This window comes from Acanthopagrus latus, chromosome 19, assembly GCF_904848185.1.
Source record: "Acanthopagrus latus isolate v.2019 chromosome 19, fAcaLat1.1, whole genome shotgun sequence".
Lineage (NCBI taxonomy): Eukaryota > Metazoa > Chordata > Actinopteri > Spariformes > Sparidae > Acanthopagrus > Acanthopagrus latus.
Genome location: NC_051057.1, coordinates 14908000 through 14960191, shown reverse-complemented (window position 1 = coordinate 14960191; position 52192 = coordinate 14908000). Strand labels below are relative to the sequence as shown.

Here is a 52192-nt window from a genome sequence, read left to right as displayed (position 1 = left end):
ATGTCAATGGGTCGGGTTTTTCTTGCAGTTGGTCTGTGAAACATGTAGACAGTGACAAAGCTGATGTAGCATGTTGAGAGCTGTAGTTCCCCCAGTAAACACACCAAACGCGCTGGCTGTCAGAGCTGCCGTGTCTCAGGGGATAAGAAGACCCGGCACTCCGGCTGTGTAGAGTGGATCTGGAGGATAAGTGAGCCTGAGAGGAGCAGCAGCGGGGAAACTACAGCTCCTAAACTGCCATATCGGAACTGCCAGAAAAACAGACATTACCAATGAGCAGAAGTAACCAATCAGAAGCTTGCAAGAAAAGCAGTGGGATAAAACATGAGAGTGGTATCAATCGTCCTGTCTAACATTCCACTAGAGAGTGATTTCACAAAATGTAATACAATTCCCTTTGTCACCAACAAAACATTCTGAATGATTTACTGCTGATCATTTCCAAATTCAACATAAGCATGTGTTCTTTCATTCCACATGTTGCTCTACTGTGCTCTGACCCCTGAGATCAGCAGAGGGTTGAGATTATGTTTTGTTTTGTTTTTTCTGGGGTAAAGCTGGACCTTCCGGATGTTCCCGTTTGCATGAACACACAGGCGACTTTCAGCCTGACCATGTAAGATGAAAAGAACAACGATGGCATCGTTGTGACAGGGCCAGTCATCCTTGTCACCTTGCTTTGCTTTACATACTGGGTCCAACCATCTCCGCTGACCTGTCAGGTTCAAACTCCTCCAGTGGAGAAGTTTAAACCTGACACGTCGATGGAGAATTCAGGAAATGTTTTTTGCAAAACGGATGGATTTGTGGGATGGTGGGGTTCAAGCACCAGTTATTCTACCAAGGCGTCACAGAGAAAAGCTTCTTTGTACATGTCTGAACTGTTTAAAGTCAAGTCTCTTTTATTCAGCTGTTATGCTTAACACTGAGCCACAGACAGCCACATAAACAAGCTTGTGCAGGAGAACTTTATGTTCTGGTGAGGCTTTAAATCTCACATGTTGCAAAAAAACATGAACAAACAACTATTAGAATGATACATCACTGACATTGCAGCTGCGATATGATCAGTATGGCACAACAATCCAGCAATTCATTTTCTTTACACTGTATACTTGTCTGTACAATGTTTAATGACCCATTCTGAGTAAATGTAAACATCCATGGACTGAACTGCTTGAAGGCATTTCCTCTCCAGCGCTGCTGTGCAAGGCTGACAGTCAGCGGAGATTTGATTCAAAGTGTCACTTGAAAATACTGAAACCAGGCACTCGTCAGTGATTGAAGCAAAACTGCTAGAGTGCCTTCAAAAAAAAAAAAAAAAAAAGATATCAAACCTATCAGTGACTCCGAATGACAAAAAGGGGAGAGTGAAGGCTGTGCCGTTAACAGGGAAGGCAAAGGGCGATCAGTCTCTCATGAGGGTGATAGTGCAGAGAAGGGCATTTGTATACGCCTAACCCATCGTAGTGAATCAGCGTCACACTGGTCACTCGGTCCAAATCGGTTTGGCATTCATGGAAATAATGTTCTTCTTTTTCCTGTCTGCCCACACAGGGAGGCAAACAAAACGCTTGCACGCTGTTTTGTTCCTTTACATTCTTTACCGTTGCCTAAAATATCACCATTCGACATTCAGCACTCACACACACTTTCCATATTGCATTTCTGTTTTTTTTAAAAAATTTTTTTACACGCTGTAACAACATAACTAATGGGATTTAAAAGCAGCTCCCTTTCTTCTGCTGGCTGTGTCTTTGCACCAGCCTTTTTAATTTAGAGACACAGGAATCTACTAAGTGATTTTTAATCAGCACGTAATTACATCAGGTGGGACAGTTCACAATTGGATCCCATCACCCAACCCCATTAATGGGTGACATTTTTTTTCGCGCTGCCCGGTGTCTGAGCGCACAGGGAAGTGAATAACGATCGACCACATGTGACTCATGAAACACAAAACGCTGATGGTTCTCATTCAGACGTACAAAGCTGTGCCTGTGATGCAATGTGTCTCAGCCACTCGATCCTGCTATGTTTAAAGAAAGCGTGGAGATTAAAAAGCAGCTGATTACAGTCACACTTATGTTCCCTCACCACCTACCTCTGTCCATGTCACACTCGAGCAACACATCCCCAAAGAGTGCACATGCTAATGAAGGAGTGTGTGTTCTCTCATTCAAGAGCTTACATACGCTGTGTCTCTTCTGTTCGGCATGAGAGTGTTTAGCATGTCGGCATCACAGTTTTGTCCCGAGTCATATGCAGGACAGGTCGTCGTGACAGGCGGACGAACCCCGGCGTGTTTTCGGGCTGCATCGCGTCAACATGGTGATCTGGGTGCTGAAGTTGTTACTGCTGCCGATAGACGGGTGTTGGTATTTGGTGTCCGAGCCCATGTATCTCTGCAGGTGCCACCTCCGCCACTTCCTCTTGATCTCTGCTTGGACCTACAGGGGATTAGAACCAACAATGAATTTGCAATATCCCATGTATATTCATTTTTTGCTGTATTATGTGTTTTGGGGCTTTTCAGTTGAGTTATTATCTGTTTTATTTTGTAGGTTTCATCCTCGTGTGTCGTGTTCTGTTTCATACTTCCTGTCTTTGTCAGTTTCCTGCCTGTTTTACTGCCTTTATATGTTTCACCTGTCCCTCATTAACATGTAATTCTATGTTTACCGTCACTCTTTGTCAGTTCCTTTATTTTAGTTGCTTGTGTCTTATTTGCATTTGCTTCCTGTGTTACTTATGCCAGTCCTGGTTTGTACTCAAATAGTTTTCCGCTTTTTGTTGCCTGCCTTAACTTTTGAACAAAGCTAAAAGTATGCTGGTTAACATCTCTTAAATTAATTTAGTGCACAATGTTGCATGGGAGGTGAGTTTATTATGGGTTTAACATCATTTATAAACAGGAGAGATCCACAGTAACAACAAACAGAGCATAGTTTTGAATATCGAGCATTTTGTTCCATATTGCTCGCAAACACTTTGGAGTTATATACCAATAAACAACAGACTCCCTAGAGCCTGTAATAATTTCTTTTGAATGTAATAATGTCTGTAAATGTAATAACATTTGCAATTTGATTGAAAATGTAGTTAAACCTAAAAAGTAATAATTTTAACTATTGTGCTCTAAAATGTCCTGACTCATAGCTGAATAACATTTTGCAAATAATGTACCTTATTACATTTAAAACTAGACAGTCTGTGATTGGATCCCCCACATCATAATGTGACAGTGTGAACCAGTCAGTATTTCACTGGTACCTTATTCGTATAACTACACTGTGAATCGACAGCTGTATCATACAGCTGCACTGAACTAAAAGACTATTTAGTCCTTAAGAAGTGATGCGTAGTGCATTAAGAAGAAGAAAAACTAGGTGGTTGGCATGGACACCAACACTAAAGGGCTGGAAGATGGAGGAAAAACATTAAGGGCCTCTTTACAAAAGGTGTCTCTTATATAAATGAGGGTGGATTAAATAACTGAAACATCTCTTGGTATAATGTGCCCGACTAGCTGGCTATTGTTTGTATTGTGCTGTGTGCATCATTGTAAAGTTAGGCACAGTATGGTATGGTGAGTAATGCTTAAGACCTTGAGCTCTTTGTCTCCCTGCTCTCCCTACTTTTTCTTCCTTGCAGTACTACATTTCATGTGTTTTGTCCTGACTCCACGCGCCACTTTGTGAAAAAACAATGAACAGGATTCCAGCAGCGCATGTAATTCCCGGGGCTGCGGTGAAGGCTTTACACTTCACAAAGGACACCTGAAAATTGTTGCAGATTAAAATTCAGGTGGCGTATTGTCGAGTCTTGCCATACAGCCCATCACTGTGATTCAATCTGGTCCATCCCCTGGAACATAACTAATGTGCCTGCAGACAGGCTCTGCAGACATCACTGAATAGCTCCCTGCCAACAAGGCTGTGCTTTTTACTGGCACAGCGCAGAAAATGTGCCGTGAGGAGGTCCAAGGGAGGAGGTGCGGCTGGAGCGATCTGCGCTCGTGACTCATCCCCACTTTCAGAGTTGAGTGTGTCAATATTAATGTTGCGCTGAAGTCACAGAAAACGTTATAGATAGACATCATTTTCTATGAATAACCACGTCACTGCGGGCTATATCTGCCTGGATATCTTGAGGTTTAAACACTCTGTCTGGTGTTTACATCACTGTGGAGCGGTACCTACCTCTCCATTGAGGAAGCAGTACAGGACTGCGACCACAAATCCCTAAATGGAGAGAATAACACAGATAAGAGAGCAGTAACAGTGTTACAATTCTGTTCAATCGTAAACCATGTGAATGGATTACATTGCTCAAAGAATGTGGGATGGTTGGTTTATAGTAATGATGATAAAAAGATATGAGAAGAGTGATGGGAGGAATGTGTTGGGAAGGTTTCCCTGGTTTCCAAGTGGACTGTAATGGAGCTGTGCTCTCTCACTGCATTCTCCATTATTCCTCATTATGTGATGAACTGAAATAACTCCAGGGTTAAAAATGGTTACACTGCCACTGGATCTGCCAGCACAAGAGTGCCTGGAGACCTGCCAGGCAAGCCTTTTCTTCCACTGAAAAACTTGTGGGTCAGAGCTGACAGGAAGCCAGATTATTACTTTGGAGCTTGAATTTTTAAAAAAATCTAGAAAAATATGTTCTTAAAGGCTAACTTCACCAGTATTACACATTAAAGTGTGTTTACAGATCCTGGGGAGTACAACTGCACGTGTGAAAAAGGTAGTATAAAGAGTTTTATGGCTCCAGAAGACACTGCATTTAATCTGCTAAACTGCCTCCAGTGATGTCACTCATTGGCTAAATTGTCTTGTAGGTAATGTAGGCACCAGGTTTCATAAAGGAAGAAAACTGTGGAATAACAAAGGTGATATCTCTGGTTCTGCTTTATCGATTTTGATCATTTGTTTTTAAACAGTCCATAATGAGTCCAGCAGAAGAACCCAGTAAGACCAGTGAGCTGCTTTTCAGTGCCCGATCTGCACCGGCTGACCGCGCTGCACATACGCGACAGTGAAAGTTACTGCAAATTAGCTATAAAATTTAGACTGATTCAAAACCATTTTTCTTTTACCTTAATTTGACAGTACGCTTAATTTCTGATGTCATTCATGTCACGTTTAATTTTGAACAGGCGTATTTGTAGTCGCTTTCTTTGACTGACAGCACCATTATGGTGCTGTTACAAATCGGGTACTAGCACTGCTTTTCAAAACCTGGTGCCTACATGACCCACAGTACAACTTTGTGACATCATTGGAGTAGTACACCCCAAGAGCTGCAAACACACTTTCACGTGTAAAATTGGTGGAGTTACCCTTCAAGATGGTTGAACTTTCACATAAGTTTTTGTAAACTCCATCACCAAGAAGTGTTTCCTCCTAAAAAGCTGACATCATACCTGAAATGATCCCAGAATCAAGTCAAAAACAAGCCGCAGTTCAGTCTTCACTTGCTCTGGGATGAATGCAAAAACAATGAAATTGATCCCGAACAGCGGAATCAAAAGCAGCGTCGATTTCGCCAGTCTCCTGAAACGACAAAGCAGAAATGGATTCACGGTGAGACCAAGTGCCAATCTGTCTCCATATATGCCAATAATGAAATGCAACCACGGAGCACTTTGTTATTTTACATTTCAGCTCTGAGGACCAGAGATGGAAAAAAAACACCATGAAACGTGTCGGCGGGAAAATAGCTCACGCATTACGGCTGGCTTATGAGATGCTCTCCATCACAAGGAAAAAAACCTCGCACAGAGCTCTATATCTCTGTGTAAAGCAGCTGCCAGAGGGAGCATACTGTGCTGAGTGCCATGAGTTTCTTTTCTGAAGTCGTAAAGGATTGGTCATCCCTGCATTGCTATGAGCGAGGAAGTTTAAATTGCTCTGAGGAAGTCAAAGGGGAGCCAAAGAAAAAAATTTGATTTACAGCACCCAAAAAATATGTGTATCTCTCTGCTTTCTGTGTTTATTTGAGATTATCTTCTCTCTCAGAATTCAGCCCAAGACCAAAACTACTTAAATGGTCAAGAGTTTTCCCAGTGATCTTATAAGGATCGATGGAATTTAATCTTATCTGAACCAATGAGTAAAAGAAATGTTTAAAATCATACTCACGAATATTGGTTGGACTCATTTCTTCCAATATCTGGGCAGTTGATTTTCTGGCGAAGTATACGTATGATGCAGATGAATAGGATAAAGTTCATCTGTGGAGAACAATAGGAAAGTATAAGGGGGGAAAAATGTACAGGTGGAAAAAAAGCTCTCTCTCAGAATGAAACTCTCCACACAACAGAAGCTCGCTGCTGAATTTCATCTCGCTCTGGCTGGATTGTGACGCTGCCCTGTGGGAAAATGAACATTTTCCTAAATTGTTAATGTGTGTTGGACCTCTGAACCCCAGAACACATGGCAAAACATCACTCAGCTGCTGCAGAGAGGAAGAGACAGAGGGATATGACGGCCAGGCAGCTAATCCTGATCCTAATGTGAACAAACACAACTAAACCTGCTGTGCCGAGACCTGCTGCCAAGCAAAGGCCGACAATTCAAGACATCAGCAGATATCTGACGAGGAGGGGGATGTTATCTCTGTCTATTTTCTGCATCCCACAATGTCTTTTTGAAAACCTGCGGTAGTTTTTTAAAATGCCATTTCCTAAAAAATTAAATTGTCTAGTTCTTGAAAAAGTAATACTGGTTTCATCTATAGTTAAAATTGAGACAATGTTCAAACAGTACAATTAGGTAATCCCCCGCAGATATCTTTAGTGATGTACAGCAGACCAGTTGAAAAATGGTGACCTCTGCTCTCCTATTTTAACTGCACGTTAAGTAGTAAAATAACATTTTAAGCCTGAAACACACCGGGCTGATCGATATCTGGCCATCTGAAGTGTTTGGGAATTCTGTGTGTGCTGCTGAACTCTATGGTGTGCGATTTGTTTTTCATGTTTTGGATTACTGGCGCAAGACTAGCGCCACCAGATGTTAAGGAGACTTATTGCGTCTCGGAGATGTGGAGCTATGGAGTGGTCGGATAAAGGCAGTTGGACGTTGGTTTGAGTCTTGGCGGTGTGTGGGGGCTTTTATGTGGCAAGACAGAACAGGCAAACTATGTGAACTATGATTTTCCAATATGGTTTACAGTTACTTAACTAGTGGCCAAGTCGGCCTTCATTTATTACATGTCAAAATACATAAAACCACTATGAAACCTTTTTAATTTAATTGATAATAACGTTAGATGTTTTAATGAGATACTGACCACCAAACTGGAGATGTTCCCTGGTTACACTAGAGAAAGGCCAATAGCCTGCTACAGTCATGCTAACAGCTCTACTAGCAATGCTTTGAGCTTCGTAAATGCTAACACAGCATGCTAACCTGTTCAAAGTGACAATCTTAGCATGCAGATGCTGAAATTTAGTTTTCAGCTGTGCAGAATTTTGTTTAGTTACATAAAAACAGATTTGATGTGATTTGGGCTGATTTTGTAAACGTGAATGATGCACAAAGATTAAGATTAAAAGCACCCTCTACAATCCCTATGAGTCGTGGCAAATTACAGTGTCCTTGGGGCGAGATTCAGTTCGTGCAGCCTGTTTTTAGTAATCTTTATTCTCGCCACCTAACATTCTCTGCTGCAGCTTTTTTTGCTTGTTGAACTCATCTTTCCCCTGCTTTTCACACCTCTCTGTTAGTGTCTTCACACACACACACACACACACACACACACACACACTACAGACACATATCACTTTCTTTCTCTGACTTGGTAAGTGATTCAATCTGTGATCTATGTGTGGACTGAGGTGAAAGTATCACACCTTGGCTTTTTCTTAATATTAGACTTCCTCTGCCTGTTCGCTCTGCTGCCGTGAGTTATGAGAAGATTGATATCACTTTTATTTCTGTACAGTAAATATTGAAGCAACAACGAGTAGCTGGTTGGCTAAGTGTAGCACAAAGACTGGAAACAGGAACAAGCAGCTGAACCTGGTGAAAAAAAAACAATAATCTAACAGCTCACAGTAAGGGAGTTAGTTGATGCAGTAATACGCACTAACTTACTGTTAATTAGGTGCTGGTAGGCTGTTTGTTTTCTATCTTGACTAGCTGTTAGCCTATTTTGAGTCTTTGTGCTAGTGTAAGCTAACCGGACGCCGGCTGTAATGTGGCTTCACATTCTGTACAGAATACCATCAGTCTTCTCAGAAGAGAGTGAAAAGATATCTTACTAAAAATGCTGACGAATGCCAACAGCTTAGCTTAGCTTAGCTTATTCAAGTTTAGCATAGCTTAGTGTTAACACTGGAGTTTGTTTTTCAGTTTACCTACCTTAAAACACACTAACTAACACATTATGTCTTAATTGTTTAATTCATACTCAAATTAGAGAGTTACATGCTATTTCTTGTCAAACATCAAGCATTGTGTGTTGTCATACAGATGTTTGTGTGGATGCTAATACGATGTTCAAAATGGAAACGGGACATAAAGAAAGCCATGAGGATGCTGCTGGGGGTAAGCTGCCAGTCGAGAAAAAAAAGAATCAATAGAGATATCTGTGAAACTTTCTAATGTGAGATGAGAGTTTTGAGGTCGTGCCGTCCTCTCAGCTGTTCACTAAAGAGAATGTGGAGTTTAAAAAGCCTTCCCGTGGATAACACTGACAGATAACGTCTGAGGTGCTCTGACAATTACTGACAAAGACATTTCTTCCTACCGGCAGTTAGTTCTGCTTTGAAAGTCTGACTCGAGAGTGCTGACAGTGAAACTTGCAAGAATGTCAAAGTGAAGGGATTTGAGTGATCGCGTAACGGTTGAGGCTCGCAAACTTACCAGGATTGATGCTAATATGGGGGTTTTAATGATCCACCAGAAAACATCAGTGTTCTCGATTATATCCCAGCACCTGGTAAAAGCATGAAACAATATCAACACACAAGAAGGTGCAGCCGATTCTAGTCCCTTGTCCCTGGAAGTTTTTTCTTACCCAACATCGTTATAGTAGGCTTTAGCGATGCTCCAGGCTGTGATGAAAACCGTCGGACCTCCTAGGGAGGACAAAAAGAAATCATAAATATAAGAGACTTCAGCTGAGGTCTAACCCCAGGAGAGCAGAAAAAGGCAAAAAAGGAAGACACTCTCACCCCAGCCAATCAGGATGTAAGCCCAGAAGTACTTTCTCTCGGAGAAGAAAGAGACTGCCAACAATGCGTGAAGATAAAGGCCTTCCACCAGCAGCCAGAAGAAACTGGCCATAATACAGTACTGGAAGAACACAATCACCACTTTGCAGCCAACCTGGAGGTGGACACAGGACAAAGTCATGAGTGATCTTCTAAGTGGAGTGACAGAGAACAGGAACAAGATGACAATGCAGATATTAAAGTGCAGTTTCATTTCCTAGAGTGGCAGAACTGACTTAAAAAAAAAAAAAATGGAAGAATGTACTTATTGAGTTTCTTTGGGTTGCAGGCTGCCTTGTAACCAAACTATCCAAAGTGCTACAACGAAATTTTGCACACAAATAAATAAACACATCACCGTCTGCTTGTCTCAGACTGAGGGTTTGCAGGCGCAAGCTGACGTGCCTCTGAGCATGTCAGGTTAATTAAACTTAATCCACCTCAGGGCCTTCAGTGAATTATAAATGAAGATGACAGTAAGGTGATAAAAAAAGGTTGCTCTGCATTGCAAAAGATTTGATTTCACAGTCTCATATTAACATCTTTATTGCCTCAAATGTAGCTTTCAACTCGTGCATGTTAAATAAAGCAGGATGATGAACATGACTTCAGTTAGTAACAGAGACAACTTTGATCACTAATCATAATTCTAGCTTTTATACCTAAAACAGTTATATTACTGTCGAATAAAACATTCATTATTAATGTTCTATAGGTCAGTTACAACCATTAACAATAACGAATTCCAAGCTCTGTGGTTTATCTTTTCACTGTAGCCAGAATCAAAATTCACAAGCAGAAAGTAAGAAACATTTTATCAAACACTTATAAACACTTCCACTTTAAGAGTAAAACAACTCATTATTACTTCAACATTCATAAGTGCAATACCTTTAATTAATGACTTATCTATATTTATAACGACTGACAGGATGTCAATTAGAATAGAAGTTTATGCATTCAGTATATTTTGTATTATCTGTTGTGGAGGCATTTCATCATACAGAGTTCATTTGCAGTTGCTTTCAGGGGAAACATCAAAGTTTACAACACTGAAGGATTTCCAAACTTTGGCAGCCGATAAATATTTCAATACAGTGTTTTAAGCTGTCATTATGTATTCCATATATAAAAAATTGAATATTTCATATACATTTTCTCAATTTTATGTGCTAGTTTATTGTTGATTTTCTTATTGTGTCTGTCATACCCTATAAATCTTTCTCTGAATAACTGTAGAGGAGAGTTACGATTAGCTTTTGGGGCGTTGGGTGATTAACAGGCAGAAAACAAACGAAGGGAGGAAATGAAACGCAAAGCATGACACATGAGGACAGTCCTTCAAAACTATATATACAGTATATGTATATACTATATATGTACACCCATGTGAGATGGCAACATGTAACTCCATCTATCCATCCAAATAGATGATGCAAAGCTATAGTGCACAAATGTTCCGGCAGATATTAGAGGAACAACAACACAGGGTGAAATGATGAAGCTCTGTTCTGGTTCAACAACAGCACAACAGTTCCATGAGGACGGGTGAATTCATTCAAAATTCAGTCCTCTGCTATTCAACATGCTACACGAGTATAAAAGCTTCATTTTTCCATAATGGTGTGGGCAGAAGGCTGAGCTGGTGTGTGTAGCATGTCGCTTTTTTCACAACCTCTTCAATTCACAGGAAACCACTCTCACCGCGGCTGACTCCATGATCCACATACAGGCTCGTTTTAGGCATGAGCATCCTAGAGATGCAACAGGGAGGGCATCACGCAGATGAGACAAATCAATAGTGTACCCACTTTAAAAATAACCCTGTGAGAGTGAATGTGTCGAGCACTTTAGCAGATGTAACAGATGTGAGATGGGACGAATGGGGAGGTGGGTGAAGTGGACAGAGTGTGATGAGGAATGGGCTGATGCACATTACGGATGGAGACAATCGGACAGAGAGGTAAAGAGTAATGTGATAAAGACGCGAGATATGAGTGGATGTGAATAAGGCACAGACGTTTGTTTTCTGACAGGCCGAGCTCAACCCGCAGACAGAGACAAGGACAACGCTGAGAATGATGAATGAGCAGGTAGGAGGATGAGCACGAGTATAAAGCCCGAGCCCCTGCCGAGGAGTCGGAGTCTTCACGGATAGCAGTACATGAGCAGTGATGAAGACTGAAGACGTCAAACTGCTTCTCATTCATAGTTTATTACACTGATACTTTTCTTGTGTTTCTGGAAGTTCAGACCCACCTTCTGAAGCATTACGGCCGTCGCCACCTTGTGTTTAGGTACAACATAAGGTCATTTTCTCATAGGTTTCTATACAATCGCACTTCTTTTTGCAACCAGTGGAGTCGCCCCCTGCTGGCCATCAGGTACAAGGCACTTCTGCATCTCTACCCTTATTTATTTATATGGTAATGGGTCTGATGATGCTGTAGGTCACTCCAGTGCATTTGTTCCACAATGGCTTATTATCTCATTATTGAACCACGTGTACTTTAACATGATGGTTTGAAGTAGAAGGAGTCTATAAAGACGTTATGTAGTTTTATGACCTTTAGTCAAGACCTTTGTTGAGGTATTTGTACTTCACTTCAGTATATCCATTTGTGGCTACTTTATACTTCTACTCGACCACATTTCGAGGGAAATATAGATCAGTGTCACTCTGCTCCTTATAACGCTCCACTGGCTACCCGTTCAATACAGAATCGATTTCAAACCTTTACTAATCACTTCACAAGCTGTCCTGCTTACATTATGGGTTTCCTCCCACTGGTGAGCCGAGTCACCGCTTCCATTTCCTCACGCAAGACCCTTAACTGTTCCCCATTTGTCTTGGTTTTATCATTATTTTATGATGTGTTGGTTTTATCTCAATAGATTGTACCATTTGTTTTCTTGTTTTAATATTGACTGTGTGTACTCTTTTATTTCAACCTGTACAACTATTTGTGACAATGTTTTTTGAAAAGTGCGACACAAATAAAGATTTTGATTGAAAGATTATTATTTATATGACAGCTGTAGTTTGCAGAGGATCCACACATTCAAATTCAAATGACTTTAACAACTATAATGGGTTACCATAAATCAAACTATCCAGCAGTGTGATGACGTAGCTAAATCAACCACAATTGACAAATCGCTGCATATTTTTGTATGATCTGCATTTCTTTTAAACAAAAGAACTAACAGAGCTTCTAAATGTTGAGCTTTACATTTGACACCAACTATATCCAAAACTACGTAGTGCACCTTTAACTTAAATAAAGATTATAAAGATTTTGATTGAAAGATGTTGAGCTTTACATTTTACACCAACTATGTATGTATCTCAGATTGAAGTTCTTCTCCAAAACTACGTAGTGCCCCTTTAACTTCTCGTACAAGCATGAAGGGAGGACTTTCTTCAGGAGCAAACAGGATAGAGGTTGTGTTGATTTCCACTTTATCTGTCCATGGCTGATTAAAGTTGCTGCCTGGATTTAACTGGTGTCACGAGGAGACGGGGTCTAAGGACAGAATTGCTACTTTAAGTTCAGTTCTGGATATTTCTATTACTGATGTTGAGAAATCCTCTTTTGGCACCAGCACTGCCTCTCAGAAATGTCCGAGGGAGTTTGCTTGTTGATTCAAACACACCTGGGCTACCAGTGGAAATGTACACAGCACATCAACTTTCCTGTGTTTGCTTTCCGGGATCCGCTTCTTGTTAAACTGAGGTAAAGCTAACAGGAATTCAGGAGCGTATATAAACTGATTCCAGCTTGGCATGTTGAAGGGAGGAAAACGCACCGCGGTGGGCCGGAGCAGTCCTAATGCATGCAAATCAGAACACATTATTTGCTGGCGCTCCGCTTCTAAAAAGCCTGCCATCAGCGGTGCATTGGATGAACGATGTGACAAACGCAGATAGCTTAAATAATGCATTAGTTATAAGCCTCCCAACAGCGATTGTATCCTGAATGAATCGAATGGGTCACTACAGCAAGCATCCAGCGGTAGAACAAGCAGCACACAGGACGCCCACACACAGACGGCCACTGTAAGTGAGCCAGCAGGAGGTGATGCCAGGGTCCCGATGAGCTGGAGCTCCAAACCTGTCTCTATAATGTCTTTTTGAGCAGCTGGCTCCTGTCAACCCAAGTGGCTCCATTAACACAACGGAGGCAGCCAGAGAGCTCACTAATAAAATACACTCGGAGGCTCGGCGCTTCGTGTGGCCACATCCTGTTACATAAACCACATGTAACCTCAGGGGCCTCTGGTCTGCGGTTCAGCGGGACGTGGTGGGGCGGCGGCGGCGGCGGCGGTTGGCATTGAGAGCAGAGAGGGAGACGTCTGAACATCGTGGATGGATATAAATCCAAGTACTTATAAGCCTGACATTATCTAAGGACAGCACAGATCTGTGGACTCAACATCTTCAGCTACTGTTTTCAGTAGTTTAGTCTTGTTTCATATGAGTTGCATTTTATTTTATGTATTTTGCTGTTTGAGAGACATGACAGTTAAAGAAATTTCAAAATCTTGACTTTTAATCCAAAAGTAAATATTTCTGTTTCTAATTTCTCTGCAAGAAATATTTTGCTTTTTTACATGTGAAAAATCACAATTTCATAAGCAATTTTAATATTTTCACATGTGAAATTGGCTTCAGCCCCCCCATCCACAGACATTCACACATGCTCTGCAGAGGAACAGAGAGAGAAAGATCTTCTCTGGTGTTACGTCCTTCCTGCAAATGCTCCGATTGTGATGCGACCTCTAACATTCAACGCGGCCCCTCTTATGCTGTTCTTCCTTACAAGCTTTCAAGTGCACCCGGCGTGTTGTCTTGTAATTCACTGGACGCTGGTTTTGATCGGCTCGATATCTAACAGGCTTTCTCCACAAGCCGCTCACCTGCTGCTGTGAGGATTGAACAGTGGGTGAAAATATCGAAGGAGCAGGGAGAGAGAAGGGAGGAGAACGCTCCCCTGTGACTCCTGTTAAGACCACAACTTGTTGACTTTACACTGTGAAGTCTTCTGTGGGATTAAATGAATGATAGGGGTGCTTTCAAAAGGCCTCAAGATCAGGTCATGAATTGGAAGAGTCAATCAATGTTTTAAGTGCTGTACACTCCTAAATAAAAAATTGAAGCAGAGTAAGCGTCCATAGTTTGATGCCTTGGGGTTGTTAAGCCGATGTTAATCCAGTCTTGCTGCTTACTCTCAAAAGTCCAGTGTTACTGATATAAATCCACAGAATTTCTACTAATGCAACAGTGCAATATAACAGAATCACCATCATACAGTAATTCAACTCATTGTTCTTGATGTCTGAAGGTCATTTATACCAAAAACCTTGATTTTGTCCTTGTTATAATAAAAGTGACCTGTCGACCGACCCACTGAGGCTCCCTCCGTGTCTCCTGTCAAACCTCGGCACTACAGAAATCCATCTATTCGTCCCCATCCGAGCCGAGGAGACCTCTCATTAGGTGGCGTAACGTGGATAATCAGCCTTCCAGCTCGGCGCCACGACTGCACACCCTGAGTGACCGCTGCACCTGCTGAGCTTCTTCCAGAGTTTGACTTCTTCAAGGTTCAAAGACGCACAAAAAAACAAAACAAAACAAGAGCGTTTCATCTGAAAACACCCACGGCAAACAGCAGTGCCTTTGACAAAACAACTCACGGAGCCTGACGAGCAGTTGTCCACCTCCCCGACCTCGTAGAGGACAACATCCTTGATGAACACAGCGATGGCCTTCAGGATAAATGACACAAACAGATGCATGTGGATGTAGTTCCTCGTGCAGTGGAGCTTCCTAGGTGAAAAAGAGGCAAGAGACACACACACACACACACACACAATTCAATAAAGAGGGCCTTCACACACATTATCCAATGTCCTTGCAGTTAATAGCTTAAAATAACAGCAAATAACAGACTGACTAAACTCATAATTAAGCTCATTAGTTTGTTTTATCACCGCGTGGGAGGATCTGCTTTAGAGCACTGTGAGAGCGTTTGATGGTCCTTCACTTCATTCACAGATGAAGTCGAGAGGTGTTGATTTCAAAATGACTAATCGGAAACAATTTGAAGTGCTTGAGCATCAACTTCTCGACTCCCCCATCATGTTAACCACATGCCATGAAGATTAGACGTTTAGGGAGAGAAATAGATGGCACGAGCCTGAGCCTGAGCATCAGTTGTTGTTTATGCAGGCGATGTTGGTTTCCAGGTCGCTGTAATGCGGCGCATGTATAATCACTTGATACCCCCTCAGGGAGTCATTTAAGTTCCACCTCACCTTATCTCACAGCCACGAGGGCTTGTTAACATTCTGTCACAGCGGCTTAAAATGACAATTGTTAAAAGGCTGTTATCTAAATTTTGTCAGCGCTCCGAACTCTTGCCACTGTTCCATTATCGTTAAATGCTTGTTTTCCTCAGCAACATTTCAATCTGAGTTACTCAGAGACTTCAGGCTGAGCGCTCAGGCTCACGCTGAGAGAGGAGAAAGCTCGGTCGAATTAAAGTGTTGAGATTCCACATGTGTAATCATCTGTTATTTTCTATTTTTGGGCAAGAATGAGATCTAATCTCTCTGTGCTGGTGTCGTCGTAACTAGAGACTGTCATTTTTCCGTGTAATTTTCTGTTCAAGGTTAAACAACTTTGAATCGGGGGAAGAAACCTTTTTCTTCTCAGGCAGAGAGATCTAATTGATTTGAGGCAACTAAACAGAAATGATCAAACAAAACGGATGAGGTAATCCATTTCTCTCTCTCTGCAGTTAGAGCGACAGTCGACAAAATCAAACTTACTTTGGGTAAACCCCCGAGTCGTCCCTGTAACATAGATGCAATTTTGAGACTGACATATTTTGTCAAAAACTTTGTGATATTTGACTCCAAAGTGCTTTTGAGTTGATTTTAAAAGATAAAATGCATAATGCCTATTGTCTAAAACAAAAAAAACAACATTATTCTAAGGCCATATCACCCTGCCACATCTGCACTAACAGCTGGACAGAGAGGAGTGGGCAATGTAAACATTTTTAGGCAACGGAGAGATTAGGACTGAAAAGGTTAAAGAAATGATTTTAGGAGAGGGCGCTGGTGACATTTATGGATAAGGACGAAACAGACTCAATGACGTGGGTACCTGAGCTGCTGCACTATAGGTCGCTGTTATTCACAAAGTAAACGTTGTTCAGCTTCTGCCGCAGTGAAGCTGAGCTGTCTCAGAATAGGGTCTAGGGGAGGAAAACAACAGCAGCGCGCCTCATTTTCTCAGAAAGGCCGATGAAAGACACGCGGGCTGAGAGATACCATTGAGCAACCACAGCTTAGTTTATCAACGGCTGTAGTCCTGATTGACGTCATGACTTCGGCTCTCAAAAGATCAAACTGCGGCAAATGCGACAGGCTGTCATATTTTTTTTTTTGCTTCTGACCTGTAATCTTTTAGAAACAGGTGTGCCTCTTTCCATCACGCCGGCCCCTGTTGAAACCCCTCACTGTAACCAACTCAGCTATCTTCACCCTCCCACTGCCCTGTCATTACTCTCCTCCGGGCTCATCCCTGCTGAACGGCCTCCATTTCACACTTTCACACCTTTTCCTTTTATCACCCTGACCTTGGCCCGCCTTGTGGCTCTGGGCACACCAGGGCAGGACGCAAGTCTCAGGTGGACACACACTTTCACACCTTACTGCACGTCTCCGTGGAAAACATGAAAAGTAGCTCCCACCTGTGACTAATGCAGCATTACACAGTGTAGCAGCAGGGGCAGGCTATACTACCAGAAAAATGCTGACAAAAAGAAGTAATAGAGAAAAAGTCATTCCCTCCCTCCTTGTGGCACTGTGGGGAATTAGTGGACACACAGTGAAGAATTGATGGTTGGATGGAAGAAAGAAAAAATACTTGTTGCGTCACATTATTTTGGCTGTGAATTCAGGTGAGCAGTGTGGAGAGCTCGTGCAGCATGACGAGTGATTTTCTCAGCAGGAGCACTCATGCAGGGATCATTATTGCAGCGGAGCAAAGAGCTTATTTACAGTGCGTTCGGTGACAAAACGCCGAAATGGACACCATCCATCCACTATTCAAACAGCTTTTTTCACATTTCCTTGTTACATTCTTGGGTTCCTGCGACTGAGGTGGAGAAACTGCATGTAATAAAAATAATCCGCTTTTTCTGACTTCAGTGGCGAACACTGTGGTTTTATTACACCATTATTTACAATATTTGTCAGTCACTTTCATTTACATTAATCTAATTTCAAATACAGTACTTGAACTATGAATTTGCTTGAATTTGCCCCTGTTCAGAGTAAATGATGTAAATGTAAAAAAGAAAAAGAAAATACAAAAATAAATAAGATCAGGAGGCGGGTCGGCTCAATACAATGGTAAATTAAAGCACAAATAGCCATTTAGGTCACATTTTCTAGATTAATTACTGCCCACATTCATTTTTATTAATACCTTTTGATGCATTTGATGGCATCTTCAATTATGTATTGTGACATTAGTTTTGGTCTTCCCTATATTCCCATAAAACAGCAACCCATTTGTAAAATAAGCACTGTAAAAGCGATAACTGATGAATATGTATTCCTACAATATGCGTGATGTGCCTTTTTTAAACTGGGCTGAAATGGTTATACTGTATACTGCAACATACTCATGAGCAATGTAAATATATACAGCATCTTGTGTCTACCAAACCTAATAACTTTTTGAACAAGCATTTCCAACAACTACAGGAAATAACAAAATAACTTCCCTAGGTCCCTCCAATCTGGATTATCTGAGTCGTGCACATACTGTATACTGTGTATTGTCTATTTATTGTCCTCCAGAGTAAAGAAATTTGCCACCTGTCACCGGAGCTGTGATCTCCGTCATTCTCGACATCAAAACCGTAATTGTGTTTGAGGAGCTCACAATCAGTCGCTCACTTGTCAAACATCACACACATCACTGTACTTCTGACGTCTAATCTCCAAAGCACAGCAGATAAGTGCCCTCTAAAGAAAGTATTGCCGTGTTTGACTGACAGTTTAATTCAGAGAGCATTTTATATCTTTCTTCCTGTCTTTCATAGTTTAACATAAGCCCCGTATTTCTGCCCGGGTGTGAAGCTGCTCTGATCGGAGGTTATCAAATCCCAGTTCAAAGTGTTTGATGTACAAACCGTCATGTTGTCCGTACCATATTGCCCGGCAGGAAGAACATCAACGTCAGTTTGCTTTATGGTAAAATTGCTCTTATTAATTCTCCATACAGGGGATCCCGCAGCCGTGACTGTTTGTTCTTCCTCCTTTTCTTCTTCTTCATACTCTCCTTTTATCCGTTCTCTAAACAACTGGCCACGGGAGGCCGGGGACAGGGTTTGTGTTTCAGAAATTATCATAAAAGTCAATAGTGCAAAGCCTAGGGCTGCTGTCTGGAGTGAAAACATAAATTTATCTTTGATTCTCTCTACGTACGCTGAGAACGGTAACTGTTCCTGGAAACATAAGAAATGAGCAGGCGTGTGGTGAGTGTGTCTCGCTGCTTGTTCTACACACCTGAAGATGCAGAGGATCACGATGGCCGTGGTGAGAGAAATGAGGGAAACGCTGTGGCCGATGGTGTAGCCTATCTTCACCTGCCAGAAGAACTTGCCCTGAAGGGAAAAGAAAAGAACACGGCGTCAACACAAGTCAAATGTGACGTTTGTATTGCTGTGTGTATTGAAACAAAGTCAAATAAAAACAGATAAATGATCACGGGGCAATTTCTCTGCAGAATGATACATGTTGTATTTGATTCTTTAAGCCCATTTTGGTGATAACATTTCGGTCACCACTGACCGATGAGTCTATTGCGTCAAGACATAATTATAAGAGGGTTTCAAACAAAACAACCATAAAATTACTCCAGATTAATAGTCTATATGATTGGCCTCTAAAAGCTCCAGGCTCAAAAACATGCACCCTGTGATGAGGGGTTGCAAGGGATGCATGATACTAGATTTGTGTTGGTATTATTCATTGTGGTCTATTTCCAAAACCACTATATCCACACAATTATTTTTTTTTCCCATCTACTGGAAGTGTCGTGATATAAACAAAGGGGGGCCCAAACACAAGACACACAGGCAAGCAGGTAACAAAAATCGAGCTTTATCAACACAAAGCCAGTAATCCAAAATCCAAGAAGCAAGAAAAGGTGAATAACAAAACCAAAACTAAAAGAAAGTACAAGAAAGTACAAAGCAGAAATGACGTGAGGAATCAGGAACCAAAAGCCAGAAACACACGACAGGAAGCTGGGACAGGGAGACACAGGAACACAAGTGCAGGAAGGAGCAGCTGAACTGACAGAGACAGAGGGGAAGATGGTGATTATCTGATGGGACACAGGTGAAAACAGAAAAAGGATGGGAAAACAGTCAAAGGGAGGAAATGAAAAGCAAAACATGACACATGAGGACAGAACTTCAAAATAAAACTGCAAATAACAAAACCAAAAAACTCAAACCATGACTGGCAGAGGGCATCAAGTCCTTCCTGTGGTGGGATTTACATATTATCATACCAGCTCTGCTCAAACTTCCCCTCGCCTCATAAGACTCAGTCCAACTGGGTCTGCTGATGCACTGCAAGCTAACATTTGTTGTCGTCTTCTGTAAAGCTGGATTTCACATGAAGCTTTCGCTTGCCTCTCCACAAAGTTTTGTGCTGCTGTGTGCTTTGTGTTTGATGAAAATGAGATTAAGAGCTCTGCATCCTGTGGCACACGGAGGTATCAAGTATGCAGAGGGACGGACATCAAATTCCTTTTAGAGTACTTCATCAGCCTGGTCCCTCCTGACTTCCTACATGGCATACTAATGAGGCCGTCGCAGAGCAGAGTGCCCACCTAGAAAGCTTTTACTGCCCTGTAGAGCCCATTCAGCTCTCTGCTCCACCTTTGTCAACACGGATTAACTCTCTCTGCATTACACTGGATAAGACCAACATGTGCCCTATTTATTCCCTTCCTTGCCCTGAAGGCATCACAAATAACCTCTAATGACTAATCATGTCTGATAACAGAGGCAGGATATACTAACTGAGCCAGACTCGTCAATGATAATCAAGAGTGTTCTGCTTCAAAGACATATGCCTGCCTCAGGAAACAATGTTGACTGATAGATATGTTCACCTTTGGGGTCGTCTGAATACTGTTTTAGTTCATGAATTCTTTATACAAGAAGAGGAGAAAAAAAGGAAAGAACTTAACTTTCTTGCCAAGAGTTCAATACCTCTCTCTTGTATGTGGGTTTAAGTAGATAAAATCAACATTATTAATAATACGACTAGATCAAGAGAGTGCAACCCCACTGATACTTATAACAACTCTGCAGTTGTCTCCAGCCTTCCAGTCCGGACAGATAAAACGAGCAATGGATGAACATAGTGGAGACGCGAATTTGCACTTTCTGAGCACGTCGTTATGGCAACTGCACATCCATAAATCCAGGTAGGGATCACAGAACAATGATACTCTTTAAACTTCAGAACGTGCCTGTTAATTGTCATAGGTTGAAGTTGTCTGCAGCATCAGAGTAATCCAGAGAAAGCTGCCTGTACCTTCACGGGTACACAACAAACTGAAACTGATAATAGCTCGTTCTGTTAATGGTGCCAATTTGCCTCAGTGCAAACATATATACATTAAAGCACAGGGCTCAAGTTGCAGCCAGCGGCTAAAGAAAGAATAAAATGGGAGTGACGAAATTCTTTACCATGAACTTCTTTCATATTGCACAATTTTATTCTATTTGTTACATTACAGTAGATCTAAACCACAACTTTGTATTAAACATATTTGTTCAGACTACATTACATAGGATACAATATCAGTGAGCTTTAGAGTTGCTTTGACTCTCTCAACTAAGCTGAGCTAAGCTAATCACCAGTTAGCCTCAGCTCCACTCCCATGAGTGTAGTACTGTTCTCATCTACCTCTCAGCAATAAGCGAATGAGCAAACTTCGTCTAAACAAATCCCTCATTACCAAAATTCACCAGAAGCGGAGTAATAAATAGCAACACTTTTCAAAGCTCTAAGATGCTAACATGGACATACAGTTCTCATGTTGGCCAGTGCATTCAGTTGTGTTCTTTGTCCCTAGAGGCAATAACTGAAACAACTGACTGCAGGCATAGAAAAAGTATGAGTTGTGAAACCAACGATCAATAAAGTTATTTTCCTGATAGACCCGCCAACATCCCCCCGCTGACAAGGAAAGGATGTGCTTATTAAATTCTTCCTGCCTACTGGCTCTCGAGCCGGTTTCGCACTGTGCCACAGGATTCATTCACAATTGGGACCATTGGGTATCTGCTCTGCTGCTTCTTATTGACAGCGGAGGTGTACTCACATCATCGCCAGTGCCGTTGAGATTGTACCCACAGTTCACGGCGATGTCAAAAGGATGCATTTCAGTCCAGCCGTCCGCTGTGCAGGTCTTGGAGAGGTTACCTGGAGTTTGGGAAGACATGCAGAGGTCAAAGCCACCCAGGCAGCAGATTTCTCTTTTATCTGCTCAACGAGTTAGTTTAAATGTATCCAACACTCCAGTGCTGCAAGACCTACGCTGAAATCAGTGACCTTGTGCCTCGGCTTGTTGTGTCACTGCAAACAACTAAAAAAACCTTCACAAACTGCTGTTTGGATCTCTCCCATTAAGGTGAGCTGTTGTTGACTCTGTGCCTGCCGAGGGCATTGACATTCTGACCCTCATCTTCTCACCCATCCAACCATAAATAAATATTAAAATGCTCGAGTGAAGGAGTGGTATGCATGTCATATGAGAAAACATTATCATGCCAAGACCATTATTCCTTGGTATTTATTTTATTTATTTCCCACACAAGGGTCATGATGACGCAGTCTGGACGGATGTTTTAGGTACAAAATGCAGACCAGGGTTTTCATTATCCCGAGTCCCAATGGTTCTTTCGTTTAAGCAACAAAAGCTCTTTGATCATGTCTTATTTCCACTAAGTTTTGTTTTGCCTCCACAACTATGGACGTACACCCTGGTGTTTCCCACACATAGACTTTACTTACATTTACATACTTAAATATCAGGTTTTCAGTTAACAGTGCTTTGTGTCGGTGGATAGAAACATCATCGCTGACATTTGACATAATCTATTATTCTCTGTTTCATATATGCCGATGAAGCATAGTCAAAACAAAAATAGGACACAGGGATGCATGGTATCGAATAAGTGTGGACACTGGCCTGCTAGCTACAAGATACCTTTGAACTATGAACTCCCAAGAAAGGGTTATAAATATAGCTCAATCAGTGAGCTTATGTGTTTATGCTATAACTCTCTGTGGCAAACAGTGCCTCAGGTCAGGATCAGGTAGGTTCTCATATGAATGAATGGACTTTGGGTTAGCTCGCATTTGCACACAGAGCAACTTGGAAAGGAGGCTTTGCTGATTGTTTCAAATTAATAAGGAGAGTAAGAACAAAAATAATTATATAAGAATCCTGTATAATAAATACACATCTGTGCCTACTTACGTTTTCTGATTCTCAATGCGATTGTCTGCTCCTATTTTTCACTGTTACGACTTTGTGGTTTTCTTTCCTTCTTTCGTGGATTGTTTACATGAGATTTTGTATTGAATAAAATAACATGTCATACCACTGCTTATGCATTACTGTAAGAACATCCAGGTTATCATTTCTTCCCCCTGCGTAAATTCGATACAGCAGAACCGTCTTTTTAAAACCTCCCACCGACACGTTGAAGGCTTTGTGCGTCCATTATATCAATAGATACTGTAGTGATTTCTCCACTGTCCATATCCTATTGATACAGTGTGTTAAGATCCGTTTTCCCTCACACACTGCGCTAGACATAACCTGCTATTTCCTCTGCTGAAGACACACTTTTTGTGCGTAATTGCAGGAGACGAGCACCAGAAATAGTTGGTTATTTGGATTATTCATGGGATTTCATTCATGGTTTATTCATTTGTGGTGCATCAGAGGTTCATGTAAAAAGCTTAACCCCAAATGCGACCTCAACTACAATGTGACCAACAGACAAGCTTCTCTGCATATGCAAACCGGGACAATAATGACCAAATGTTATCATACGCAGGCACAGAGCTGCGGAGGAAAGCCTGTGCAGCAGGAGGTCGGTGTCTAGAAACACTGATCTGCCAGGGAGAGGTTTGGTATCATCACTGCCGTGGCTGCATTTGAGTGTCTTGCTGGGATGATGGGTTCATATTCAGCCTCATTTTCCCTCTTATTTCATCCTCGATCCACCCCTCTATTAACCAAACATGCTTTCATGGATGTGTGTGTTTGCTCCAAACACACACGCGCAGACACACACTAAATGAAACATTGACAAAAGAAGGCGTGAAGGCATTGTTCAGGCCAATCGACTCATCTGCTGGAAAGGTGGTCGGGGACTGTTCAGTAGATTTATTACTGCACTGCGGAATACTGTAGAATGAAGCAACAAGGGAAGGACAGAAAAGCACCACAGAGAGGAGTGACTTCATCCGGACTCAAGGCCATTTCACAAACAGATACTGCATCAGCTTTGACACTTTAACACACACACAGTTTGTTAAATACATCTTACACATTACATATAAACTTGTCCGTGCATCCTGGACAAACTGGCAGCACCTTTACTATACAAGAAGACGCAAAAGTTTATTGAAGTTTCTCAACTGTAATTTCTTTGTACGAGTCACTCAGGCTGTCTTCTGTTGTACTCAAAAGAAATTGCTCTTCAGAGTCACAGCCGACAGTGTTAAGCAGTGGTTGTGTCTCTGGGTGAGCCCTGCAGTGCTTCTCTCACTATCTCTCTGACAGGGCTGTCTCGGTTGCTCTGTGTCAGGTTACGCCCCAAGGTTCGGTCTTTGGCCCTGTTCCGTTTGTCGTGCTTCTCTTTGAACAGATCTTAAGAAACTTTAAAGATGTTGCATATCTCTTATGAAAATCAATACAGCAGAGCCAGAGATATTGGCTCTTTTATTCCACACATTCTTCTTCCTTTTCAAAACTTGCCTTGCCTTTCGAAAAAGTTCATCTATAATCTATAAACACCAGAGCAGAAGAGAAGCTCGTGGACAGCCATTCTCTGATAGGCCCATCACCACCACTAATAGCTCAATCTGTAAATTCCCATGCAGGAGGATCGTCTTCCACATGATGATGTCCTGGATGATGCGGCCACCTGTCGTGACATTTTTTTGTGTATGTGAGGGAACAAAGCAAAAGTGGAACGCCGTCATCAGCTGCAGCGTCTGGCCATTTGCAGAGAAAAAGATGATCCCACCTAGCTGGGTCATGCTCACCTGAGACAGCCCTTCTCCTCACACAGGGAGCATCTTCAGCTGTCATTTACAACTAAACTTACTGCTGAGGGGAACCCAGGTCACTCCTGCTTTCAATCATTATATTTCTTTGATAACAAGCAGCGAGGGAAACACAAAGAGCATGTTTTCATTCACTCATGTCAGGTCATCTCCATGGAGACTCTGTCAGTCAGTTGAGTGAAACATATCCAGCAGTGGTCAGAGACACAGACTGCAGCCAGACTTCTTATGATTCAGGTGAGCTGCATGATTGATTAGAGATAATCATACGTTGTAAAACATGATTGACGACTGCATGTTCTTACTCCGACAGATTACGTTTTCAGACTTGTTGTTGCACCTGAATGGTGTCAGCTTGCTGGGAATTGATTTTTGGTTTATCAGCCATCTCTCTCTGTCTACTTGGAAACTCAGTGAGTGCTGGAATAGGCCAATATTTTCCTCAAATTGTTTGTCAAATGTTCAGTTTTTCCAATAGGTTTTCTGGCAGTTGTAATACATCTTGATGATGAATGCCCTTCTATGTGCCCACATAAGATATGGAGTCATTTAGAATAAAATTTCTTTGACACTTTCATTGTATCCTCTGATTACGCTAGCAGCTGCATGTAGCTCGAGTCAGAAACAGCAGAGATTTGAGCTAAATGCTAACAACAACATACCAATACGCTCACGATTGCAATGCTAACAGGAAGATGTTTAGCGTGTGTTTTGTATACCATGTTCATGGTTTTAGTTTAGCGCGTTGGCATGCAGCTAGCTAGTGCTAAACATATGGTACAACTGATGCTGACGAGAATGTCATTAGTTTTGCAGAAATGTGGTCATAATCTGCAGGCAATTAACACAATGATCTTCTTCCTATCCAGACCTGGATCAATTACTGATAAATTCCTGAGAATTATTACATTACGACATGGACCCAGGCATAAGGGGGCTACAGAACCCCCTAAAAGAAGGCATCATAATAACCCTCAATTGATAATAAAAACAAGGTACGATCTGGATTCACAGCAGCGGAAGAGAGAGAGAGACTTTGTACTAAACATATGACATTTCATATGAAGGCTCAAATTATTGAAAAGTTTGAAAAGTTCTCACTGAACTGAGTGATTTTATAAGTGGAGTCTGGCGTTCATGTCCGCCTTAGTGCAAAAGCTTTTCAAAATTGTTATAAATATATTTGACAAAAGTTATCCTGACCCGAAAGAAAGACAAAATGTACAAAAGAAAGATCGAAGGAGCCGGACCAGACGTACAACCAAGTTTTTGAGGTTGCAGATTTAGAGAGATTTATCTGAAGTCTCGGCTGTGTCTCTGTGTCCCTCCAGGAGTTTACCTCAAGCTGCTTCCATCTCATTATATTTGTTTTGAGCTTGAAGGTATTTGCATGCGGAATATTTACCATTTCGATTTTGAAGTTTCATGAATTTGTTTTTCTGTTTTCCGAAAGGTTTGCACAACACTCACTCAATTATCTGACACCAGCAGACACCGATCTCCCTCCGACTACCGTTGTTTGTATAGTTCCAGTAGCATTCAGAACTGAATTATGATGAGCCCCTTGAACTTACAGAAGATGTCCCTCAAGCTTAAAGAAAGTTTGGTGCGCTGAAGTGTCTAATGGGGATTACAAGACCTCCACAGTTGCTTTTGACCACGTCTGCTCCCGCTCTGCCTGCCGCAGCCAGTCGGGAGAAAAACTCACATAGACTGTGTGACCTCCAGACATCAGTCAACATGTTTGGTTGACTTTAGGAAAACTGAAACTACCTGTTTGAGCTCAAGGTTGACACTGACGGTTGAGATATGATCGCTGGTCTCACGTGTCAGAGTGACACATGTTCCTGGTCACGCTAAATATCGGAACACACAATCAATGTTGTGATTATGGCTCAGTCAGCATCGACACAAAGCTGAGACCCCCACAGATCGAACTGTACATGCCAGTCCTGTGATTACGTGTTCTTTAATACTAGAAAAGTGGAATTCATAAAAAGCCACGCTGCATTGTTTTTGCCTTCTCTTCCAACATCAATAAATGGAGGCCCTGTGTGTCTGACTTATACTATGATTGTAGATGCAAAGCGCATAATCACAGAGACGAGCCGTTATAGTCGTCTCTCACAATGAAAGATTAATTGCTGTGATGTCTGCTTAGCTGAGCAGTCCAGCACTAAGTGGGACCGGCAAGAAAAACAACCACTTTAGCTCTAAAGTGGCACAGAAGTAGTGAATAGTTCATGATTGTTACACTGAAAACAGATGCAAATATGTTGTTTCTCAAACCCCATGTATGTTTTAGCATCCCTTTACACCGTGAGAGCATACGTATGTACACAGTTTGTGGGGGCAATTATATTAATCATGAGGGAAATAATGAATTGGTATGACTGTGAACAAATGGCAGACAGCCCATCTTTTTGGGAGACAAGACAAATATACCACTTGGACAGGAATCTAGCGCTCGATCTAATAGAAGTGCAGACAATATTTCTCACTTAGTTTCCGCCGTGTGAGTGTTTGTCAGTGTAATTGTGTGTGTTTGTCAGTGGGCAGACGACTGGCTAACTGTGGACCATCAGAACATCAGTGGCTGTGACTATGTTGGCGGCAGACCACCTTTTATCTATCTTGTAGTGTGTGAATGCTTCTTATAGGAGACAAAACCTGACTTTGAACTTTTAAAACTCCTGTATTGAACTCCTGACCACATACCTAACCCAGTGTTGGGCGTGTTGACACTTCTCAGTCCCCAAAATCCCTCCATGCCTAGACCCCAATAGTGTCACTATAAGTGTCTTTCTAATATCTTGCTTTTAAAGGAAAGTTCAACCAAAAATCTAAAATACAAATGTTTTCTTGTACCCCTTAAAATGTTATATGAGATATCAGTCTTAAAGTCTCGGCTTGACACTGTTTGTGGTGCTCAACGTGCTAAGAAAATCGATCGAAAAACTCAACAGCAACCTGTAGTTACAGAAATCATGACAGGTCACTGCCATCTAGTTCCATTTTATTGGAGAGAAGGCAGACATATCTCCAAAAGTTGGCAACTCACGCAAAAATTGTCCAGATGGATAAAAAGCCCAACAGGTGAGAGGAAAAATATGTGTTTTTGACTTTGAAGTGAACTGTAACTGAAAATACAACCACCAGGAGCTACACCACCTCTCTTTTATTACCACAGGACATGGGCACATGTCAGTAAACTGTGAAAAACAGGTCTGAATGTGCTGTAGCGTGGCTGCGCACAACATTCACCGTTGTGCTGAGAGATGGTTTTCACTGAGAGTTGTTTCCATTGACTTTTCTTGCGCATACAACTTCCTTTCATAAAACACAGACGAGGTGAATCGGGGTAAAAGCAATTTCCGTATTAAAGGTGAAGCAACAAAAAGGAGTGGATGTGAATAGGAAACTCAATCAGTGTGAAGATGAGGGCTGTGCACCAACTGCTGCAGCGCAATGTCTGGCAAAGGTCACGAACATTATGTCGTTTTAATGTGAATGAAAATGAAGAAGGAGGGGTAGACTAGTTTTGCTTCTGTTTGAGGACGCCACATAGGCTGATAAAAAGAGTTTGTGTGTGACTGTCAAAATCTGGCTTAATCCTGACAGCTGCTTGTGTTCACGGGATGGAGTCGTCTGTGAAATCCCTCACCTGATTAAGTTTCACAACAAGATATCAGCTTTGAATCAGATCGGATTGCTCTTTAAACACAAAGCTGATTTTCCTATAAAAGATCAACAGCTTTATATCTTTAAACCTGATTGAAATTTTGCTTGAATACTTTGGCACCAAAATGATGAATAATGTCCTGTGAATAAGTACATTGCTTGGATTCTACTGATGAGTGTCAGGCTATCAAGCATTGCACTATAAATGCACATGCATTTTCTCAACCGCTCACCGCCGACAGAACTCAACACCGTACCAAACATGCAAAACAGTTAACAAACAATTCAGTCTGATGATATGAGACAAACCAGCTAGTTGGTGTGTATTGTTCATTTCTGCCTCAGTGGGAAATTAAAGTCTCAGGACTACTGGGGAAAAAAAGGTCAATTTATTCTTGAGGTTTTACCCAGAAAACCAATTAGACCAGTACTGAGAGAAAACTGAGCGTTTGCTTCAATGTTGGGCTCAATATTTAAAGCTCCCGTGGCTCCTAATTACATGAAAGTATGTCTCCTGCTTATTATACTGAGAAAACAAACAACAATCAATATTGGAGTGATTCATGGTTCTGTAATGTGCTCTACAAGGGAGCTTACTGATACTGTTATCAGATGTTATTATATGATATTATTATAATATTTTAAAATAATATTATAACTGATGACCCAGAAAGACTTTTATTGTGGCAATCTTTACATTATTCTAAGGAATATTTAACAAACGGTGCTGGTGGTGGTGCACTTTCACCCCACCAGCCAAAGCACTGCCAGATTTTTCTGTTTCCTGTCATCAGCTTTAAAGTCAACCTCTTTCATGCTGCCATCAATACATGTGGGGATTAAAGTGCATCCTCCATCTTTGAAGTGTCACATTTCCCCGTGTCTCTAATTTGCTGTTTGACTCTCTGAGTCGCTAATGCCTGCATGAGTGCGGCAACACTCCCACAGGAAAAGGAAAAATCCCCGCAAAAAATGTCACGTTAGCCTGCACCAGTGGATAGAGACCATATTAAATTTTTTACTGAATGTTTAAGAGGTGATGGATCGGCTTTTTCACACCCACAGAATATGCAAACGTAGCTAACAGCAGCCTTTTCACATTCAAAGGAGGTTTTGGGCAACAAAATGAGAAAAAAAATAAATAAATATGGAGTGTGTTACTGTAAAAAAAACTTTAGAAACTTTTTCGATGAATGCTCAGAACATGAAAACTGACCCCAAAAAACAGGAAGAGGAACTCTGGAGCTAACTGTTACTTTCCACAGCCAAGTAGTCTGTTGGTCCTGTTGTCATGAAAACAGCAGCAGTACAGGCCAGATAAAGTCGATTGGAATATTATCTTTTTAAAGCTGAAGCGTAAATACTGGAAACAGGAGCTCTGCTAAGGTAATAAATTCTGCCCTCAAGCACCTATAAAGGGGCAAGACCCAAATATAACTAAAAAGCAACCAAATGTGAAGAAAGAACAGATTTGAGGATATGATATCTACATATTGCTGCAGAGATATCGACTAAAGTCAACATGACAGCCAGATGGGTTCAGCCCGTCATGGCCCAAAGCTCCCATACACTCCTCTACTCCTCCAAGCTCGCTAGCTGCAGAGCTAACCAAGCTAACAATGTGATGGCAGCTACAGTTTGCAGCTGCCCCCTGTTGGCTTGGAGTATGAATTTGTGAGTTGGCCAATTGTCACACATTGCACGTTTAAAGAAAAAAATGTAAAAGAGTTGCCCTGAAGCGTCAAACGTAGCGTGGAGAAACTGAGGATTAATGAAGCCTTGTATTGTCTCTTTAGGTGGAAAAAAAGGAGAAGGCTTTATAAGAACCAGCAGATGTTAATGCCGATGTGTCAAGTATAAAGGATAAAGGGTTGGACACAGAGAGGGAATTATGAAACGGCCCTTTTGTCTCTGAAAAACCTGCCAAAATCCATTTTAACCACAATATAGCGACCTGATTTAATATCTTATTTTTCCAGTAGCTGTAAACAGTTGGGTACTAGCACACCTGTCATTCAGGAGGCTAGAATAAGCGATGACTCGCTGGGTCACAAGATGAGCAGGTGAAAGAGCTGCAGGGAAATTGCCTGGAGGTGTTGAAAAGGTGGAATGGATACCCATCAGCAGAGGGCTGAAAATGATTCTCTGAGAGGAGAGAAAAAAAAAAAACGAGGATCTGATGGGGATGTTTTGGGTCAGGCAGCATCGGAGGAAATATCGTAACTGGTGTTCACGCTGGTCTGCACCACAGTCGACCCCCGCTTTGATGTGAGTTTAATTCATCATCCTAATATTCAATTCAAATTTAGAGTAAGGCAAAAAAAAAATAAAAAATACAGAAAACTGCCAAAAAACTGCTGTGGCTGACTCTGACAGATATTATGATTGCGATATGATTCACAACTGAGGCCCACTGAAAATCCTTTTAACAAGTTGTAACAATAATAATGTTCTATCCTGTCTCATCCCTACAATAATATTGAAGTGGGGAAGAAACAAATCAGTCAACATAAGAAGAAGAAAACAGGGACATCAAATCAAATCACCTGCTGTGAAAGTGAAGTGAAAGCTTCTACAGAGAGCAGCGCTGCAATAGATGCTGTGATTGTTGTGATTCGGCGTCGACTCATCACTTAAGAGGGGCGGTGGTGACAGTGGTCAGTGTCATTTTTCTTTATTTCCCGAAGGCTGCAGAGTGAAAAATGGAGTCCGTTGTTAAGAAAAACAACCTCCCGTTAGTTGAGTCATGTAGCCGAGGGAGCAAAAGTTTCGATAGCTCAGGTGGTGTGAACAACACTGAAAGTCTCTGAGAATGTGCAGGCAGCGGGTTAGTTCAAAGTGAGAGTGAGAGCAGCAACAAAAGAAAAAAACAAGGGCAGAAAGGTTTTTGAAAGACGGGGAGGCAAACGGCAGAAATGTCTCCAGAAAACAGACGGGCAAAAGGAGACTTTTGAGGTCTAGCTTTTGAGGAGTTCAGTTAAGAAGATTAAAAATTCAAAGCCATAGCCACGGAGTGAACAGTCAGGGGGACCAAACCCACCCCCCACTTTCCCAAAACAACATCCTGCCACTCTAAAGAGCTGATAAATTTCCTGGTTGGTCGCACTCACCATTTTAACCAAAAACCTCTGATTCCACTCCAGGCAGTTGCTGACACTTCAGACAAAACTCTCCAGCATTGAAGTCCAGCACAAAATAAGTCTTCTCAGTCTTCTTCTTGATGTTAAAATTGAATTAAAAGTGTGGATGATGGTGCATGGTTTTAATTTAGCAAAGTGTTTCCACTGATGTTTTCTACCTATTGATATCAGGGTTGTGGCAAACTGAACATACTGAATATTGGGATGGATATGTCAGCCCTGCTGAAGTTAGTGAGGAGGAAAATCACAGAGACACGGAGTGATTAAAAAAGTCATGCCCCCGCACCCCCCCACACCCCCCGCCTTCTTTGTGCTCCTTCCAAAATAAAGTTTCAAGGCTGAGCAAGATTCCTACTTGTTGTCTTAGACCCTGACCGTAATCTGTGACTGAGTGTACGTGCCCATTTAAAATCTGCTCTTTCATTTGGCCCATGTAAAGGCTTCATGCTGTTGACAGGAACCTGGATTAACTGTGATTCCAGTGTCTGAGGTACCTGGAGAATCCCCAATATTTACTTGACCCAGGCCGCTCACGGGGTCACTTTTTCCAGAGCACTGTCTGTCAGGTGCTGCTGTGTCAAGCTCAACTCACTTTATTATCACATAGGAATATCACACAAACATAAAAAAAAAAGTTCTGACATTTTACAGATTGGTCTCATAAATATAAACGATGTAATGATGCCCTTTATGAGCTTCATGAACCAATATCCACTACTCCTGCAAACTCTTGGCCTTGGGCTTCCTGCAGAGTTTCTAATAATGTCTGCTGTCTTCAGGAGGTGACGGTGAAACTTGAAATATCCACATTCGCATGCAAGCAACACATTTCATTTTCAGTGTTTACCCAAAGGCTCGACCTTATGCAAACACACTTTTAAAGGTCAACATACTCACAGTGATGGAGACAATGTGTATCATTGAAAATCTGGAAATGTGTGGCAGCGCCGAGCTAATGTCAAAATGACCACACAACGTCCTGAATTAGCACCCGAAGGCTTGTTTGGATCCAAATGAATTATTCCAGTAATGCAATATTATTTCATTCTCAATTCTCTTAATTTCTCGAGATGAAAATCTAAGTTCGAGATGATTCTACTTGCATGTTATTCTGTTTTATGTGTTTCACTATTTTTGAGGTAAGTACCGAGGCAAAAAGTGAGTAAAAGAGTGTTTACCTTTGTGCTGGTCACTGAAGTAACTGAAGTAAGTGGGGCAGGTTATTGTCACCACCTCCCCGACGCTGGCTGAGGGCCAACAGGCGATGATGTCCCACATGCCTTGGCAACCTGCCAGGAGGAGACCATAACATTAACATGGCATCACTCGCGCTGTGACGGACACACACACAGACACGCACACGCCACCATCACTTCATCAAATCATGTGCTGAACACGACACAGACAGTGCTGCGCAGTAACCGCACGGTACGGATACAAGCTGGACGGAGATGGAAATGTCTGATGTGCTGATTTTAAAACTATCAATACACAATCATGCAGTTGTGACTTATTTTGAGTTATTTCCTGTTTTATTTTGTGGTTACAGCCTCTTGTGTTTTGTTGTAACTCAACAACTCCTGCGCACCTCTGTTCCGGTTCCCTCCTGTGTTCCTTGTGTCCAGCCTCGTTAGCATTGCCCTGTTCCCAGTGTCTCACCACCTGCACCGCATGGTCTCATTAGTCTAATTTATATGTAGTCCCGTGTCTCCTGTGTTCCTTGTATGTCTGGCGTTCCTGGTGTTCCTACCTGTGTTCTAGCTTGTTCTTCTTTTGAATTCTCCACTTTTTTTTGTGGATGTGCTCCTGCCTGTATTTGTTAGTTGCTTGCTTTTCGGACAGCGCGCTGACAGCGGTCTGGTTCGGAAATATAAGCAAAATTTCAAGAAAAACAGCTGGAGAAAAGTTTGAATTTATGCTAATTTCATTCAATTATTAGGAGCTGCTTCATTAAGACATTGCCAGCTGGTGGCGCTAATTCTCCAGTGACATCACATTATCGTCGAGGAGAATGGTGCAACAAGATGATGTTAATGAAAGAGTGCCGGTCAAAGCCGAGCCCTCGGGACGAGCACCAAGCTGTGAAGCTGATTGTCCTTTGTGGTCAAGCTGCGTAATTACGTCACGTGAAGCACTGTGGCACAGAAATACTTTTTTTCCCTATACACTTACGTTGTGAATATCAGAGGTTTTGGTCTTCATCTAATCATTCTTTTTGTCAATCAAAGGCCTCATATAAGCGATGATTTATTCCCTGAGTCTGTTTCCACTGAACTTTGTAGCACTTTTGCTTTTATGGATAAACCAACTTTTCCACTTGTGCTAAACTTAAATCTTTTTTTTTTGCGATATATGCAACATATTTTTTCATTTTCTGTCTCTCCGCCAATTGCACCGATTGAAAACTCACATAAACCCTGGTGAATGGGAACATAATGTCAAAAGGCAAGAGTATTAACTTCCCAGTCTTTGTCCTTGTCCTTTTCAGGAAATACTACATCCATCCAGTAAGCTTATTTTGGTTAAGCTTTGGGTCCTCTTAATTTACAATCTTGCTTCCTTTGAATTCCACTAGCATTTGCCTAAAAAAGTGGAACGCGCACCCTCACTGGACATTATGTCTCCTCTCTGACATGTCTGGGCATGAACAAACACATACCAGGAGTGTATAACTGTGCACTTTCTTTGAAATCTTTTTTTTTTTAAAAATCTGTTCTTCTGGCCTGAACTGAAAGTCGCCACCTTTCACTCTGAAAGCGCGCTGTAGGTCAACAGCACCGGAGCCATAACAAAAAAGTATGTAATAGCAGGAAGACAGGCAATGAACCATTTCTGAGACACACACATTTCTCAGCCTCAAAAAACCTATGAAAGCACTTTTGTTAACCTTGAATAAAAAAAAAAAATTCTATCAGAGTGCAGAAAGCTTCTTTGAGTCCAAACAATGACTTCAAAAGTCTTTTTTTTTTTTAACAATGTGTGTTGAATGCTACGCTCATGTTGGACACCAGAACACACAAACTGCCAGAGGTCAATCAATTTGAATGTCTGTTCTGTTTCATTGCAGAACAATCTCTATATTTAATATGTTGCATAACCTTAGGCTGTGAACATATGGTATCTCTCACAAATGCACACGCTGCTAATTCATTTATTAGGGATGTGACCTCTGAGAGCAGCTTCCACTACCTTCCTGTTGAGGAAGCAGATAGGGAAGTAGAGAAATGAGAGCCGCTGCAGAGATAAGGAGCAAAGCCGCCTCCAAGCACGGAGTGCATGTATTTTACCTTAATGCACAGCGCGGTATGGACTGTATGTGGAGGGAATTTTTATTAAAATGAGACCAAATGGAGATAGCGACAAAGTTCTTATGGATGAGTTTGAAATCCACATGAAAGAGGACAAACCAGATATCAAAGGAGTGGATGTATGTCTCTGCCCAGAAACTCCACATGGATGATCTACCTCACGCTCTTGACCGTGTGTTCATTCAGAGTAGAGGTGGGATACATTATACATTCAGTCTCAGCAGATGAGCCCATGGGTGTCAGACGACGATGTTATCATCAGGTATTTCCATGACTTTGAGTCACATAATTATTGTCATTCTTCAACCTCTTAAGATCATGTTAGCGATAAAAAAAAGCCATGCTCCCATTAACGCCCCTGCACTCTCACTCTAAAGGCTGTGTATGAAATCAGTGTACTTGGATACATTCATCCCTGACAACTTCCTCCTGACAATCCCACAATGCAATACATGGCATTGATGGATGTGAATATTATTGCTGTGTGAAATTAAACCAGTCAGTGACAGTGAAAATTACTAATGTCCTCGCTACCCCTGACAATTTGGGAAATTGGCGCCACTGGGGGTTTGCCAGTTTAGCTGCTGGCAGTAGGAAACTGTCACCTAATAACTTTATCACTGAAGGAAAACCTGAATCTTGAAGATTCCCAGGGCAAGATCTGAGGTTCTAAGTACTGTATCTGTTATTCCGAAGCAGATTTGTGGACTTCTACTAATGATGAAGATTAGTGATAATGCCATCCTTGCGTCGATTCACCCACACTGGATCTAAATATATGTCCATCATGTCGGTGCGCTCAGGTTCGACTCAACACTTCTCTGGGGAGGAGCAATCTCAGCACTTCGGCTGCAGAGTATGCTACGGAGACAACAAAGATCGCTCCAAGACAAGTTGAGCCGGAGAAGCACAGGTGGAATTTATAACGGTAATAACGGCTGCACTCCATTGAGGCGAGCCAGTTCCGGGGATCTGGCGCTGTGCACGCTCACTCACTGACACGTCTTAGTGGGACTCCTAATAGACGGAGCCATCGCAAACATTATCGGTAACACCCGCGGCGCGCTTTTCCATATCTGCCCTGAGAAGGATCAAGAAAACAAAAGCATCGGAAGAAAGTCACACCCACATCGTCCCAAAAAAAACCCTAACACCTCGTTAAGGTATCCAAAGTTGTGTAGGATCTATGTACTGTTTAATGTACTAATGTACAAATAATGTTGTCACATTCTGCATTTCAAATTCTTCTCCAAAACAACATACTGCTCCTTTAAGAGGCACTATATTATATGGCATACCATGATTATCGTCAGTATTGGTCATGACAGCCCTTGCTTGAACTAACAGCTGCTACTCTGGGGCTGGCCTTGCTGTAATAGTATAAACATTGTCATTAATGCAGATATAAACTCTCATCGCTGTTCTGCAGAGTTAAAACTGCAGTCAGTCGCTCTCTCCTGGTTTGGAAAATTAACAGTGGGCGAGACTTGAGGCAGAGCTAAATGACGTGGAAAATATACATTTCCAAAGTGTAGATTATTGGCTGTTTGAAGGCTGTTACCATCCTGCAACTGTGACTACATTGTGGTTCTCTTTACCTTGAAATGAGAAGCAACTGAAGGAGTTATCTAAGCTGAAGTCATTAAGTCTGTAGAAAGTCCGGCTTGTATTTCTGCTATAATGGTGTTTTATCTATAGACTCCCACACTAAATTACCTCAGCCTCTCTATTTATTTACTCACGCCGTTTCCCATTTCCTCTGAATAGCCTCTAAACAGTCACAGAGAGGAAAATATGTTCGTGGAAATGACCTGACGTGAAGTTCCCGAAGGTGCTGTTCTCGCAGCGCTCTTTCTCCAGCTCGATCTCGTTCACCACGTCACACATCTGCACCGACAGCACCTGTGGAAGAGGTCGAAAGCACATTTAGGTGTCAAGAATCCAAAATGCTGCAATTAGGCTGCGAAATAATTCATATTCAGTGAGGTTGTAGGCTGGAGGATAGGTTACAGCCCAGTTAGCATGTGCTAATAAATATTAGAGTTAACGTTTTCCCTTCGGCGACTGTGGCCTTTCTGTGAGAGTGAACCCCTCGGCTAATAATAAGTTAAAAAACCTAGCAATGTTCTCCATGCCTGAAATCCAAACAGAGCTCTCTTGCCTGGCTAATAGATGCTATCATGCAAATGGATTAGGAAGTGGAGATGGGAGGCACAGAGTAATCTACCGCAATCGTTCATCTGTGTCAACAAAGGCTGAAAAAATGCGAGCTGACAGCCGCTGGCGGAGAGCCGGTGGGGTCAATGAAAATGTGTAAGACGAGCAGCGAAGAGCTTGAGAAGGTCAGTGGAGATGAGGAGAGAGAGAGAGAGAGAGAGACACGGAGTCGGCATGACGGGGAATTTGTGAACTCCCGGGGAAGAGCTGCACGCCGGTACCTAAGCTGCAACACGTACATGAGTGAAGGCAATAAAGATCAGGATCGGGGGGAGGGGGGCGATGCAGCACAAAGCTCATCACTTATTAACAATTGTTTCAGTTCGCGTTTCCCTAATTGGATCTCGTTTATGTCTTTATGTCTGTTTCATGAGCCTCCGGTAACCAGGTGCCGTCAAACCTGGAATGATCCTCATCAGCCTGAGCTCACCTGATGCAGTTGTGAAGAGCAGTCGGCCGTTTACCGCTCAGCTCGGCTCAGACAGGCCGAAACACAACAAACCGTCATTTACGAGGAAGGACAGTCAGAGCAGCACCTCCGTACTTAATGCCTTGTTGAGTATTTACATTAGAAGAGTGATGACTCATGAGGCAGGACAAACGGTTCGCTGCGTTCATCGCTTCAACCAGGAGCAAGTACACAACACCGCCCAGGCCAGAAGGGCTATGTGATATCTAAAGCACACCAATACATCGACACATAATATGATGAAGCGCCATTTCAGGCAGCGTTACACACCGCCACCCGAATGTGTAGAATTGAATATGAATGTATATATCAAGGGTGCCGATCGTTTATCAGCCGATATTGATGTTTAAAAGTTGGACTGCTGGTCTCAGTCAGGAGAGACGATCAGATAAACACACGAGTGCCGAGTTTCTTTCAGTGCCGCTAACTAGCTAGCGAAGTGCCCTGTTGGTTTAACCGGAACTTCGTATTTTCAAGCTCTACCAGTAAGCCACTGGTGACTGAGGGGATGGATGGACCCCTCACACTCTGCTGTAGTCAGCATGGTCAGAAGTAGTCAGTTCAATTCATCATTTGGGACCGACTGTTTGTAATGAGTACATTTCCTGTCGTGCTGAGAGGAGGGTGACGCCACGCCGCTTGTTTCGAGCCCTGCAGCATGAGAGCTAATGACAGAGCTAAACACACAGCAGGACTGAGAGTTTCTGATTCCTGAGGACATGAATGTTCAACAGCAGAACTGCAGGTTAATGTGACAACAGAAGGAGTTTTAAATGTACTTTAGCTGAGTACAGGTTGAAGGTAAAACCTTTTCACCTCTGGACAGACACTTTGCATTAGCGTGCATTTTATCAATCTTCTGTCGGTGGGGAAAGTAACCAGGTACAAGCCGGGACCAGACGGTGGAGAAGAGGCTTTAGGGCACAAAAGCCTCAGAACAAACACTGAGACAACTGAGCCTGAGAAAACAGAATTTCAAAAAATGTGTCTTGTCTTGATCCTTCCTCAAATCCTCACCTAGAAGTCGAAAACGCGTTGGATGTTTGAGCTTCTCTGTGCCGGCTGACACGTGTGCACAGTTTGACGTTTTTATGTACGAGCGCTGTTTCGTAAAATCCCAGCTAATTTGTTGCTCAACTTACTGTGGATGTAACTTTTAAGGAGTTTCCAGGCGATTGAACGTTTCGGCGGAAAAACTATATCAGACATGAGTTGTTATTCGCAGGAGAGTATTTTGCGGCTTCCTAAAACCGATATTCTAAAACACTGATATGCTGCTGCAGCCGAGTTTATTCATCATAGCCAGGCGAGCTACCGTTAACTTGTAAGCATCACAAAGACACTGCGTCCATGGAGAGACACCTTTAGGTTCCTAGAAAATATAGACTAAAATGTACAAACTTTGTAATAACTCCAAGTTATTTACTACCAGTTCTCCACAGAGTGACTTATTCCTTCCCTGATGGATGAGGCCGTCTTGACACTATCTCCACCCACAGAACTGCGCTCACAGGACTTTTTGCCTGCAACCGATTACAGCAGAAAATCCAACATAACCTGAAGTAATAGCAGCAGCTCTGGCCAGGAGGCAGGAGATTAAACCGCTCACATTATCTGTGCGGAGCAACTTGGGACGAGCGAGGAAGTCTCATGCTGGTCAGACCCTTCTTTAACCTCTTTTTTGATTAGCATGAAATTGATTGTCAGCCAGTGTGACAGTGGACCACATCCTGGAGAGGATGTGGGTCTAATAGTCTCTCAGAGGGGGGAAGTTTTTTAACTTATGACTGACCACAGTAAAACTAAAACATAGAATACAATATCTACGGTATATTTTAAGAGTATGTCTTGATCAGAGTACATCGCAATATGTCGTATCTATGCAAAGTTGCACCAAGATGAATGATTACCCATCGATCACCCAACCAAGCAGCTCAACTCAATTAACTTAATTGTTTTTGGCCGCTAACTTTTGGTTCAACCGTCTTCTGTTTTCTGCCAAAAAGCTCAGATGGACCCATTGTGTGCTACCTGCCGAGCACCAAACGGATATCAGCGTTACAATGCTAGTGAGCATTCATAGGCTGAAGACGTATTTCCCTCAGGACTTGGTGTGGAGACCAAAAACAGAGCTAAAAGGACAGTTCATAATGCATTAGTCTGATGGCCATAAAAGAAAAATACTTATGTGTTTACTGGATGGGGCAGTAAGCGATTGTTTGCTAAAGTTTGCAAACTACACTGCAACAAAATGTCAATGCTGTATTTTTGTCTTCTTCAAACTATTGGTCAAAAAATGCCAACAGTTGAAGGGTTCTTCCGCTGAAGACATTTTGACAAGTCACATTTGGAAAAGCACACGTGAAAACTGTAAATCAGACAACAAAGGAAAGCTAAATTACATTGTAGGTTCCCGATATTGTGCATGCCGAGTCGTTGTAACAATGTCATGTCTTACTGGGGACACTCAAACCGAAAGGAGCAATTGTTGATATTGTTACAAAACCTTAAAATCAAAGCAACATTACAGAGAAACTGGCGTTTTGTGTGATTGTACATAATGTTGTTAAACACAACTAAACTATTGGGAAATAACCTCTATAGTGGCATTTCCTGTTGTATACCATAAATTCTGGTTAATTCCCATAGAATGTTTCCATGGTCAGGATATAATTACAGGACGATTCTGCTGAAAAACTGGCACTGTTTCATCGTGACTACTCCCGGGGTCTGCGTTCTAATCTGAATCTGAGGTAGCGATGGCTTTTTTTTTTTCTGCAGCATGATCGCTAATCCATTCTCCTTCTTCCTATGCACTATATTTTTCTAAAGAGAATATAGGCCGGTGCTTCATGTACCCACTTCCTCCTCCGAATGGTTTCAGTGCCTCGTTTGCAACTCGCATCACTCTCAACAGGCACGGTTTGTTTTCACTGAGCAGCTGATCCACTCCGGCATCCCACAACACACAGGACTTATCACATCATAATCATTTGAATAACAAGTTAAACAAGTTTGTTTTGCAACCTGATTGATTATTTATCGAAAAACTGTTTAAATTGGACCTGAATTGGTGATAAAGCGACCACAAAAAAAGAACACTGTTGCCGTTGGGGAACGGAGCCTCTTCACATCCAGATTTTTCAGCTTCATTTCATATGAAAATATGGAGCCTTGTTTCTCCGTCCATTTTGTGAAATGCAAACCAGCAGCAACAAACTCGACGTTAACCATTAATGTTGCATAAACAGAGGAAAAAACGGGAACAAAGTCCCTCATGGGTGGATGGGTGGGGGTGAAAACAGACATGATACTGGAATGTGTGCAGGGACTTCTAGTGAAGGCTGCTGGGATCAGGCTCTCTTCATTGCATGGAGGCAGTTTATTAGTTCACGTAAAACTCTGTATACTGTGAGCAGAGCCAGAGTACACAGAGAGGGAGAACAATGATAACAACATAATCAGGGGGCAGAGTAGCTCATCTACGGGAGTGGCTGAATTTATAATCAGTGAAGATACAAGTAAGCGAGGAGAGGGGTCCTGGCAGTGATAAATACTGCGGCTGAAAAATGCCAGAGACAAAAATTTATTGATTGCCATTTAGAGACATTAAGACATTACCTATGATATCTACACTTTGCTTTAGTGGGTAATGCATCAAAATGTCAATCCCGAGCTACGCAGATGACAAATGAACCTCCACAAGCGCCTTCAGGGACACAAACACAAACACGGCGCCTCCATGAGCAAAACACCTCATGAATACCCGCCGGCCTTTGATAGTTTGTTAGCGCAGAGCTCATCACGAGGGGCCGCCGCGCCCTTGCTTCAAGTGATCGTTGTCATTTCCCGCGGCCGCCCGGTCTCGCTTCGCTTCAGTGCAGGATAACAGATCAGAGAGGGTACAAAGAGGAGCCGGGCAGGAGAACGAAAGGAGAAAGGAGGTCTGTGTGTGGCCGGACGACGCGCAGCAACGTGTTTGTGCCCGTGCCACACTTCACCGGAGAACAACGTTTACATCATGAGAATTCCAGCCGTCACCTCGTGCTCTTCCACTTGGGGGAGGATAAGCCAGGGGAATCCAAGTGTGTGTGCGCTGGATGGAGATTAAACTCTTATCCGGCTGGACTCGAGTAAACACGGGGAAGATGTTTGGATGGTGCTGGAAAGCAGTTTGTGCTGAACTCAGTCTGTGCAGTCAGTCAAGTGCGTAATATTGAGAAGAACTACACATTTGAATTAGATGAGAAGATGAATATTGTTCTTAATCTGAGTGCAAACTTTAGACTTTATAAAACGAGATCAGGCTGATTAACCAGGTGCAGGCAGAAACAGCCACCCTGTCTCGGGCTAAAGTTAAAAAAAAAACATGCATACCAGCATCGATAAACTCAACTAACTAACTGACTCCTTATGTGTTGTTTGTTTAATCCGTGCACAAACAGACCTGGAGTTTTTTGTTTTTTTTGTTTTTTTCCTGCAGGCGCTGTAATCAGGGTGGGAAATAAACTTTTTAAACATAAACATCTACGAGCCGCTGACAGCTTCTCACCAGACACTCCATGTTAATTCATTCTTTCGTGTCTGAAATCCACCAGACGCTCTTCATACTTTATCAGCTGTGGCTGGTGCTAAGATATTTGCTTTATTTGGTCAACAGCAAAAAATCAACAACATAGTATACATCATTAAATGTCCCACGATTTAATCATAAAATGCTAACGTGTCCTAAAAACGCAAACAAGTGGCTCAGTGAGGACACAGAGGTTGTCGGGGACTTTTAACGCCATCATTTGACTCTTACTTTACAACTTCAAGTTTGATTAATACATAGAAAAGTTGTACAGTAATTGCAAAGTCAGATGCTTAGCGGAGGTGCCGTTTAACTTTTCGCTGCTGGCTTACCTTGCTGAAGTATCATAAGCTTATTTTTTTTGCCGCTGGGCTTATTTTCAGCAATAATCCAAAATCCAAATCCAAAATCCCCTCGGCTTTCTGTCGAGGGAACCGGGGAGAGGATAAGTTTGGTTAGCAAGGTGTTGCAGCAAGCCCCCGGGAACATCCGTGCTGCTGACGCTGGTCCAATAAGACTATTTACCAAAAGTATATGTTATGAAAGAAGAAGCTGTGAAACAGTGGTTACATTTCTTTTGACAGTCACAACCAGGATGAAAAGACTCTTTTCAGAAAGCGATCCATTCCATCAGACAACATTTGAAAAGTCTAGAGACGCTGCACATTTTATCCTCATTCAAGTCAGTGATAGACGGGGAGCGTGCTGCACAATGCAGAAGCTATGAGGAAAGTCCCAGGGGTGGGTTTTTTTTTTTTTTTTTTTTGCACCCAAGAAGTCAAACTCTTTCGGTTTCATGTGCCACTGAGCAGCTGTCATGCTGCTGGAGTGAACAAGGCTCACCTACAGCTCTGTATCCAGAATTTCCCTAGAGATACACATAACTGGATGCATATGGATGCACACAGCACTGGCGTCGGCTGGCTGCTGACGCCTCGACGCCAGAAATGAATTGAATGAAACAAAGTCTGGATATCTCATTGACACCACGCAGCGAGCTCATCAGGAAGCTAAGCATGCAGCTCCAGCTCTTTATTTAATGCACAACCGAGATGATGTCATTGACCTTCTCATCTGGCCCTTGGCAAGAAAAGTGAAAGAGCATATTTCCAAAATTGTCAAGCTGTTCTTATGTGTTTAAAAAGTTTCTTTGGGTTTTTTCTTTTTTTTTTTTTTAATGCAAACAGGTGGTTTTATATTTGCAGAGATACAGGAAGGAGGAGTCATCCAAGAAAAAAAAGCGCCTTCTCAGATGCCCCTGCAGTAGATGAAACATGATAAACTGCCCTCTAAGGTGCACATCATACTCTCTTCACTATATCACAACCTTCTGCCTGCTGGAACAACATGTGGCGCCGTCCCCCTCAAATACCCTGTGTCCTCCACTGTCGCCCACCCCCAGTACTCCTCTTCTCACATCTGCGTCGTGTAAAACCAACAACAGTGACAGTCAGCCACTTCAATGCACTTTTTAACCACTTATGCGATTTTCTGCGCCCTCGCTCAACACCCCCAGTTTCTCACTAGATATATTGATGAAACATGTCAGGGTGTGTTATTGTAAAGCGGCCGGCGAGGACCGTGGTGGAAGGGACGCGAATAGAGCCCACCACGAGCACGCGAGGCAGACTGTCAAATGTTTTTTCCACACCGGTGCCTGTGAGGAGCCACTGAAATATGTCAACAGATGACGTATCCGGTTGATCTTTAGAGCCCCCGGGTGGGCCAGACATCTGAGAGTTAGGAGAGCAAAATGGACGACTCTATTCTGGCTGGGACAGGCCTCACTGATGGGCGTTAAAAGAGGCCGCGCTGAGCATCAAATGACTCAAATCCACTAAAATACATCACCCTTATCATAATCACAAATCTTAAGCTTCTTAGACCAAGATCTGCTCATCGATTTTCTCCTCCACACATTTCTGAAATTGTATTTAAAAGCAGCGAAATTCCTGATAAGTTAAATTACACAGGTATGTGTCAGAGATAAGATGCTCAAGTAAATCCCTGTCAGGAGCCGCGCGCGCTGAGAGGAACATCAGCGGAGCTCTTCTGACATTTCTTAACAGAGATAAAACGCCTCCGACTGTAGATGGCACTTGATTTTCTTACAGACTTTTTTTTTTTTTTTTTATGCTTCCTGGCGGCGGGTGTTTTATTCAGTTTCGATCAGCCTCAGAGTTAGATTAAAATGGCCAAAAGCGTGTTGCGGAAACATCTGTTGAAGTTAGCATGCTAACCAGCTGGCCCGAGCCAGTTTGGACCTCAGGTAGTGAGGGGTCAGGGGTCAAAACATGTTTTTCTGAACCCGACCATGTCTGATAGAGAAGCAACCGAGCCCGACTCAACTCAGCAGGCGTTCTGTTTTTCACATCAGGACACAGTTAATGTTTGTTTTAACCTTTCACACATTTTGTTACAGCGTTCTTGTTTAAACTGATTACAGACATGTAGCATGCAGAAAGTAGTAATTAGCCTACTTAAAGAAATCTGAAGCACCGTGATAACTGACGTAACCAAACCTGATTATCTGGCGGCCGTGAACGTCTTCACACTTAACCATTAAAGATCGTTCATGTGGATCCCAAAGTAGACAGTTTGACTCATGTGTCACTGAAAAAAACATAGACGCAGGGAAAGCCTAAACGTACAGCACCCTCATGCGCACAAATCACAGCGGCTGACACCTCCCTGCAGAAAAGCACTGCGCTTCTGAAAGATGCATGACTGGCTGCCATGTGGCACTGCCTGCAGGCTTTCCCCCCCTGTTCATCGAAACCCAGAGAGAATACCAATATACGTTGAAAATCATGAAAATACTGTACATATCCTCCTTAAAGCCAGAACCAATATGAGCAGTCAGCAATATCACGGTGGATGATATGACTGCTTCGATGTATTCAGCAGATAGTAATGTACAGTGTGTCCAGCAGCATTACTGATCCATATTCTTCACTCCTGTTTAAAAGCTTCTGATCAACAGATTATCATTAAAACTGGGATCTTTGGCTTTGTATGGCAACAAAAAAACAGAAGGAAATTAAACTCGGACATTGAGGGATTGTTCTTCAGATAACAGATAACTCAAAGCGTATTTAACCGGTTAAATGAGAAATATGCCTCATCAACTCTGATTTGGGCTGCTGTGATGTCTCTTGTCAGTAATCAGATGTGCGTCTGACCGCTGGCACAGGGACCTCCATCTGAACAGTCTTATTTGGACACATTTTTGACTTCTTATGTCACTTGTCGTGATGTGTCGGCGAGGAAGCGCACGCTTTTCTCATGGTCAGACACTGACAATAACTTCACCTTCACAGGCACTGACTCACCTGCAGACGGTGGGATGAAACATATTTTCTTTTAAACGTGAAAGGCTCGTCTCTGGGGAAGGATGGCTGCCTACAATGCTGATTTTTTTTTTTTTTTTTGAGTTGCTCCTTTTTGTGGCTAAAAAAGAACATGCGACTACTTTTTTTTTTATATCAAAGTGTCTTTGGCTCTTTGTTGGCAGGTTAGAGGAATCCATAATTGTTATTGTTTGTCCTGTTTAATGACATCATGGACCATGTGTGACCATGGTGTTTTCTATATCTATAAATTAAATCAGGAAGATGTTTCAGATCTATTAGATAGATAGATAGATAGATAGATAGATAGATAGATAGATAGATAGATAGATAGATAGATAGATAGATATCTACTACTAATTAAACACAGTAACTTGCGCGTAAAACCAGCTGAATTCAGGATTTAATGTCTACAAAAGTCGTTTTAATTATCTGACTCGTGGCTACAAACCCTACAAAAAGGAAATTAAAATAAAAGCACATTACCGAAGTAAAAGACAGCACTTACTTTTGGCACCACGTATCCGTGGAGCAGCAGCAGAAAGACCAGCTGTGGCGCATCCATTCTGTCCGAGTAGTTCGGCAGTTTCTTACTCCGCGACACCGGCAAAAGTCCTCAGTCAGTCTTTAAAAGGCGCGTGTGTGTGTGTGTGTGTGTGTGAAGAAAACGAGACTGTGTCCGTGAGGTGAGCCGAGCCGCTGCTGCCGCCCCATCGGACTGCGCTTCCCTCTGCGCGCTCCTCCAGCAGGAGCGCTGCATCTGTTTGACTGTACCCGCCCCCCACCACCCACCTCCGCCCATTCACAACTCCACACACCCGGGAGGCAGTTTGTTAGCAAGCCTGTCAGCCGGCAGGAGACTCACTAACGACGCTGTGAGTAAGAGGAGCCGCTAATGACTTGTGTAACCTGCGGTTCGTCCTTTGTGATGGTCGTCCAGTTCTTCATCCTGTATTTAACCTGCACATCCATGAAATGTGCAGGGGAGAGGGGATGCGCTGTTTCAATCAACTTTCAACGTGTCACACTGGATTAAGCTGCCGACAAAATTAAGCGCAAACATCTAGTTAAAGGGGCACTTTGTAGTTTTTTGTCGGAGAAGAAATGCAAACTCAGGGTTTTAACATTCACAGCATCAATGAGGTGATAATACAAACTCACATGTTGATTTTTTTCCATAAGTAAATAAACAAGCCGTTCTTATTCACATGTGGCACATCACCTCTGCAGTTTATGTTCAGGAGCCACCAGTGGAGGCAGAGGGTGGAGAGGAAGGTGGTGGGGTGATCGCACCAACAAGGCTGCCTGACAGACGAGTGGAGCCTCGACACTGATCCTTTATTTTGGGACACGCTGAGATATTTCCAGCCGTTTTTGTGTGGCGACCATAACTCCACTTTTGGCGCAGTGGTCACACTTTCATAAAAAAAAAAAAGCTGTTGAAAGGAAACCTCAGACTGCAAACAAGATCAATTATGGTGCTTTGATTCAGGTAGGTTTTACATTCGTCCAACTCTCCTGGAGCAATTTAAAAATCTGTGACGTCGTCACAATGTAACCGGCCCTGCTGGGCCCATAGACATAGGCCACGGTAGGGCTGCTGAGGCTCAGGGGTAGAGCCAGCGTCTTTATCATGAGGTCGCTGGTTCGAATCCCCTGGTCTGCATGTCGAAGAACTCCTGGTGCGAGATTCTGAACCCCAAACAGCTCCTGGTGTGCCGGGTGGCACCCTGCATGGCAGCCACCACCATCAGGAATTACTGTAAGCTGCTTTGGACAAAAAGCGTCTGCTAAATGTATTGTAATGTGATGGTAGCAGGAGAAACACTACTGTGTAAATTTAGCAGTCCACATGACCAGAAAGTAATCCGTGATGACGAATGTGCTCCAGGACCACATCGACAAAAAAAGTCTCTTTTTTTTTTTTACAGACATCATGTTTTCTTAACCAAACCGAATAATAAACCAAGGAATCTGAAAAGAAAAGGTAAAACAAATGAGTCAACCTAGGACAAAAACCAGGACAGCTTGTTCCAAGGTGATCGACACACAAACTGCGATGTTCAAGGAACAACACCTACACACAGATCTCATGTACACCGCTGCACTAGAAGTCTTCAAGCTCTTCTTGTTGTTTACATTCAGCGTTTCTTATGAAAACCAAAAACAGAGAGCAGTCCACCAAACAGTCGCCTGCTTTGCATGATTAAAAGTCCATTAGACAAATTGTGTGGACGCATCCTCTTCGTAATTAGTAACTGCTAATGCATAAAGATGAAAAAGTGTGTGAGCGCAAATCCACAGCAGTGAAAACAACATCAACAGGGAACGATGAGCAGGAGACAGACTTTCCATCTCCTCCTCCTCCTCCAGCCGCCTCAATTTATGTGACTTTGACTCGAATAAAAGGCGACAAGTTGGTTTTATTGGGTCAAAGAAGGGTTATGAAATAATCTACGGGCCCGCGAAGCTCCCCTGCAACACACAGTCACTCATATAACCCATCATGCATTCTGGGTGCAGAATCAGCCCTCTGTCTTCTCCGTCTTCTTGGCCGCGATCCAACGCTCACGCTGTCACGCGTCACAGCCGATCGACCCCCCGCCCCCCCCCCCCCGACTCACAGCTGACCGGACATCAAGGCACGGCTTCATCTTCAGTCTTCCGCGACAGCTGGGCCTCGTTCGCCCTGTGAGGCTTTTTTTCCCCCTGCGTGAGCCCACCCATTAATATTGATGGAGTGTGTGTTGTGCACGAGCCGGGATAACAAGACCACGAATCAACAGAGGGAGCGTGGTTTCATTTCATCTTGTTTTCCCTTAGTGATGGCGCAGGCTATTTTTGTTGCGCGGTCCGAGTCTAATCTGAGCCTGAACGCTAACACGCAGCCTTTCTTTCCGCCACAATACCTTCTGCTCTCAGGTATCTCTGTGGGCCGCAGTGCAATGTCACTATTAGGGGCCGAACGTGCTTTCCTGTACATGTCATATAACAAGTGATTAATATAACAATAAATGCGCAATGTGCACTGGAAATGTAATAAATAATATTGCCGTGGGTAACGCATATTAATGTAATAATTCACATAATGTAAAGTTACAGTAATAAACCACAGAGAGTGTGATATTCTTACCGCAGGACATAAAAATGTTGAGTCACATCTCAGCTATTATAGGATCATCAATTAAAATGTGTTAAACCCTTTTATGAATTAAACATGACTATGAAATTGTGATGTAATTACAATATCTGACATTATATTAATCAGTCCACTCACGAGGCTTTTCTGGATGATTCTGACTCACTTTAAGACGCACGCGGCTCCAGGAGTGACGCCGTCGCTCGTCGGTCGCCCGCTTTGGTCCGTATTGAACATTTCTCAACAGTTTCCGGATGGATTGCCTTGAAGCATGAGAGTTTAAAAAAAAATGAAGGTTTTGGGGGAATAAAGCTGCTGAATTTCGCCTTTTTATGTTTCCCCTAGAAACACACCAATCTCTGAACTTTCTTCACCAGGGTGGAGACGTGTGGTCGTAGGTCCTGTGATGTTGATTCCCAGGGACCTCGAGGTGTTGACCCGCTCCGATGTAGAGGAGGGGAGTGTTTCCTTCAGTTCCTCCGTTTGACCATGGAAGGCACTATGCTGTGCTGTCGGACCTCTAGATATTGACTAATTGACAACATAAACTGATGTGTCGGTCCTTTTTTTCTTGAAAGACACCATCAGATGGAAAGAAATCCAAGGTTTCCTTTACCCAGGTGCATCTGAGACAGATTTGACCTTTTACATGGCAGAGGTTGTTGTATTAGACTAGCAGAGCGTGGAAAAGCAAGGACACCCACACAGGATTTCTATCTCAGTAAGGTCAAGAGTCTTTCGCTAGTGAATTACGTGGAGCAATACTCGTGTCTATGCTGAAGAGGCAAAGGATGGATAATAAATTAGAGCACTGAATTATTAAAAAGTACAATAAAGTGTACCTCTAGGTCTCAGAGAACAGAGACAAGGTCACACTCTAACTGAGATGTTTTGCTTGCATTCTTAACATCGGACATACAGGATGTTTCTGTACAGATGTTTCAGTATTTAGCATAGTAAGTGTTGAAATAGAAAAAAAAATAAGATGTTATTGATCGCGCAGCTAGCCTACCGTAAGGAGGTACGCACTGTGCATCAACAGCTAATGTTTGCTTAGCCTTTGCCTTTGCCTTACTGGCCACATGTAGCACATGACAGTCAACCTAAAGGCTTATCCACTGAAGATCGGCAGACCTACACAAGGTTATGTGGTGGCTAAGCAGACACACCATTAATATAAGACTAACTGTGTGTGCGCGCAGGGTTTTTCAAATGCGTGTAAATCAGCTTGAAAAAGAAAATGTCCTCTTGCCAGTGGAGTTTGCCTTTCTGGTCTCTGTTGAGAGTTGAGCGTCCGCAGTACCAGCCAGGCAGCTGACAAGTTCAGGTAGAGCACGGAAGCCATTAACAGTGAATGCAATGGCGGTTACTGTTTCAATATCTTTCACTTCAGTCTCTCTTTCAAACGGCAATGCGTAAATCTAGAAGTATGACTGCCAATTGTACACATGCACATTAAAGACAAAAGTCACAAGTCTGTGGTTAAGGCAAGAAAAGGACTCAGGCTAAAATAAGATTAACATCTAGGAAGGCTAGACTACTCACTCACTTACTTACTCACATATCTTGCGCGATGCCTCTCCACATTGTGACAGATTGTAAACGTATCGATGCTGTCAATCACGTCTCTATTCGTCCGGCTTATTCGTGGGCACTTTGGCTGGCTGGGAGGCTTGCTCCTTTTTTTCTTGGGCCATCAGTAATCTCGGAAACCTCCCTTAGGAAGCCCAGACGATGCTGGTGGTGGTGATGGAAAGGAGAGAACGGAGGAAGATGAGGTCAACTGTGATGAGCTCGACCCGGGCGCTGGATATGATGAGCTGGAATGGGGTGGAGGAGGAGGGTCGCGATGTGGCAGCTGACAACAGCAGAGGGGAGGAAAACAGATTTAAAGTTTGACAGCAAAGACACGATTGGTTGATTTGATGGAGGAGAAATCTGGTTGGTTCAACTGAAAGAGTCAACACCCACTGAAAAACTGATTTACAAGTGGAAAGAGAGAGTAAGAAGAATGAATGAACGTTAGGATAGTGTTTCTGATTGAAGTTATGCTGGGCTTCGTTTGGTGGAAATGGTACGTTCATGTACAAACATACAGTATTTCGGACTTGCCACGTTTGTTTATTATTAACATTTCCTTATTATATACAAAGAAAAACAGAAACAGACTTGTGAAAACACAGGCTGTCAGTAAGTTTCCCTCAAAAACGTTCTTGAATTTGTTGTCTATGAACTTAATGTCTAGGACAGAGCGCTTCTGTTGCTGCTCTCTACAGAAACCTCCCAAACCCTAAACCAACAATTATTTTGAGGGCATATTCAATTTAAAATGATAATTCCTAATTTATATAAAATTCTATATGTATTTATTTAAAACGTATTTGCCTTTGTGTCATTGCTGTTGTGTCGCTGTTGTAGTTTTTTAAAATAATTTGTATTATCATCGTAGTGATACCATTGAGGTTTATGTTCATGTTCATCATTGAATGCAGTGAAAACTTTTGCTTTGAACTAAAATGGCTCTTAATGCTTACAAAGAAACCACATTTTGTTGATTATCAGTTAATTTCTTATCACGTTCCCTTTATTCTCCTTCAGCCACATTTCACTGATGTACGTGCTGAAGAGCAGAGTATCACAATCGTCAGCCGTCGTTATAAACCTGACAATGGTTTTCCAATAATCCACCACTGTGGCTTTTGTTCAGGCAACATCTCTGTCTGCCTCCATTATAAAACCCCATGGTGACGGTGAGCGGATTATCGAATGCGCGCCTGTTATTGTGAGCGGGTGATTCCAACATGAAAGCAGGACGCGTGCCGGTGAGCCTGGTCACGGCGAATAGAGCGAAAGAGGAAATGAGAAATGAGTTTCTGTGTTTTTCAGTCAACACGAGTGCATTTAACATCAGAAACATCCCTTTGTTGTCTGGAACATTGGGGAATAATGAGTGTGCCATTGCTGATTCAGATCAAGTTCACAATAGCAAAAACTGAATTTAGAAAAAAAATGGTTTAGAATGAAACTGAATGGAAAGTCTGCTGCCAGAGTTTTTTCTTTTTCTTTTTCATTAATCAGCTCAGCAGCAGGGATGACAACACATCTGGACGAGACTTCGATCGATACAGTTTGAATCTATCACGAACAATCTGCCGTATATATCGCGCCTGCTTGTCGGGATTGTAAACACATCGATGCTGTCAATCACGTCTCTATTCGTCCGGCTCTTTCGTGGGCACTTTGGCTGGCTGGGAATCTTCATTTTTCTTGCATAGAAAGAGGAATCGTGGGGTTCACAGCTCAAAGGCCTCTTTCAAGACGGCAAGCCAAAGAAAAAGGAAAATAATCCACGCAGTTGTTCTGTCAATACGGTGTCATTTGAGCTGCTGCAATCAAACTGAATGGCCACCTTCTGCAGCCACTTCTCAGTTGAAGCAATTGCGCCCCCCCCGCCCCCGAAGTGATGCTGACGGCAGAATGAACAGCCCAGTGTTGCACGACGTGAACATTTCTGGAGGACAAAGACATCACATTAGGGCCATTTCCCTTTGCCGTGTATGGACTGAATATCTCAGTTTCTTTTCGGTTTATGAAACACAATTCCGTGCACATGGCTCATGGCACCTCGGCTCTTTGGTCTGTGGAGCAACTGATTGGTTGGAGTTATTT

General features: G+C 42.5%; 1 protein-coding gene across 1 annotated transcript; it reads right to left on the bottom strand.

The window, feature by feature from the left end:
- Nucleotides 1-556: 556 nt before the first annotated feature.
- Nucleotides 557-46023, bottom strand: vipr1b (vasoactive intestinal peptide receptor 1b). Its single transcript, XM_037079918.1, has 13 exons — nt 45893-46023; nt 36587-36677; nt 32646-32756; nt 21663-21763; nt 18821-18918; nt 14927-15059; nt 9191-9344; nt 9034-9094; nt 8880-8952; nt 6150-6241; nt 5432-5561; nt 4203-4244; nt 557-2450 (listed from the first exon to the last, which is right to left on the bottom strand). The coding sequence occupies exons 1-13, from the start codon at nt 45947-45949 to the stop codon at nt 2259-2261; spliced, it is 1335 nt and encodes a 444-aa protein (XP_036935813.1). The 5' UTR covers nt 45950-46023; the 3' UTR covers nt 557-2258.
- Between the last annotated feature and the right edge of the window lie 6169 nt (nt 46024-52192).

Coding starts and splice junctions, on each gene's coding strand:
- vipr1b (XM_037079918.1), bottom strand. CDS start 45,949: ATGGATGCGCCACAGCTGGTCTTTCTGCTGCTGCTCCACGGATACGTG. Junction 8,953..9,033: donor GCCTACTATAACGATGTTGG/GTAAGAAAAAAC, acceptor TGCTTTTACCAG/GTGCTGGGATATAATCGAGA. Junction 6,242..8,879: donor CCATATTAGCATCAATCCTG/GTAAGTTTGCGA, acceptor TGTTCTCCACAG/ATGAACTTTATCCTATTCAT.